The sequence below is a fragment of the Mixophyes fleayi genome, chromosome 2 (assembly GCF_038048845.1).
Source record: "Mixophyes fleayi isolate aMixFle1 chromosome 2, aMixFle1.hap1, whole genome shotgun sequence".
Classification (NCBI taxonomy): Eukaryota; Metazoa; Chordata; class Amphibia; order Anura; family Limnodynastidae; genus Mixophyes; species Mixophyes fleayi.
Genome location: NC_134403.1, coordinates 72,527,268 through 72,599,356, shown reverse-complemented (window position 1 = coordinate 72,599,356; position 72,089 = coordinate 72,527,268). Strand labels below are relative to the sequence as shown.

The 72,089-nt window shown below is 38.7% G+C and overlaps 1 protein-coding gene across 1 annotated transcript; it reads left to right on the top strand.

The window, feature by feature from the left end:
* Window positions 1-17,927: 17,927 nt before the first annotated feature.
* LOC142141120 (twist-related protein 2-like) lies at window positions 17,928-65,736 on the top strand. Its single transcript, XM_075199258.1, has 2 exons — window positions 17,928-18,735; window positions 61,484-65,736. Exon 1 carries the CDS (start codon window positions 18,208-18,210, stop codon window positions 18,694-18,696), a length of 489 nt encoding a protein of 162 aa, XP_075055359.1. The 5' UTR covers window positions 17,928-18,207; the 3' UTR covers window positions 18,697-18,735; window positions 61,484-65,736.
* Window positions 65,737-72,089: the final 6,353 nt, after the last annotated feature.

Here is a 72,089-nt window from a genome sequence, read left to right as displayed (position 1 = left end):
TGAGTGATCTGAGCAGAGAGAGCAGTCTGCAGAGATATCAAAGCTCGGTGCAGTTCTGAACAGAACCTGCTGGAAGCCACAGTTTGAAGCTGTAGGAGGAGGTTTGCATGCATCTCTGAAGAAGGACATTTTACAAGTCAGCCATTTTGGAGATAATCAAGTTCAGACCTGTGACACACTGGTGCAGATAAGTTACTGGTTATTTTTATCTATCTGTTGTTGTTCAAGTGGGGTTTGGACTATATCTGGCCACAATGGCTGAAGAGTTAGGGATAGATGGGTGGGCAGGTAAATATGCACCAAGTGTGTGTCTAATCAGCACTTGTGGAACTACAAGTCCCAGGATACAAATTAGAAAGGATTTTACAGTTGTTGCTAGAGGAGGGTCTGCATACTGTGACTGCTGTACCTCACTGCAAGTGATTTAAAGATCTCCAAAATCTGCAAACTGGACACATGATGTTTCCATGCCATGCTGCATACATACAGAAGGGCCCCAACTTGCAGTGCACTGCTCTATTTGTGTGGTGTGTTTGAATACTGCTGTGTGTGTTTGGCAGTACATTGTAGGGCTATAAGGGAAAATATATAAATTCACCCTGCAAGATATTCACAGTATCAGGAGCAAGTAAGATATCTGATATATTTTTTCATGTGTATAAAGCTGTGACAGTTAATGGTTATATTGTTATATATTATATTATATTGTATGCTGTTATTGATTTATTGCGAGTTTTTGTGTTAACTTGGTGTGCATAGTAAGAAGTGGTGCTCCACTTTCATCCACACTTGTTTTATTACTGTATTGTATTGTTTGCACTATTATTTCAAATTATACCAAAGTATATTTTTCTATAAAATTACAAAGCTGCATTTAGGATTTCCATTTAAATAAATGTGCCTGGCTGGCTTTTGCAGCACACATTTTGTCACAGAGTGTTAATACTGGGCAGGGGGTTTCCCGAATCTCCCCCTGGTGTATCTTTTGAACACCCCCCAGAAGAGAAAGCAGAGATTCGGGTGGAGGCACTGAAAACCAAGTACCAAGGTGAGAAGCATCTGCGTGGTTCAATATATATATATACCCTCACAACGCTTAATACACAAGGGGGTGTTACATATATATTCGGGACACGATTTTCCAAAAACAAAGTGAAATTATAGCTGATCCCAGTTTTTGAAGGAAGAAAAATGAAAAACGTGGGTTATTCTGTAGCCCATAAAGGAAATGTTTGCTGTATTAATGGTAATGAGTGATCATGTTTTAACTAATAACAGCTTCTATGACTGTAATATAGAGAATACACCCAAAATGATCCATTTATCATTTTTTTTTACAATTCAAACTCACTAAAGGTCACTAATACATCCCTATGGTCCGTTGAGTATGAAGACAATATTTGCACAATAGGATTTAGAAAAGAATAAACATATTTCACAATGTCTCGGTCAGACTTCCTTTGATGTTATGTGACATCACTCGATCTCTCCCTTTGAATACATACAGTAAGTATAAAGCAATTTGAACGCTGTGTAACAACCAAGTGTTCTTGTCAAAACCCAAGAGTCTAAAAGTGTTTAGGGTTGGGCTTGTAGCTTTGACCTTTATTTTGGAATGATATTAAACACCATGTTGTAGTTCAGCACTGCCAGGAAAGGCCTAACCTAAGTGAATATAAACTGTCAGTAAAAACTATTCTCAAAGTCCCATATAATAACAAGCGCTAATACTGGGTTCCCAGGCACCGTCCAAGTCACCTCTTTTGCTGCCTCGCTCCTGCACCCCAAAATAAGCAAAACAAAGCTTATGGCCTTATCTATGTGGAGTTTGTATGTTCTCCCTGTGTCTGCGTGGGTTTCCTCCGGATGCTCCGGTTTCCTCCCACACTCCAAAAACATACTGGTAGGTTAATTGGCTGCTATCAAAATTGACCCTACTCTGTGTGTGTGTGTGTGTGTGTGTGTGTGTGTAAGGGAATTTAGACTAAGCTCCAATGGGGCAGGGACCGATGTGAATGAGTTCTCTGTACAGCGCTGCGGAATTAGTGGCGCTATATAAATAACTGATGATGATGATGATTTAGTTGTGTCCTATCCATGGATGCTTTAACCAATATTTTCACCCTTCTGTATGTAACCAGTGCTCCTCATAGTGATACTGGAGGAAGGAGATGATATGGGTGACGTAAATGCTTTTAACCTAGCAGTTACCAAGTCAGGAAACTAAATTATATTTGACTAGTGTAATAAATAGAATTTGGGCTGTTTGCTCCATACCAGCTTTAAAAGCGACTAAGGTCTGGGCTACACAGGTAATTTTAGTAACGCAATCTTGAGAGATTAATCTCATAAATGAGATCACTCATTTTGTAACTTATTGTGTCCGATGTGTTCTGCTACACAAGTCATGTGTACCCACTTGCAGTGTGATGACCTCTGTCAGGCGTGCCATGCTGCAATTGAATCCCCTCACATGAACTTCAGCCAATTAATCTCCTCCAACCAGTTTATTTTGGTGAGTAATTCAGCTCATTCAGGAGATCTTAGACTGCTCTGGTCATGGTATGTCACTGAAACTGAGAACACGGAAAGTTTTTTTTCTTTTACTTTGGGCGATTAATCTCACCAGACTTAAAATAGCATAAAAATTGCATAAAGTCACATTGTGTTTTCTTAATATCATGAGTTTGAATCAAAGAGATTGAAAATAGCCTATGTGGTCCTATCCTAATACTAGTAAGTCTACAGAAAAATAAAAAACACAGTATTTTGTCTGTAACACGCAAACATTTTTATTTGTATAGCATCATAGCAACAATTTAGCAACTAATATCCACTTTGTCTGAAATAGATTGTTAATCTTAGGATTTGAAATAGCCCAAAAAATGTACACTATTATATACAGGTATTCCTCACTTAACAACCTACCCATTTAATGACCGCTCGGACTTACAACCAGGTTCTCCCTGGGTCCTCATTGTTATAATTGCTGCTGTTTGTAGAGCTTTACTGTACACATGTTTATTTTCTGTTATGCAGTGTTATGTAATGTAAAGCAAACTAACAAAATACAGTTTTCTTTAGTCTATTTCTTCATTCAGAATCAATAAAAATGATTACAATACATGTAGGTGCATATAACAGTACTGTACTCACTTAGCGACCAATTCGCTTAACGACCTAGTCGTAGGAACGGAACTCGGTCGTTAAGTGAGGAATACCTGTACTATTTTTAATAATATTTTATATGTAACTTTGTGTTCCAGTGGGTAATTCCTAGGGTAGTGCCACATGGGCACTTTTCACAATAGCACTGTCACGAAAGCCCAGCCTGCCTTAGAAACAGCTGGCTGTGACTGGAGTCACCTCAGTCACTTATCAATGAATACATCTTTTCTGTCAAAGTATTTATTATGGAGTCCTTGTGTTCACCAAAACCATTTATTGTTTCACACTTAAATCACATACACATGTAGTATGAGCCTCACTTGGCTTTGTATGTTCACAAAGAATCACGGAGAATATGCTAGATTAAATGCATTTAATCCGAAAAATGTTTCCCACAAATGATACCATCTTGATCTACAAATCTCTTCACTTCCCCATGAAAGTAGGCACCCTTGTAGAAATGTAGAAGTTTAACATCACGAAGAGCATATGTACTTTTGCAGTCTGCACATGACCTTTAGACAGTGGTCAGGGAACAGGGTTAAATTACCCCAAATGGGGTAAAAATGAAATTCCTGGGGGTAATGCTGCTGATTCACATGCTGTCAGTTGGATTGTAGACCCCTTTAAATGTGAAATTGCTGTTGTACCAGAAGAGCCTCAAGGGTTGGTAGAGGCACTTCTTGAGCTTCGATGCAATAATAAAGCACGTATTGCATTTGAAAACAAAGCAGATCTGTCATATTTTTGGATGTCAACAGCTGGAAAGGCATTCAAAATTGCACATGAGGAGGCAGTCAAAAAGTTGCTGCCTTCTGCAACAACCTACCTTTGCGAACAAGGATTTTCCACTCTAACGAACATAAAAACAAAGCAGAGAAATCGATTTGACGCTGAAGACTGTATCCAAATTGCTCTGACATCACAGTGCCCCAATATTGATGCTCTCGTAATCCAAAATGAAGCAACATCATTTCTCCAAAATCTGAAGTTTTGTATTTAAAGCTTTCACAGACATTTTTAATAGATTCACTATAAATTTTGAATTCCAATAATTAATAATATATTATTTCCTTCCTTTCAAATCAAGGGGGTAACGTCGGCTTATCTGAATATATTTGGGGGTAAAAGGTAAAAAAGTTCTCTGACCCCTGCCTTTAGAGGAAGCCTTATCCCTGTGACAGGAGTGACGAGGCAGCCAGCAGCCTCCCAATAATAGGGAATTGATCTCTATTGCATCTGTTCCACATGTGCTAATGTCTGAATGCAGCAGCGCTGGGTTGTTTAGTGTTAACAGTGCTATAATTTTGAGTGATGAAGAAAATGCAGCTTAGCTGAAATGACGTAGCTGCTTCCACACAGGATATTTCAGCCGTGGATCTCCACATCCAGAAGCAACAGACTGAAAACAGTTCTGTACCATCATAAGTGATATGCTGTTCAGCACCCACATCATCAGACAGAGGTAGTCCACACACCTTTGCTGTATTTCCAAAAAGTCTTCATTGTAATAGGCAGCAAATCTTCATTTCTGAGTGCAGGAAAAATACAAGTCCTTTGCTCTCAGGTCAGGCTGGGCTGGGGGGCAGGGGGGCATCTGCCCCCCAGGCCGGTGCCATAGTGGGCTACTTTGGGCTGGGTCACTGGGCCACCTGCATATTTTTCCTTTAAAATAGACTGCTGAGTCGAAACTTGCCTCTCGGGCTAAAATTTGCCAGCCCTCCCCTGTTTGCTCTGCTTGGTGACAAGCATCTAGTTTTCGGTGGTTCCCTGCAGTGCATGCGGGTACAAGTGCGGGCACATTATGTTGCTTGCTAGTGTTGGCTAAAATTGTCTAAGCTACTGAGACAAGCCCAAACAGTCCGTCAGAATGGGGGCTTCTGGATGCGTATTGCCGCCCACCTCCTACCCAAACACTTTTTACTTGGACATTGGGGACTAAAGGTATCATACCCCGGTTTTCTCAACTCGCGGGAGATCGGCGTCTTCGCAGCTCAAATTTAAAGCAGCGCTGCCTTGTGAAAGGGAAAGTTGCCTTTACAAGGCAGCGCCAGTTTTAAATTTAAGCTGTGCAGACGCCGATCTCCCGCGAGTTGAGAAAACCGGGGTATGATACATTTACCCCAGGATGTTACGGTGCCATAGTGGGCTACTTTGGGCTGGGTCACTGGGCCACCTGCATATTTTTCCTTTAAAATAGACTGCTGAGTCGAAACTTGCCTCTCGGGCTAAAATTTGCCAGCCCTCCCCTGTTTGCTCTGCTTGGTGACAAGCATCTAGTTTTCGGTGGTGGCAGGGTTAGCATGACAAGATGTCTTCCATTGCAGAATAAAAAAAGGTTTGCTCAAAATGATAATCAGACATTGACAGACCTGGGTAATATGATGCATTTCAACCAAAATGCAGCAGTAGTGCACGTGCTTATCGATGTAAAAGAACTCTTCGTTTTGCAGAAAATTTAATAAACCCAATTTAGTGGGTGTCCAAAGAGTCTCTCAGCCCTGCAAAATGACCAGATTATTATACTCAGTGGCCCAACAATACTGGCCAGCAGCGGTAAGAGTAGTCTCAATGCTTCGCTGATCCAGTCTTGATGGAACTACTCATGAGTGACCTGGTTTGCCGTTTAACAAATGTCCGGTGAAACCGCAATCGATTGACTTGGGCTTTCAGTTCCACTTGCATAAAAAAATAAAATATTTAAAAAACATTTTGAAATATTTTAAAAAATGTAATTATTTTGCCAGATTTTCCCATGTGAAAAAAAAGCTTTATTTAAATAAATATAATTCCTAGCATGGGGAAGCTCTTGACGGAGAAACTCAGGAAATATCTTCGTTGGCCAGGATGGGAGACTTTGGTAGATAAGGAGAAACACCCGTTTTTGCTGGTGATAGAGGTTTTCCCTGCTTAATAAATAGACCCAATAATGAAGAGTATTTTAGTTTAGAATAAATTAAAAAGGTGAATGTAATAATTGGGTGGTACAAGCGGCACATATGGTTTTGCTCAGTGGTAAAGTTTTTCCTTTTGATGACATGCACATTTGTCACAAATAAAAAAGGGTGAAATAGAGTGAATTGTACTGAAGTGGACAATGTAAATTTGGAGTGGGGGCATAAACAGGAGTAAAGTTTATTGCAGTAAATGGTGCACAATGGTACAGGATGCTTTTTATCAACTCCAATATTCCTAGTTAATCATATCTAATCATATAGAGATATTGGGCCTGATTCATTAAGGATCTTAACTTGAGAAACTTCTTATTTCAGTCTCCTGGACAAAACCATGTTACAATGCAAGGGGTGCAAATTAGTATTCTGTTTTGCATATAAGTTAAATACTGACTGTTTTTTCATGCAGCACACAAATACTTGATAGCATATTTGTGCACTGAAATTTAAAGTTGATATGTGTGTGTTACATGAAAAAACAGTCAGTATTTACCTTATGTGCAAAACAGAAAACTAATTTGCACCCCTTGCATTGTAATATGGTTTTGTCCAGGAGACTGAAATAAGAAGTTTCTCAAGTTAAGATCCTTAATGAATCAGGCCCCTTGAGCTTATCCCATATTTCTCTTGTGCTAAATATATACAGATTGTACTGGTAAGGATACGTGCTGATAACAACCTTGTATTCATATAGTGCATTTATATTGCCAAGCAGATGGTTCCCTGCAGTGCATGCGGGTACAAGTGCGGGCACATTATGTTGCTTGCTAGTGTTGGCTAAAATTGTCTAAGCTACTGAGACAAGCCCAAACAGTCCGTCAGAATGGGGGCTTCTGGATGCGTATTGCCGCCCACCTCCTACCCAAACACTTTTTACTTGGACATTGGGGACTAAAGGTATCATACCCCGGTTTTCTCAACTCGCGGGAGATCGGCGTCTTCGCAGCTCAAATTTAAAGCAGTGCTGCCTTGTGAAAGGGAAAGTTGCCTTTACAAGGCAGCGCCAGTTTTAAATTTAAGCTGTGCAGACGCCGATCTCCCGCGAGTTGAGAAAACCGGGGTATGATACATTTACCCCAGGATGTTACGGTGCCATAGTGGGCTACTTTGGGCTGGGTCACTGGGCCACCTGCATATTTTTCCTTTAAAATAGACTGCTGAGTCGAAACTTGCCTCTCGGGCTAAAATTTGCCAGCCCTCCCCTGTTTGCTCTGCTTGGTGACAAGCATCTAGTTTTCGGTGGTGGCAGGGTTAGCATGACAAGATGTCTTCCATTGCAGAATAAAAAAAGGTTTGCTCAAAATGATAATCAGACATTGACAGACCTGGGTAATATGATGCATTTCAACCAAAATGCAGCAGTAGTGCACGTGCTTATCGATGTAAAAGAACTCTTCGTTTTGCAGAAAATTTAATAAACCCAATTTAGTGGGTGTCCAAAGAGTCTCTCAGCCCTGCAAAATGACCAGATTATTATACTCAGTGGCCCAACAATACTGGCCAGCAGCGGTAAGAGTAGTCTCAATGCTTCGCTGATCCAGTCTTGATGGAACTACTCATGAGTGACCTGGTTTGCCGTTTAACAAATGTCCGGTGAAACCGCAATCGATTGACTTGGGCTTTCAGTTCCACTTGCATAAAAAAATAAAATATTTAAAAAACATTTTGAAATATTTTAAAAAATGTAATTATTTTGCCAGATTTTCCCATGTGAAAAAAAAGCTTTATTTAAATAAATATAATTCCTAGCATGGGGAAGCTCTTGACGGAGAAACTCAGGAAATATCTTCGTTGGCCAGGATGGGAGACTTTGGTAGATAAGGAGAAACACCCGTTTTTGCTGGTGATAGAGGTTTTCCCTGCTTAATAAATAGACCCAATAATGAAGAGTATTTTAGTTTAGAATAAATTAAAAAGGTGAATGTAATAATTGGGTGGTACAAGCGGCACATATGGTTTTGCTCAGTGGTAAAGTTTTTCCTTTTGATGACATGCACATTTGTCACAAATAAAAAAGTTAGGGTGAAATAGAGTGAATTGTACTGAAGTGGACAATGTAAATTTGGAGTGGGGGCATAAACAGGAGTAAAGTTTATTGCAGTAAATGGTGCACAATGGTACAGGATGCTTTTTATCAACTCCAATATTCCTAGTTAATCATATCTAATCATATAGAGATATTGGGCCTGATTCATTAAGGATCTTAACTTGAGAAACTTCTTATTTCAGTCTCCTGGACAAAACCATGTTACAATGCAAGGGGTGCAAATTAGTATTCTGTTTTGCATATAAGTTAAATACTGACTGTTTTTTCATGCAGCACACAAATACTTGATAGCATATTTGTGCACTGAAATTTAAAGTTGATATGTGTGTGTTACATGAAAAAACAGTCAGTATTTACCTTATGTGCAAAACAGAAAACTAATTTGTACCCCTTGCATTGTAATATGGTTTTGTCCAGGAGACTGAAATAAGAAGTTTCTCAAGTTAAGATCCTTAATGAATCAGGCCCCTTGAGCTTATCCCATATTTCTCTTGTGCTAAATATATACAGATTGTACTGGTAAGGATACGTGCTGATAACAACCTTGTATTCATATAGTGCATTTATATTGCCAAGCAGATGGTTCCCTGCAGTGCATGCGGGTACAAGTGCGGGCACATTATGTTGCTTGCTAGTGTTGGCTAAAATTGTCTAAGCTACTGAGACAAGCCCAAACAGTCCGTCAGAATGGGGGCTTCTGGATGCGTATTGCCGCCCACCTCCTACCCAAACACTTTTTACTTGGACATTGGGGACTAAAGGTATCATACCCCGGTTTTCTCAACTCGCGGGAGATCGGCGTCTTCGCAGCTCAAATTTAAAGCAGCGCTGCCTTGTGAAAGGGAAAGTTGCCTTTACAAGGCAGCGCCAGTTTTAAATTTAAGCTGTGCAGACGCCGATCTCCCGCGAGTTGAGAAAACCGGGGTATGATACATTTACCCCAGGATGTTACTCCACTACATGTAACACCTGCACTGGAATCAGATGCTATTTAAACAAATACAGTATTTTGGTACCAAAATGATACAAATGTATAATAAAAATATGGAAAATATATATATTTTTAAGAAACTCTCTTTTTACCATTCAGAGCACATATTTTGATTTAACATGCAAACGTCGCTCATATGGTTACATCAGTCATTAAGCTGCTGTATATAACCACGTATGCAAGATTATTATGACATTGTATATGCTAGTGGCTTTATAAATGTTTTCCTTCTAGCTGGTTGTTTGTGTGCATTTTTGAAGCATGTTCCCCTCTTGCGGTTTTGCGATCCTTTGAAGGCTGGAGAATATCTGCTCTGCATGGGGAGGGAGGCTCTACTTGAAAGCTGCTAGTAGGAATGTGAATGATTGGTTGTTGAGAGCTTTCAGGCTTGAGGGAAGACAAAAATCTGCATGCAACTAACGTTTTTGATAGAAACCGTATGACCAGGCTGGGCTTACCTCTGCTGGTGACGCCACAAGACCTATCTTCTGTATTCATGGAGAGATAAAATGACATCACAAACTATAAATTATTTCTTCATGCTAAATTAGCTAGATAGTCCTGATTTGAAGGGATGAGACATGAACTGGAATAAATTGTGGCCTAACTTAATTAAAGTAACAATCTTGAATCGTTTGTTACCTTAGTAAGTGACTGAAGTCCTTTCTATTTAGTAACAAGAAATGTCAGTATCATCGACGGGCAACAACTGCACGGTGCCACAAGGGGGCCAAATAGTAACAAAAGATGTTAGAACACAACTGGAATTGTATGTGTTCAATGCAGAATAACACTTGATTGGGAATATATGTTCGGTTTATTCAAGGAACCTACAGAGGGTGAGATGAATAAAATTGCATGGTATTGTCAAACCCCCCCTCCCCTTCTAATAACAAACTTTACTCCATAATAATAATAAAAACATAATAATAATAATAATAATAATAATAATAATAATAATAATAATAACTATTATTATTTTATTCAGAAATTCAAATAGTAAGTTACAATGGAACCAATTCACAAAATTGATATTATATGTTCCGTTACTACCAGCGGTGGAAGTGGGGGTGTATACAGTGAACTCCCTGTATCATTTTTTTCATTATCTGCCTGGACATCTCCCCTATTATACCAATAACACTACAGAGCTCAATATTTTTAAAAGTGGACCAGCTCTATTTATAGACTATAGACTCAGAAAAATACAAATTTGCAAATATAGTGCAAAATCACCATTCAGAGGAACAGTAAAGACATGTCCATTAAGGCAGACAATTTCACAATTCTTAATTCTTGAATCAGGACCATAACTAGGACTGCGCGAGAAGGGTGACCGCCCAGTGCACAAAGCTGAAAGCGGGAGCAGTTTATGAATATTTTTGGTTAATTTGGTTAAAACTGAGGGCAAGGGGGGCGACAGTTTTCCTTCTCGCCCCGGCGCTAAAACTTTATGTTACAGCTCTGTCTTGAATATACCAGTTTTAAGATTAGGGGGTAAATGTATCAAGCTTCGAGTTTCCGTTGGGATTGAAATGTGGCGATGTTGCCTATAGCAACCAATCAGATTCTAGTTCTCATTTTGTAGAGTGCACTAAATAAGTGACAACTAGATTCTGATTGGTTGCTATACACAACATGTCCACATTTCAAACCCGCCGGTAACTCGCAGCTTGATACATTTACCCCCAGGAGTGTTGCTTGCTTTTTTATTCAGTTTTTTAATCATCAGGAACGTTGGAAATATAGGCAGATTAAAGGCATACTCATTATACTTAATAGTAATACTAAAACAATAAAAAGGTCCCCTGTAAATGTATATCTGCTGTAGGTTGCCTCTACGTATAGGAAACTTAAGTAAATATGTCATCACACATCATCACACAGTTCTACTACCAATCACCCTCCACCTTTTTAGTTTTTTCATAAAGTACTTTTTACTACATACTTTTTCTATTTAATATAACTCATAAAACTGAGTGACAGTGAAACCGCCTTTATTTCATATGAAAAATATTTGCTGAGCATACTATCAGCTTCTTGTACTGATCCTATATCATTCTATATATTTTGTGGCTTGACTTGTTTTCTGTTAAAATCAGGTTACAGGACTTTAATGGTGCTTTTTCAGACCGATTTGCAGTTACAAAACATCCTGAGGTGTCTGTAAAATTAGGCCTATCTTGAAATATATGGAAAACCTACTCCTACCATCTTATGGGGTCTATGTATTAATATAATGCGGTGCCGCTAAACATGCATCGCTGCAAATCGCAGTTATGTATATCTAAGCACCACTGAAATGCACCATGCTGGGACTACTCTGGGAGCCTCTGCAGAGTGACATGCGCACAGCACTTCCACTGCGAGGGATTCTTTAAGCCGGAAAGGCTTCAGCAGGATCCCATAGGAAAAGACTGCACAATGCAAAGCTTTTCAAAGCTTCATGCATTGAGGAACTCTGCAGTCCCCATATTAATCTATGGGGACTGTGAAGACAAGTGTTTAATGGGTTATGTCAGGAGATACCTGCCGTATAACAGGTGCATTAGATATGCCTCCTAACAGGCGTATGTGTGAGCTTCTGCAGGTCTGCATGAGCCGCATTGGTGTAAACAACCTTCACTGTACTCAGCTAACGTTAGAATCCCGCCACGCTCTCCAAGAGCAGTAGGTGTAAGTGCCAGAAACATGCAGACTGCATATCACATATGTGTACACCCTCATTCTGGGCATGCATAGAGCATAGAGCCATTTCCTGCAAGATACACTATAGAACTGGTGTACATCCCACTCTGCATCAGCCCCCAGATGTGTACCACAAATCGCCTTAGGTTTGCACCTGGATTGTCCCAGCATACATGAAGGTGCACAACTATTCTTCTATTTTGGGAGTCACCTCCTCAACTTAGCAGTGTGCCTAAGTTTGCAGAGAGGCAAAAAAAAAAAAGAGCCTCACTGTACAAAACTGTAAGGGGGGAATTCAATTAGCCGCAATGTTCCTAGAACATCGTGGCCACGTATTTTTAGCGTTACTACGGTACAATCTCAGCTGATATTTCCTCGCACCTCTATGGGATGCGAAGAAAAATCAGCGGAGATATCTATAAAAATCTTGCGGCCACAATGTTCTGAGGTACAATTGAATTCCCCCTAAATGTCACATAAAAAGTCCAACCTCCGACCACTTTAGAACCACGCCTTACATTTTATTAAAATTTTCTGTTTTTCTGTTAAAATACTTGTCAATTTAGCCTTATTTATGGATTAAACTAGGAGACATCTGGATTGTCTTTATGACAGTGACAATTTTTTGTTTGAGATTCTTATTACACTTCTCAGAGTGCATTTAGAAATGTAACATGGAGACACAAAATGAGTCCTATTTAAATGTACCTTTGCGCCTACTTGCTGCTCTTTCTGCCCAATTCCACTCCTTAGTCTGTGCAAACTTCTGCTTATCTACAAATGCCGCCACCTTGTCCAGTACACACTCTGAAATGAAGGCTCACTTGCACAAGTGGATGTGTACAAGGGGACTAAAGCTATGTGTGCACCTAGTAAATGACAATCTGTGTCTTGTGTTGCTATAGTGGAGTCATTGCTATTTGTGGCAGTTTTTGCAACTTTAACGCCTGTAGACGAGAACTATAAACCTGGACATATTGGTAGAAAAAAACCACAGCCAGTCAGGTGTAAAATATACACCTACTATGACAGCACACAGGAAACGAGCAGTTGCACTATTATATATAATAAGCAAATCTGAATGGACAAGTAAATATACCCTGGTCTCAAATATAATCGTCTCTGCAACTACATTAAAATATTGCAATGATAATGTTGAGTTTATGGTTTTGTTTTAGTTTTTCTTTTCTATTAATTGTTCTTAACATTAAAGGCAAGCATTACTACTGACGGATACAATGCTTTATATTATTTGTGACATGTAAGAAGTTTTGTAACTTTAATAAATTAATATATACATATAAAGAGAGTGGGGTAAATATATATTTGCATGAGTTATTTAACTAACTAGCAACTATCCCTTAATTAGAATAATTTGTTGCAGAAAGCAGATTATGAAATAACGGATTTCATAGAGAGTGATGGCTGTGTTAGTTTATACCCAATCCTTAGATATGTTTTATCCTTTCTAATGTGGTATAACCGTGCAACATTTTTCATGACCCTCTTTTTTGAAAACAATTTCCAAAAACATTTCTAGGTCAATGTCCCTCAATGTTCATGCCAAAAGCTTTGCACTAGGGTGTTTTTCCTATTTTATATAGATTTGTGTTCATTTCTAAATAGAAAGTGTAAACTATAACTTTGATTGCTAATATTTTTGTTCACATATTAATAGTAATTTGTAGTATTGTGATACATCAGTAATTTACAGGTAGAAGGTTTTGCAGATTATCAAATCATCTAAAATGTCACATTTTCGTAGAGACAAAACAGGGTGTCAATTAATCTGTTCATTATAATGAGAATGGATATACAGGTGACTTTTATTGCATGTCTTCTGTGACTATTGCTAGCAGGGACAAAAAAGCCTGAACATAATCCATCAAATTCAATGTTATTATTTTTATTATTATTATTATTATTAATATTATTATAATATTTTTTTAGATATGTTGTATATATTACAACAGCTATTTAGCCCAGGATATTTCAGTTGGAAGCAGAACATTGTGTTTCGGGTGAAGGGAGTCTTGTTGGGAGGAATGGATAGGATAAATCTTCTGGGAATTATTAGCTATAAGGACAGGCTGTTTGCGTAAATCTTCTTCCTACAGACAAAATATAAAGAATCTTCTGTGGCTCAAGACAATAATGTGTAAAACAAAAAAGTGACGTTTAATGCAAGGCGTTTGCAGTGTACTCCAGCCTGTTGTCAGGGGCTTTTAAGGAATATTCTGTGCTCTTTTTTGCTCCCATCAATTTGAAGTCAACATCTGTTATAGCTGCTAATACAGAGCACTACAGCTAGGACAAACCTATTACAAATATAGCAAACTAAAAATGGTTTTTACTTTGTATTCAGGGAGTAAATATATTGATGGTGTAAACTAAAAGATCCATGTTACAAATTATTTTTTTTTACATTCAGGTGAATGTTTGACTACAAAACTAATGAGATTTTCTGTTGCTTCTAAGCATTCCTGGGGGTATATTTACTAAACTGCGGGTTTGAAAAAGTGGAGATGTTGCTTATGGCAAACAATCAGATTCTAGCTATCATTTATTTAGTACATTCTACAAAATGATAGCTAGAATCTGATTGGTTGCTATAGGTAACATCTCCACTTTTCCAAACTCGCAGTTTAGTAAATCTAGCCCCTGGTGTCCTCCATGCGCTGTGAATCAGGAAGTGCAGACAGTAAATTGGTGTAAATGTTCAGCAGCGATGGGGCTAAAACACATGGCAGACCACAGGACATCAAAGATAATGTGCTGGTCATGACACATCTGTGTCTTATTTAGTAGAAATATGGTGCTAATTGTTCACATATGGCAGAGCTGAACCCTGTTCAGAGCAGTTTGTTCCATTAACCCTTTCACAGCTTGAGGCTATATATCCTAGTTTTACCCCTTCACTGCCAGTCTGTCTCCTTGTTCTAACCGGAATCATAGTTGTCTTTCACTTTGAAGTAAAACACAAAGGTTTGAACCCCATATACATACATGCCCAACGTATTAAAATAATTATCTGGGACACCTTGTTGCTGAGTGTAATCATGATCATGAGCGTAATCATGTAATCACATAAAGGACTACAAGTGTACTACAATCCCTCTCAATATTATTTTTACCGACATTAAGTATTTGAAATACTCCTTCAATAATTATTAACCCAGAAAATAAGAATAGTGCAAGTTGCAATATACAGAAAAAGAGGAGATTTAGTCTTCACTTGGTCAGGGAAAAATAGGGACAATAGCGGGGACAATTTTTTAAAGCCTGGGACTGTTGCAGGAAAGTAGGGTCATTTGGCAATTATGCTATATTATGTCAGCTGGCCTCTCCCATTTCATAATGTAGATTCAGGCACCTCTTTAGGACAGAGTGAAATTAATAAAATGCATCGTGCTCTGTCAGACCGAGGTTATGGTCTGACAACGAACTGGTTAAATGAAGACAGCCGTAGCCTGTTCTTAATAATGTGACCGGTCAGCAGGTCTGGACTAAATGCAAATTAGACCTTGTACATCTGTAAGGTGAGTACTGATTACACTGATCTGACCCTTCTATCTGGTAGATAAGACACCTATGGACCTCTTCAGCCTTTATCCTGTACACAAGTTTGTTTCTTTGCATCGAGATACCTATTCTGTCACCAATATCAGGATAACTGACAGATCACATCTTACACAATAACGGACATCTTTTAATTGACAGAGTTGCTAGGCAACGATAATCTTTTGTATAATTAACAATACTAAACCTAAACGAGAAGTTACACGACCGTTGTTGATTTACACTAAATTATTAATAACAATATTAACCACCAAAGCCTCCCCTATATTTTCCCCTAAGTGTTCATACCACCTGAAATTAAACATGACAGCTATTTTTTTAGTTTCGTTTTTATTTTCTACATATAAATTAAATTCTGCTAATGATGTCATTTATTGCGCATTGCAAACAATTATTGAAATCTCTTAATAAGAAAAATACTTGTGATGTTTGTTGCTTTTCTATGATGCTCCTTCATATTTTGATCAGTCTGTTGCTTTTTTATTTACAGGTGGCACTGTTGCTATCGCTACCAAGAAAAATAATCCATCTATGACTTAAAGCTCTCTACAAATAGCAATGTGTAGCTGTGAAGAGGATCCAAATAATGGAAGAGTACCCGAATATTTAGCACTGATGTTTCTCTCAAAAAGAAAAGTTACAACATGTGAAAAAATGTCATACGCATTTAGTCACATTTGTTGTTGGTGTTTTGTGTGCCCCCAGTTTGGCAGTGGACCAAGATGCCTCCAAAATGCCCTTATTAAAGGGAAAAATTGTGTGGACGTAGTCTAAATATAATCATAACCGTATGAACATTTCTAATTAAAAATACAGCAATGTGTATTTATATTTTTGGTAACACAACATTTTAAAAACTGTTATTTTGACCATAACCCTCCTTTAAATATACCTTTGATTTAACAAATTAAATATTTTTATTTATAGCATTGGAATTGAATTGCTTCATGGGGATATAAAATGTTAAAAATATATGTTAGGTAAGTATCGTATTGGGTGCTGATTGTAGTTTACATCTTACAGATGACTATTGACTACCAGTGCAAATCAAGTGTAATTGTGAGAGGTCAACAGCTGCTCACTTCTGAATTTCATAGTGATAATACGTGATAATTAATGCTGCTTAATTGTCTGCACCTTCTTTAAGATACTACACACCTGCTTATACTGTGGAACTCCATACAGAACTGTGTGTGCAGCTGTCAGTTGTATTTCATGGTGTATTAGTTGGAATACAAGTTACTGTGCATTAAGGTGTCTGGTCCTATATTCTTTTCAATGACACTTTTCTGTGATAGATAGAATGCAGAAATAAATCTCTTTTTCAGGTTAAGCTCCAGCGTCTGGCTTTTGCACTTGTCATTCCGTAGACACAGGAAGGACGACATCGTTTGTACCCGCACTGGAATATCTGCTCAGGCAGAACAATCCCGGAATGCAGGGACTGTAGGCGTTCAATTCTAATGTTCTGTACGTCAATCATGATGTAGGCTTCATGATCTGCACCACAAAACATTAAACGTATATACATTTATATGGAGATTTGTATATGTATCTAATCTACGTTGATTTGCAAATCCTGTTCTTTGAGCAGCAGAAACTGCCAAGCGCACAAATAAAGTGTTATTGTTATTTTTTGCCATTGCCTGTTTTTGTTGGAACATTAACAACATTATGTTTGCTATCCTGTTTAGACAAGATGATTCATCTTGATTTTTTTAGATGGTTCTGCGTCTTTGTGTGTGTGTGTATATATATATATATCTGTAGATTTTGGAATTGGCAGAAGCATCACAGCGTCTCCATTCCCAAGATATATCCGAGCAGTCCAATGTTACATCAAACCGTTACTGGCAGTTTGCTCTGATTAGGGGATTTGGGGACACAAACGTGTACTAGTCCGGGAAGCAAAGAGTCATCCTCTCTTCATCTGGTTAGGATTTGCACTGGTAGACTCTGTCAAAACTGTGTATATTTACTAAGCTCCTCTCTTACAGTAAACTGTCACCACAAGGCAATGCCTCTCTATAAGGTAGCCCTCTGCCTAGCAGCAGCAGTTGTTGATAGAGAAATTATGAATTCTGAATGGACTGTCTACTGCAACATATATGTGTAAATGATGAAGTGTCCCAAAGATTTAAAGGGTGGCAATGATTCCCTGGTAAAGGCCCCCTGTACCCCCTCAGTGGCGCCTAAGGGGTCTGATGCCGCCTCTTTGTTACTCCTTTCTTGATGGGCAGTCTGCTTCAGCCTTCCGTTCACTGTGCATCTGTGCCTGCGGGGCTTAAATCTGGAAACCATAATGTCCAGCAACGTTTATACTACCTTTCCATGATGGATTGGTTTTGACTGAAGGAAAGGCGAGAGGGAGGGAGGAAAAGGGGCTATTTGGAATCAAGGAGGAAGAGAGAATTTATGGATCCCTCCTCCCCACTTCATCGGCTTGGGCGATCCAATCAGAAGAAGCACCAGGCCAATTTCTTGTGAAATCCCTCCTTAACATCCAAAAAATGAGGAGTGAAAGAAAAGAGGAAAGGATAGGAGCACTATTCGGGAAGCCTGCGAAGTCCAGGAGCAGACACTCTGTGTGAGCTGCTGGGAGATACCACTGACTACCAGTTGTGCTGGCATTGCCACCTAGTTTGTTTTACCATACTGAATACAGACTCTTGCCTCTACCACTTTAAAAGGTCCTGGCAACAATAAGACAGCATCCCCTTGCTGGCTGCTGGGGGAGGATCACAAGTAGGGTTCAGGCAGCAGGAACCACCTCATACAAGATGAAAGAAGAAGGAGCATGCCCCGACTCCCCTGAAGGCAGCATGGTAACCAGTGAGGAAGAGGCTGAGAGCCAACAGAATAAAGCTATACGTAAGCGCACAGTGCTGGTGGGCAAAGGTGGTGAGGGGAGGGTGCCCCTATCCCCGACATGCAAGCGCAGCAAAAGGAGTCCCCAAATAGAAACATTTGAGGATGTACACACTCAGAGAATAATTGCCAACGTGAGAGAGCGGCAGCGCACACAATCCCTAAATGACGCTTTTGCAGAGCTGAGAAAGATCATTCCTACATTGCCATCTGATAAACTAAGCAAGATACAGACCTTGAAGCTGGCTTCACGCTATATTGATTTCCTGTACCAGGTCTTGCAAAGTGATGAGCTGGACCACAAGATTGCCAGCTGTAACTACCTTGCCCATGAAAGACTCAGCTATGCCTTCTCTGTGTGGAGAATGGAAGGTGCCTGGTCCATGTCCACATCCCACTGAGCCAACAGACGATGCCCCTCTTGCCCGCTGTTTATGAAGGTATGTGGAGAGCGACAGTGACTGGCAAAGCCTTTCATATCTTGTATGTGGAGTCTGCATTAGTTACACATCCCTCACAATATCCCCAGACTGAACAAGTCAGGTTAATCTGCATGTTTAAGTTGATTGTTGGGAAACCAGCTTGGATCTGCTACTGTCTATTTTACAGTTAATTCTTATCTATACCAGCCCAGCACGCTGTACTGAGAAATAATAGACCATGTAAATTATATGTACACATGTACATGGGGCACCTCATGTAGCAGAATACCATCCTGCCTTCCAGACATGTATTCTAACTTCTCATTCTCTCAAAATGTCCTTTAAATTACTTTTTACATCCTGTCAGCACAAACCTGTATGGGAATAAAACATATATACTTTGAGCCAGCTACTGTCCACACTCATTACACGTTTATTGTAAATAAAGCTTTAGTCAGTGCTATAGTACCTCACTAACATACACCTTCAGCCGTGCCGGACTCAGAGGCACGTGTCACTTACATCCCTGACATACACACTTGCTAGTAGACAGAAAGGGATGTCATACACTCCTGTTGTGAATTAGACAGCAAAGCCTGGCTGACCTAGGCCACATTATCACTTTTCACGGTTAATTATGTTTCCCGTGCAGAAACTAGGAAGAAGCATTTCCTTCATTACATTACGCAGACTAATTTAATTGTGCAGCCGGAAAGGTTTTCATCACACTTTGCTGTAGACAAGGGGCCCAGCACGGAGTTTGTTATGATGTCTACTTTACAAGGTGGACACTGTGGCACAGTGGTCAGCATTGCTGCCTCACAGTACTGCGGCCATGGGCTTGATTCTAACCAAGGTCTCTAATTATGTGCTCCATAAACACACTGGTAGTTTAGGGGGCTTCTGACTACATGAATCCTAGCGTGTGTATTTGTGTGGCAGAGAATATAGATTGTGAATGATTAGATAGTATCTCTGTAAGGTGCTGAGAGGTTAAGGTATAATAATATTATAGACCTGTGAGGGAATATGGCACATGGAAATTGTACTGGATTTACGTCAGATGCTTCATTGGGCAGTATAATAATATACATAATATGTTTCTGTAAGAAGCCCTAAGAAATCCAGAGGCCTGCCCAGGAGTCTTTATCTTTATTTATTATAACAAACTCATTTTATATTCTAAATATGAAATAATATACAAAATGTATCCAGTATGCCAGGTGCCCTCTCTGGCCTAAGATCTAATAGAAATTCATAATGTAATGTAAATGGACCTCAAATCTCCCGGCAATTATACCCAACTCCTGTGTATGTATCCTATGTCAGTGTATGGATGGCGGAGCACCTTCAGGTGTTCCAATCATTGTCTGACATCCACCTATAAGCTCTCAAGTCTCCCAGGCTCTGACCACTCAGCAATTGTGTCAGTTTCTTAAATTATTAAAATATTATTCATTAGTTTATTTTCCTCTAATGACTTCTGGACACTAAATGAGTACATCAAATATGTTGTACTCTAAAACCACTATATAAGAGACATTTTTATTTACTACGCCAATCTAAATGTCACAAAAACAGTGAACACTTTACAAAGTGCTGCAAGTTCTGTAAGAAAGCTGGATCTGAAGTGTTGCAATGCATTTCACTGTTACAGAACTGTATATATATATATATATATATATATATATATATATATATATATATATATATATATAGATAGATATATATAGATAGATATAGATATATAGATAGATATAGATAGATAGATATTAAACAGACTCTCAACATCACCAACATCAGCTGCAGCGCACATCTGTGTGGTTCCGTGTGATGTTTATGTCTTACACATTGTCTGTTTAACAATGATTATTTATCTTGTGTTTACAAGCCTAGTGTGAGTGCTGCACTAAAACTGAGACCTTTTAGCTGTGGCATTTAAGTTTTACAACAATAATTAAAGCTGTTCATTTTGTATATTTTGCAGTACATGACTTGCTTTCGTATTTGATTGCCTTTGAATGCCCTAACATAGACACGCTTTTAAGCAGTCCATCACAGTGTAACACTGTGTTGCATGACAAAGTTATCCCACTTTGTTGTGAAGTATATGAACAATCTTTTTAGAGGACGCTTAGCCTAGCTGAACTTGCATTACTTCATGTGTTGCAGTAACCAGTTCAGTATCCTATTATATATACTCAGTAAGTAATAAAGTGTTTATATTCCCTGAAGTCATATCACACGCCGTTTCAAATCAGAGGCAATGGAGTTCAAGCCAGTATGTACTAGGACAACACAGACAAGGATGGTCATTACCTAGTACTCTGCCCATTAATAACATGCTATAGGAATGATTCTGCTGATGTGTTAGAGACACCGTATTAGTACAAATAAAGATTCAACAATCAAAATGCATAAGTAATTAGAAAGACTTAACAGACAACTAAATTCAAATAAAATAAAAACAGTAAAAGTACTAGGAATAAACCATATATCAATGAATAAATAGTGTTTTAATACCACTAGAGCATCCACAACACCATAATATATTTAATATACAAACATAAATGCTGCCACATTATAATGATACTGATAACACCTAAATGATTCCCTTTAAATGATAAAAAGAAAGGCATTTTGTATGTGACTTTTACAGTTTAATTTCTATGTATGTCAGTGTCAAAGCTTATGTTACTGCTGTTAGATGTAATTAAGGTGATATATTATTTTGAGCTCACCATGGGGAAGGAGTTTTATTAGACACATCCATTTACACAGACAAATGTCAAAATCATGTTTGTTTAATTAACACTTGACCTCTCTGCTCCTGTTGGGACCTTTAGCAAATCGAGGAGCAATGAGCTACAGGCTGATTTTTTTATTTCAGGAAGCGAAGGAAATAGAGCTCTCGGCCATACGAAGTAGTTCCTCTGTTACCTACTGTGACATTATATTCACGCCGTGGAGTTATAAAATAGTGGTGAAGCATAAAGCAGTGATACACAGTGTAAAAGTTATGCATCCAGCTAAATGTGTTTTATATGTAACCAAGTGTGTTTCTATAGGCAGTAAGTTGCAGGGACTTTACAGTTACTTTCATCTTCTACACTGATAAACCTTTTTATTTAATAACACACATTTTTCAATTATAATGGTTTTTATTTTCAGAACAATTATACACATAATATATGTTTGCAACAAAATAATGTAATACTGGGTCGTTTTGCATAATAAAAGAGCTACAGGAAGGAGCATTACAATTTGCATATGTAACGTATTGTAAGCCTGAAAAATAGTATAACATTCTAAAGATGGTCCCCAAACATTCCAAACATGAAATAGTGTACTGCTATCTTAGCTCATCGTACAACTGTCACATGCCCAGATCTCCTCTAGAAATGATGGGAAAATGAAACGAGTATTTTTTTAACAATATTTAATCAATAATAAACTATTAAAGGACAGTACTACTGTGCTGACATATAGCATGATACCCTATATAGTGTACGCTGTATTAATGTACTGCTACAAAATGATATATTGGTAGCCACTGAGTACAGAATGGGTTAAGAAAAAAGGGAGTATATTTGCTGACAAAATGCGTTACTATAGACATGAAACGACTAGATAGATAATTTATGCCGTCTAACAGTTGTTTTCTATTTCTAAAGGAATACAATACATACTGCTTATCCAGTCAGAATTTTGCAGAACACGCAACAGGTTCCAAAATGACTGACTTTAGCGCTCGCTTACAAGTTCTGGCAACGGACAGTAGAAGCCTAGCCATGACATAAAGCTTGTTATGAGGATTAGTGTTCATCGTTCTGTTGATTTACACAGAGGAATACTATCTCTTCATGGGAATGTTCCTTCCCTGTATAGATCGGTTTCGATTTTCTCGCACTGATCATTTGAAATTCTGTCAGCGTAGGGAAACACTGGCGTTGTTGTCGTTAAAGTTTTTGAAACACCCCTTGAATGACTCATGCAGTCTATAATGTTATTTATTCCTAATAAATGCTTAAGTTGTTTGTGTTTTCTCCAAGGCTAGCATTAGTTAGGGTATGTAGTATCATTCCCACATGTTGAATATATACAACTGTAGATTGTATTTTTAAGTTTTGATTATATTGCAGTGAGTATACCGTCAAACATCACTTTGGTGTACGTCAACAAGATCTGTCCTTTGCGGATGTAGTCACATGCAGGCTTGATAGGGTTAAAACGTGTCTTATGGAGGCAAAGGAGCTCATGGTGATATTCATACGGTTTCTGATATCAGTCGTTCAAATTTATCGCGCAGGTCAACGTTGTTGTATTAACGTAATGGTTTATCAATCATATTTGACCATAGAAAAAAATAAGGCATGTTAGAAAGATAATATTGTCTTTCCAGCTTTACTCATTAACTTCTTTTATGTGAAAAGTTTTGACATAAAACAAAATCACTATATATATTATTTATATGTTTTCAAGGGCAAACAAATATAATGCGCTTTTTAGTGTTTAATAAGATACACTGTAGATTGAATATTGTACATTCATTTGAAAACATTTTACTTATTCTGTTTTTTAGTAAGTATATTTTGTATTGATTAAATTGTCAGACTTTATAGAATTTATGAAGTCAGCTTATAAGTACAGTGACAATGATGTAAAACATCTCTCTTACCGGTGTGCCAATGTTTTTTTTATCCTATGTCAGCCTGTTTGTCTAAGGGTAAGTTTGATCTAAGGGTAATTTACAGGTGTTTCCTGTTATTATATACAAGACATCGTATCTTATGGAGGTGCAGCAAAATATGTACTCAAATATTCAGAACTGGCTGTAATGCACAATGCTGAAAACTAGAAATTGTCAGTAACTGGGATATATTTTGGGCTGTATAAATTTAAATATATATATATATATATATATATATATATATATATATATATATATATGTGTGTATGTACATATGTGTATGTATGAATGTATGTATATATATATATATATATATATATATATATATATATATTTAGCTCATGGAGTTTGAACTCTCTGTGTAACTACAAATCGTAGCTCGTTTGTTATCCCAGCTTTGTGTAATCATGTTCAAAAACATATGTTATAAGCAGTGGACTACGTTAATAGAGAGAATCTCTGCAGGACACAGTTGAATCTTTTACAAGAGTAGCTGTGAGCTTGTGTCTTGTATAAATTCACCACATGAAGATATACAAAACAAACTAACCTTAACCCCTATAAGTGTCAAAACAAGAGAGAATAGCCTCTGAAATTCTAAAGAAAAGACACGTCAGAAATCCCTCACGTTCGGCGGCCGAACCTTTTACTGTACGTTGATTAAATGTGAAAAGTTAATTTTCCTACTACAGCTGTTGCTCCTGGTGTTGATTGGACATTTGCTAAAGGTGAAATTCATTGTCAAAAATTAAGGAACATAAACCACCAGGAATATGGAGGCGATAGAGCGTTCTCAGTTTAATGGTTTAGTTTTTCATTCCCATTGGTTTAACTTACTGTAGATAAATTGTATGCCAACTTGTTACATCACTACAGAATAAAGCAACTCACAAAAATGAACCGATTGGTACGTAACAATTCAATTCTGCATCCTCAGATTCAGAGTTAGTGGTGTCACTTACACAAAACCAAACAGCTTAACTAGATTATTTAAATTAAATTACATATCATACTTCTGCTGCTTGTTCTACAGTGCCCACAATTATACAACTGAAATGTATAGCAGTAACTAGAATACACTGAGAGCATTGTTTGTCTCTTTAATTAACTAATTAAAATATTACATTAGCAGTAGTGGGGGGGGGGGGGGGGAAGTTCCTTTAGCAGTTTCATTATACTATAAGGAGATTCTCTAAAATACACCAACAATACTATCCTTCTATCAGAAAATGACTATTTCATTACAGTTTCTGCATTTTTATTAATAGGCCAGAATAATAGAATTATGCGGTTTATATGTATGGGTAAGGTGTGACAAGTAAATAAACACTTTGAACACTTTAAAGGAGGTATTGAGTCCAAATCAAATGAAATTATCATCGGTGTTTAGTTCTAACAAAATACTTTTGTAGACACAATACAACAATAACTGCTCATCTAGAAAAAGATAAAAATAAAATAAAACACCAATATAATGGTTGCAGGGATAGACTAAAAAATAGGCAAGCAGCAAAGTGGTCATTGAGACTACAGCCCATTAGTTTTACATGGATTTCATCATCTAATAATCAGTGTTCAGCAATGTAGTGGGCTGAAGATAGAATTAACTAGTACAAAGATACATGTTGTGCATTTAATGGAAGCATCTAAGGAAACAAAGGGTACAGCATGCTATAGAAATGGTTATAATTTAGTAACACAAGTTGCTGCTTAAATAAGACATATTTTTATGAACATTCTATGCAAAAGTTACATTTCATTTCCAGTGTTATCATGCTGGTATGCTGGAAGCATCTGGTATGGATCCCCAGCACTGTACTTTAGTGCAACTCTTTTCCGTTTGTACACAAGAAAACACTTCTGTATGTCTACAGGAAACCAAAACACTTGCTAACCTTCCAGTCACTATCTGTTCAGTAAGTAAGCTGTAGCTACAGTAAAGCTGGGTACACACTACAGAATTTTCCGATCAATGTGTTATCTATGTGTATCTATAACGATTTTACTAGTGACTGAAAAAGGAAAAACTTGATCAGCATGCAGATTCATATGTACACACTATACATGTTTTAGAAGATTTGTCCTCAGATCTGTGCTCCTCAATTGTCATAACCGTCTGCTGAAAAGATCATGACTCTGTAAACTGTATAGAGATCCTGATGGTGAGTGCATACACACTGCAGGATTGGAAGAATGTCATTCCATAGCTGACCGAGTTTTATAGCTCTGCTGAACAATCAAAGCAAACGATGGTCGGTGCTTTAGAACGATAGTTCTAACTGTACATACTAATGCAGTATTGGGCTGAACGGTCGTTTATCAGGTGTTTGGCCCGATAATTGGCCGAAAACACTGTAGCATGTACCCAGCCTAAGGCTGGGTAGTTACTGTTGTGATAGTCAGTTGTCAAAACAGGGCTATATATATATATATATATATATATATATATATATATATATATAATATGCACACAAGGACACGTACAGGTGTATAGAAAGAAAGTGCATAGACAGCGTATAAAAAGTTGTATAGAAGTACACTTTTCCTTGCATTTTGTGACTTGGGGTAGACTTTTATATATACATTATTTACTCACTATAGTTGCAAATATCAAGAAGTATTTAAACACCTTATAACAGGATGGTATAGTGCATAGCATTGCTGTCTTGCAGCACTATGACCTTGGGTTCACTTTTGACACAAAAGCTGTCAAAAGTGTTTGTATGTCATCCCCATCTTTTGGTTTCTTATAGGTGCTGGTTGGTTATTTGGCTTCAGACCACTTAATGGCCAGGTGGTTTCACCCCATAATGACCAGACCAAATTCCACTATTTGGAAATCATCGGTTTAAATTAAAATACCTCTTTTATTACTTAGACTACCTAAATGAGTTTTAAATGACCTTTCTTTGGGACAAATAGAGCTTTCTTTTGGTAATCATTACCCAGAGGAAAGCACGCAAACAATAGGAAATATTGGATACCAAATATGTACACATCTTGCTCCTCATCAATTATTTATATAGCGCCACTAATTCCACAGCACTGTACAGAGAACTCACTAACATCAGTCCCTGCCCCATTGGAGCTTACAGTCTAAATTCCCTAAAATACACACACACACAGACTGAAAGACTAAGGTCAAATTAATACCAGCCAATTAAACTACTAGTATGTTTTGGAGTGTGGGAGGAAACCGGAGCACCTGGAGTACATACAAACTCCACACAGATAAGGCCATGGTCGGGAATCACTGTCTTACATAGTTATTTAAAACTCCTGTTTTAGTTTTAAACATCCAGCTTCATAGCTTTACATGATAAGTTACATCTCAACAGATAAACATATTTAGGGTAGGTAGATACAGATGTGGCAGGGAGGAATATTTTGTGATATTTACCTACTATTGTGTAAGTAAATAACACCCATACAAAATACAATGTCACACAGGATGCTCAATTTTGTTGTACTGAGAAAGAAGTTCAGGGCAGGGAATTTGTTTTTACTTTTCATCTTTATATTTTTATACATTTTATTATTATTTTTGCACTGGGGGGGCATAGAGGTGCAGGAGGAACTTATATGATGTATGTCTCCCTTGTCCCTCAGCAATGTCATGTTACTTCTACTAGTGACCTAATACTAGTTGAATTGTACTGTTAGCCAGTAGAGACATTGGGTCTGATGTTAAGTTAGGAGCAAAGCAAAATAGAGGAGTAAATTTGTTTCTGGCCAAACCATGTTACAATGCAAGGGGTGCACACAAGGCTGCTTTTTCACGTAGCACACAAATACGTCATAGCTTTATTTTTACACTGCAATTTAAAATTCATCTAGGACATGACTGTCCCAACTATAAATACTTTCCTACATTTTAAATTTACCTCCCCCTCTAATGCAACATCATTTTGCCAAGGTGCAAATTTGCTCCTTTTTTTTTACTTTGCTTCTAACTCAGCATCAGGCCCATAGATGGTGTCCCTAATATGGCAGAAGTCCCGGTTTCTGCAATATCCCAGCAATTGAATGGAAAATGATCATGTGATCGGGAAGCAGATCTAATTGTTCCCTGCCACAGGATCGGGAAGCAGATCTAATTGTCCCTGGTCACAGAGGTCAGTGACAGCCTGGTTCCAGTGGCAGCCTGCTCAGGCATGCTGTATGGCTGGCATTTTGGCAGGAAATGTATCTTTATTTATTTTATCTGTTAATATTTATTTATATAGCATTTATTTATACTCAGCATCGCTTTACAATAACATAAACACTGTCAGGCAAAAGCGTTTCTAGACAGGACATATATGAAGTGTGCAATCTGGAAGCGCTTAATTGTCCCTGCTGTGTATATTTGCTGTCTGTGGTAGGGGAATCAGATTGCCCCACTGGGGCAGTGCATGAATAAAAGGTTCTGGTTGTAGAGCTCTGCGGAACATTGCTATATAAATAAAGGATTTCCTTAATAATAATAATAATAATAATAATAATAATAATAATAATAATAATATGCAGGGTAAATATCCAGATATATTTAGGAGAAAAAACAGTGGAGGAATTAATTCATACAGAACAATTCATAAAACCCAAAGAGGGACAGTTTGGAAAGAAACAAGGATATAAGGATTTGGGTCCAACAGACACAATGGGCTAGATTTACTAAACTGTGGGTTTGAAAGAGTGGAGGTGTTGCCTATAGCAACCAATCAGATTCTAGTTATCATTTATTTAGTACATTCGGCAAAATGATAGCTAGAATCTGATTGGTTGCTTTAGGCAACATCTCCACTTTTTCAAACCCGCAGTTTAGTAAATATACCCCAATGTCTTTCCAAAATTGGAATAGATGTGAGGAAAGATGATATATTTCTGATCATAGATGATCAATAATTGCTTATAATAATAATAAGCTTATAAAGCACAGTAATACAAATGATATAACTAAGCTAAAGGTCCACCCATAGTGTCTCTAACTTTCCATTGCAACAAGTTGGGTTTTACTGGTCCACGCTTTACATTGTAGTTTAAGATGTAGTAGGTCAGTCTATAGATGTGAAATGACAATGTCATTTATTTTGTAAAACATTAAAACTATAGAAATGTGAGTCTGACTCCAGTAGATGGCAGGAACAACTCCCTGGGAGAACCTTCTCCATCTGCTGTACTTACTTCACGTTCTAAACATAGGAGAAATCACAGTGGCATCGATCATACAACAATTTGTCACCTGAATTACTACATTAATAAGGGGAGCCAGAGGAATATGTGTTTAAAGACATTTACCTGTAAACTCAAGTTGAGATTTGGATGAATCGACCATGTGGTAACAAAGCTGATGAAAGGGCAGCCAAGGACGACCATTATCTATTATCCCTAATTACGGCCAGGGAGCCTCAAACATTAAACTTGTGTAGGGTACATGTTAAACGTTAAACCCTATAAGTAATTAAAAAAAGAAAATATATTATACACATGCCTCTTCTACAAATAAGACTGAGAAATTGAAAATTGAAAAATGTTTAATAAATAGGCATATTTTCATATAAGCCAGTTTTCACAAACAGCAAGAATGGAATAATGAATATATTGATAGATATACGCATGTCAATCAAAGTTCATCTGTTAATTTATGGAATGACAGTGAAACATAATGTTCTATTAACACTTTATTTCCTTGCTTCGAAAGTTGTCATTATGATGACATTTTTATAGGATGTAAGTTGACTGATTATTTTTTCAACCTTTGAATGTTATTTTTATTGAGTATGTGCGAATGCTACGAATGATAGACAATGCGTTTAACATACGTGGTTATACAGTGTTCTTTGATATTATCTTAGGCATCTGGAAAGCATGTTGCAAAAACCGGTCATCTCCTAACTTGGCCTATATTCTGAAAATTCTTAAGGAGGACCCAGGTGCCACTCCACGCCAGATGTTTACAGTTTCAGAGCTTTTATGTGATATAAACCCGGCTTTCCTTTTAACTTGCACATTTTACTTACTCTCTCTGTGTTTAATAGCCTTCTGAACATTTAAGTCTTACATGCTTTCTGGTGCCTTTGAAGCAGTTTGAGGTAAGCATATAAGGAGGAACCCTCAGGCTGAAAGGATGTGGCCTTCAAATCATTTATTGACTAAGGTAATCTAAAGTGCACAAGAACCCAAAGCACAATTTGTGGAACAAAACGCGTTGTGCACACTGAGCATACTAAATAAAACAAAGGCAGAATATTGTACAATTTCAGAGGACACATGGAACAGAAACATATCAGAGGCAAGGATACTTTTACAGAGACAAGTGTTTAGTGAAGCGTTAATACTATAAATACTAATAACGATTGTATTTATAGATGTGTCAGGAAATTGTGGAACTAAGGATAGTTTGAATAAAGATGAACTTTGTTAATACAACTTTTTTTCTACCATATTACAAGCCGATGCAAGAACATTGCAGGGAACCTTTTGAAACCTATGATGGCAGATAACAGGGTATCTGTTATTGTAACTGACTAGATAAAAAAGTACACACAGCTTATTAAATATTTTAAAACAGTCTAAGGCTAGGTACACACTGGAGGTTTTCAGCTGATTACCGGGCCAATCACCCAATAAACGACTGCTCGGCCACATATCGCGCTAGTGTGTACAATCACACTATGAACGACAATCGTTCCAAAGTGCCGATTGACGTTTCATTTGGTTGGTCGTACTGTTTAATAATCTTGTTCCAATCACCTTCCGATCATGTAGTGTGTATGCACTCATGATCATGATCTCCATAGAGTTTACAGAGTTATGGTCTTTTCAGCCGATGCCGGCAATGAACATGTCCTGGTGACTTAAATGTAGAGAGATCTGTAGGTGGAATAGTTTGTTTGTTCGTTCTGAGACTGAAAATTTTCTTTCAAAGTCGAAATTTGTAAGGACATGTGGATAGCTATAACAAGGCGGTTTTTTATCAATGTGACAGGAATGAATGAATGAATGAGTGATTATTATTATTATTATTATTATTATTATTATTAATAATTGTCATTCTCTAAACTAGGGGACCAGATAAAGAGCACAGATCTGAAGGTATATCATGTCTAGTGTGTACACATAAATCGCCTGACCAGATGGACCTCCAGTCCCTAGTAACATCATCATCATCATCATCATCATCACCATTTATTTATATAGCGCCACTGATTCCGCAGCGCTGGACAGAGAACTCACTCACATCAGTCCCTGCCCCATTGGAGCTTACAGTCTAAATTCCCTAATATAGACACACACACTCTCACACACACAGACAGAGAGGGAGACAGACAGACAGGGAGAGACTTGGGTCAATTTTGATAGTAGTCAATTAACCTACTAGTATGTTTTTTGGAGTGTGGGAGGAAACCGGAGCACCCGGAGGAAACCCACGCAAACACAGGGAGAACATACAAACTCCACACAGATAAGGCCATCGTTGTAGATAACACGTGCTTGGAAAATTCTTCAGTGTGTACCTAGCCTTAGGCTACCTGGGGAAATTAATGGCCCACCTCTGTCCTTGTGGAAAATTAAATTTAACAACTACAGAGAAAACAGATAACAACATAAAATCAACCTATTTGTATTAATTTAATTATTCATATAATCATTTAATTTTTATCTCAGGACAACAGCACATTTGCAGATATTGCTATCAAATAGGTCAACAGAGATCTTTTTGCTGCTAGAACATAACTGGTGTAACTGGTGTAAAGGTGAGCGCTGAAAAGATGCTGTAATCCAAACCAACCATTTGCCTTTCTTATTCTTAACCGCAGCCAGCAACAGAAGTTAGGGAGACTCCAACATTAAACTGGTTAAGATACATGTTAAAAAATAAACCCTGTCACTAATTAAAAAAAGAAAACATATTATATACGTGACACTTCTCCAAATAAGACTGAAAATGAAAAGTGCCTTTTAAACACATTGCCCCCTTAAACGTTTAAGGAAAGAGCATATTTACATGGTAACTAGGGAGCAGCAAGAATGGAATTTTAGAATCTTCAATCATAATTCAGGTGTGTTTGTTTTCATTCTAAATTATTGTACTAAAATACAATTGGAATATAATTAATTGGTATAAGTTACCGCACATTTTTAAATATATAAAATTACCTGTGCATCAGTTTTCATAAATCACCCTCAATGTTTTTAAAGGCTTTTGTTCAAATAACTTCTATGGAAATGCTTTGGAACTATCCTATGGCTGCTGTTTCATCCTAACTCAGGAAAGTATATGTCAGCCCAAAATCATCCCTATATGTTTTGCTGCGTGTTTATTAAACATTAAAGTAACAGTAATTATATATTGCATTTACTTTCCCTGTTACATTTAATAATGGACTACTTAAATATAACTTTGTGGATGTTAGACGATGTCTTTTAATATTAAAGGAACTTGAATTTTAGGTGTAGATTATGTTCTGTGGACAATTTAAGTTTGCTTTTCTATGTACAATAAAATAAAATAAAAATAAACAGCAAACGATACTCCTATTTACAGTACGCTGATAGACCGCCAGATGTTGGAGAGATGGTAGTCTATCAATCATAATAACAATCATCTCTTAAACAATTACGCAAATTATAATATTGATGTGATTACATTTTCGGTTAAGTGATGTTTATTGCAGCTGACAAGATTTCATGAAAATGACTTACCACCTCATTAAAGTGAAACTCACACCTTAAACACATGTACTAAGACTAAAGCGTGCTATTATAAATTATTATATTATACTGAATATCCATTCAGGTTCTAAAACATGTTAGGGTAGTACCAGACTTTTCCAGCACTTATGTCAATAAAAAAACTCACCACTGAAACCGTTGCAAATATATTAAATACTGTATGTTCATTATATGGTAATGGAGGGCTTAGCTGTTGATGACAGTGATTTATCCCAGAGGACTAAACACTACTGGAAAATGCAGTTCTATTGAAATCAGTTGTATCTGACAATTACCTGGCAAACAGAGTTGATTGGCTGTTTTTCTAGTCATTAAGGAGAGTAAAGCATAAAAAATGAGTAACTTTGCACCTGGGCAAAACCATGTTGCATTGGAGGGGGGGGGGAGTAAATTTAAAATGTGATGGCGGGGACTTATATTGGGGTAGGACATGTCCTAGATCAACTTTAAATTTCATGGTAAAAATAAAGCTATAATTTGTGTGCTACATGAAAAAACAGCCAGTATTTAACTTATGTGCAAAATAATAGACCAATTTGCACCCCTTGCATTGCAACATGGTTTGTCCCAGAGAACATTTACTCCTTTTGTGCTTTACTTTACTTAATGACTCAGGCCCTCAATATTTAGAGTAGTAATTTTAGCAGACACAACTTTACACAGAAATATGGCTACTATGACATTACCCTTAAGTCAGCTTTAAAGATTTAAGGAATAAAAGCAATGTAGCGCTGAGAATCTAACTGCCATGATGCTTTGGCGTGTTGTTAGACAGACAAATTGTGGTCAGGAATAAGGAGTATAATATGTCAGCTTTTATATAATAAAGTTAATCTTAAAGTTAATTTTAAAGTTAATCATTGATATCAGACCCTGCCAAGGTGGAGCTTACAGTCTATATTTCCTACCACATAGACAGATATACACACACTAGGGTTCATTTTGTCAGAAGCCAATTAATCTATCAGTTTGTCTTTGGAGGAAACAGGAGCACACAGATGACCCACAGAAACAAGGGGAGAGCATAACAATGCCATACAGATTCGGCCCTGCTTGGCATCAAACCCCTATATAATATATGTTTCCCTTTAAAAGGCAGGGCATCTGAGAAGCAACTATTTCCCCTTTATACACAAGAATATTCCTATACAGCATGTCTCCCTGAAAATATTACTTTAATTAAAAGCGTAGGGCCTGATGCGGAGTAGGACACATGTTGGGTGTAATTCATGCCCAAAAAACCAGCCAGCAAAAATAGTGTATTTATGCCTGTATCGTGGGGATCTCAATATATGTCCAGCTCTGCACATCTAACATACAGTATATGCCAAGTTTACATCAAGCATACACACAACCTGATCGTAATTCGTAAGCACAAGTATAGTTTGTTAACATTTGTTTTGTTAATAAAAAACATTTGCTTTTAGGCTTGATATGATGCAGCAGATATAATATTCCTTCTCGTATACAAATGAAAACAGCAAAAAAAAATTACTTTTAAAATTTGTTCACAAAATTCTATAATATATAATACCTACCAACTTCAGAAGTGATTTCACAATCAGCCAATCAGAAGCTGGCGAGTGTCATCACCAGTGTGTATTTGTAGCAGCCCTCAGACACACACAATTGATATGACTTTAACAGGCATAAGTGCATCTCAGTTTTGGTTTGCATCGGTTCCCAATTACGCGACCACACCCTTAATTTGTTAGACTGCCCCTTCCCTATACTGTTCTGCCTCTCCAAACTCAGGCAAGTGTAGATATAAATAGCTGCTGATGATGATAACAGCTAGCACAGTGTAACGGCATACACGGATATTCGTGTGGATTGTTTTGTGGGGATGCACAGTACAAATTTGCAGATTTTAAGCAACAGAAACGTCTAATAATATACTAAAATGTCAATAAATCAGTTACAAATAAATACTTTATCATTTATGCAATGCAGGCACTTGCATGCAAACTTTAACGGCATTATACATAGACAGACACTAGCCAGGCTTACTTATGATTTATGCACACTTGCTCTTAAATTCATCTTGTCCCACAGGATCAAACTCTTCAAAGGACAACAATACTCACAGTATTTTTTCTCAGATCATTATTGTTTTTTAACTAAATTCTAAGAAGTGGTTTTGCCAGAAATATCTGCAATTGTGGCCAAAATAATTTAGCGTGCACACAGGCATGCCAAGTGCACTCAAGGGAACTCGAGTGTAATCTTAAGAACGCAGCTTTGACTCTGTCCAAAGACCTGAGCTGTGGGTACAGATGACTCACCTCAGATATTGCCTGTACACTAAAATATTATAGTAGCCAGTAAAGAGTCCCAGTTTCTGAATTTTTTTTTTTTTTATAGTTATAGTTAAAGTACAAACTGTCTGCAATTAGAGGAATACCCTGAATAGGGATTAACATTGTGCAAAAAAACACACATGAGCAATAATTTATGGTAACTATTAGATTTTATCAGTCTGTTAGACTAGTGAAAGGTAATATCTGATTCACTGCTATGAGTGTCAGCATGGTGGTAGCTAAGCTGGGAGTGACGGCGGAGGCCAGGGGTGAAGAGGCCCCCAGAAATACTGGGTCACTTCACCATCAAAAGACCTGAGGCCTCTTCTGATCAGCAAGCAACGATCCGGGCTCCTATCCAAAATTTTGCTATGTGGCCCGGCGAAACAATGGTCTGTCCCTGGCGTAAATGTATGTGAATGAATATTTGCTATGTAATCATCATTATAAGCTGATGTTAGTGATCCAATAATACAAGTGGAACAAGACTGATGCTTTGTCAGGCGAGGATTATGACAGAAATGTGTTAGATAGCAGCAAAGTCAACTCAAGTCCCCCAAATTTTAAAGAGGATACATGATATTTTAATGTAAGAGTTCACATAACGCTCTACTCCTTCTTACGTCCAATAGACCCCACATTGAACGGTAAAGGATTGAATCAGTACATCAGGGATTTCGGTTTGTAACACGGCTGCATTCTAAATTTGCTTGAGCCACGGCCCTATAATGTATTAAGCTGGGTACACACTACAGAAATTTCAACCAACTTTTTATGCCGAGCGATTTTACATGCGATCGATGGTCCGATCGCTCGGTCCATGGACTGCATACACACTAGCCTTGTTTTAGACGATAAAGGGAAGAGCGGACGTCCCTTTAGCGACTTTTTACAGCCATGTTGTCGTGAGCAATGACTGTAATTTCGTACTCACTGTTGTGGATCGGTCGGAAGTTTATACACACTACACAGCGGAAACGAGATTGGAACGAAAATATTAAACGGTACGACCAACCAAATGAGGCGAGAATCGTCCATTTGGGCAGACTTTCGACCATCGTGTCACTCCACACACTGACTCGACTTTTGAACAAGCGGTCATATGTCGGCTGATTTAGCCGATTATTGGACGAAAACAGTGTAGTGTGTACCCAGCTTTAGATTCTTATATATCTAGAATCCGAGGGGGCAAGATTAAAACTCTGTTCGGACTTCAGATAACTTTAGGTCTGGTTTTGAAGCTTGTTATGTATTCAGATACATAGGCCCTCATTTACAAAGCACAAAATGGTTGCGAGGTGGCATAAAATTGGCATTGTCAGTGCATTATGCATCAACTCTGACGAGTATGCCTAGATTTACACCAAAGCATGTAGGATTACTGAGCAAGATGTTGGGGTTTGTGGAGGAATATCAGTTTACACCAGCTAATGGGAGGAGTGAGGCTTTTCCTTGCATGGACTATGTAGTGCAGTGTGGGCTAACCTGTGACACTCCAGGTGTTGTGAAACTACAAGCCCCAGCATGCTTTGCCAATATATAGCAGCTTATTGCTGGAAGGGTATGCTGGGACTTGTAGTTTCGCAACACCTGGAGTGTCACAGGTTAGCCAGCACTGATGTAGTACATATGTAGGGGAGTTCCTAGCTGTGCAGAGTGGTGGCTCTTTCTACACCACTAAGGACTTTATTTTTGCACCAGCTCTGAGCTGACATTGACCAGGTCTCACCCTCTACTTTTAATGGGAAGCTCCCAATTACACTTCAGTGGAAAAGTGTATTTCTAAGTACACATTGACCACTGTAAAGAAGGCTTTAAATACACAAAGGTGCAACATGGGCAGCACGGTGGCGTAGTGGTTAGCACTGGGGTCATGAGTTAAATTCCCGACCATGGCCTTATCTGTGAGTTTGTATGTTCTCCCTGTGTTTGCGTGGGTTTCCTCCGGGTGCTCCGGTTTCCTCCCACACTCCAAAAAACATACTAGTAGGTTAATTGGCTGATATCAAAATTGACCCTAGTGTCTACCTGTCTCCCTCTCTGTCTGTCTGTGTGTGTGAGTGTCTATATTAGGGAATTTAGACTGTATGCTCCAATGGGGCAGGGACAGATGTGAATGAGTTCTCTGTACAGCGCTGCGGAATCAGTGGCGCTATATAAATAAATGGTGATGATGATGATGATGATGATGAAAACGACATTCCATTTGTCACCTCATTCTCATTAGTAATTTAAGGCATAATGAGGTTAAATCATGCAGTATTTTAGTAGAAAGACAGTAAAGTTTTAATAGTTGGATTTTATACAGACACCTCTCAAGTCTGCGAGTAGACATGTAACGTATGGTTCTAGGTGGACCAGATAGGTGCACCGGCCCCATATATAAAACATTTACAATGGGCAATCAGTGCCCATGGTAAATGTGGTCCATTCAAGCTTAGGATTTTGTTAGATTGAGAATAGTTTAATTATTTTTTAATATATCTTTAAATCAAGCTCCTTTATAATGGAGCCTCTCCTCTTTGAAACATGGGGTCACAATTCCTAGGAACCAGGTGGAGGATACAGACGCTGCGTTATGGTCTAACCAATCCAGGCTCCACTAATGTTTCTTGGTAAATGGCTTGGTCCTCACAGACACACTATATCAACATGTGCCAATGAACATTTATATATGGAATACACTTTACTTTATAATAGTAAATAGATATTTCCCTTAAACATAATAATTTTACGTGTATATAAACTATGCAAGACCTAGGCTAACTTTTGCATCTATGGAATGGATGACATGACGAAGTATAAACTTGCTTTCCCTTTAAATTGAATGACTAGATCAGTCGTGAACTTGGCCACATGTGACCATCTGACTGCATGCAGTAAGATTAGTTCGGCCAATCTGGCCATCGGTCTACAAGATCTATGTGCATGCCAGCAAACAATCTGATCCAATTTGGCCAAGTGATCATTTTGGGGTAACACACAACAGTTTCTGGCCAATTTAAACCAAAACAACAACACTGGCGACAAAATGGTTGCATCTGTGTCCCCTAATAGTCAATTGACTATCCTAATATACTGAGCATTTATGTCTATTGTAGGATATACACCTATAGATAATCTATGAGTCGGGTCTTTCTGACCTATCCTTATTTACATGTTAGAAACTTTTGTCTTATTTCTTGGTCTCAGCCATCATTTTGCATCTTATCTGGCAAAGCAGGAGCCTCCTGACTTATATCTGGGGAGGTGTAATATCAATCATTTTCCAAAGGGATCCGGGGCAGCACAGTGGCCTAGTGGTTAGCACTTCTGCCTCACAGCACTGTGTGGAGTTTGTATGTTCTCCCCGTGTTTGCGTGGGCTTCCTCTGGGTACTCCGGTTTCCTCCCACACTCTAAAAACATACTGGTAGGTTAATTAGCTGCTATCAAAATTGACCTTAGTCTGTGTGTGTGTGTGTGTGTGTGTGTCTGTATGTTAGAAAATTTAGACTGTAAGCTCCAATGGGGCAGGGACTGATGTGAATGAGTTCTCTGTACAGCGCTGCGGAATTCGTGGCGCTATATAAATAACTGATGATGATGATGATCCATTTTTTGTCACACTAGGGTATAGGAATGAAAGAGAAATAAATATATTATTTTCTGATGGATTACATGTGTGATACTCTGAAAAATGTGGCATATGGCTCCTCCTTCATTTATTGATAAAGTTGAATAAGATGCTTTGACCTGCACTGGTAGGGAAGGTGTTACAGATATTGTGCTCTTGTGAACTCAGGACACTTTCATTCTGAGTTTTATTACACTACTCTATTAGCAATGTCATTTTGCCAAAGGCCTTTTAACAAAACATATAAACTTCAAACCCAATGCCGCTTGGATTGTTTTCCTCTGATTACTGCAAGCATTCACACAAAGGGAAATGATTTCCGATGCTGTGTGCAGCCAAACATGTGGCACATTCTCTTCTGTAAATACACTTCCTAAAAGTCTTTACATTTTCGGAACAAATACACATATTTAGTTTCTTTTGTAATGCTGACCATTTATGAGGTCACAATGTATGTATCTCATTGTGAGGGTTTACTTAGGTCAACTAGCATTATTAAAAGGGATGGGAACCATTGGTCAAATCAGTGAGTACCTGGCCAAAGGGGGCTTCCCAGGATTGGATGTGAGCATCACATGATCACTCCCTTCTCTGCCACAGCTGAGCCTCTCAGCTAACCTTGATCAATGCTGCAATGTGTCTGGGAATATCCATCTACTTTCAGTGGTTTATCTTCCATTTGTTCATTTGTAATGTTTGTTTTAATGTGGGCAGCAGGTGAATGGAAACAAAGGTGTCTATAGAAGCCCAGCTTCTGCAATAGAATTAAAGTGGTCATGTTGTACTATGATTAAGGCACACTAACCTCAAAAATGTACTTTAATTGTGTCTAGTTCTATCTGATTCTTACGCTAGACATAGTTTTATGTTCTCTCCAGGCTATGAGAAAACAAGGGACTGTGACTGCCAATCACCCATGCAGCCTCCTGTCACCTCATGTGATCCAGATCAGACATAAACTTCATACCACAGATTCATCTTTCACGCACAAACCTCCTTAACAGACATAACGCTATCTCTTACCACTAATAAATAAAAACACCGACAACTTCTGCTTTGGCTAAATAGGCCACAGTTTATCAATATGTATAAACCTGGTGGCGGCGAGAGCACTTGCCTTCGGCTAACTACTAAAGGCTAAACCAAACAGCTTACGACCAATAGGCCTACCACTGGTAACGGGACCTAGTCCCTTACAATTGGCCGGTGCTAAATCTGGCGTAGTAGTGACCACATGACTTCTGGGATCACGGGTGAATTGCCGTACAATGCAGACCACCGGGTCACCATACAATGTAACCACGAACCAGGGTGCTTCGAAGTATGTGATGGCATTAGCCAATCAGCGATAAAACCGACCGTACGCCCTAATAGCCGACTGCAATAGCTCTCCCGCCTAACCGTACTCAGTCTGTAACCATTACCAACTTTTAAACCATATCCATAAAACCAAGGGAGAGTGGGAGGGGATTTCTGTGATGGAAGAGGCCCCAGCATCCTTTGCGTGAGTATATATGGACACACCATCCCAGACACTCCCACAGGATTCTATTGGCTGGAGATATCTAACAACTTAACCCTTAATAGGTAAGGGCTTAGCTCTTGAACATGTGGATAAGTTTAAGGTCGTTTGGCTTGATGTGCCTCACTTCACATAAGCAGGAGGCATTTTCACATTTTATCTGTGGGGCTTATGTCCTAAGGACCGCTGGTGGGCTGTGGAGGGAATGTAAGATACTCTCAATTGACACATTTAAAGAAGCTAGTTAAATTGTTCTAGAAATATATAATTGTACATTCACCTCTTTATATTTACTTTATATGGTTATGGTTAGTGTTCATTTAAGCAAGCAATGCAATGCCTTAGTGCAATGTCTTACTTTATCACCCCTTATCAAAATGAGAATGAATGTCGAGAGATATCTAGCTTTTGTACATGCCAGCATTAAGATATAAAACTTTTGCATGCAATTCAACCGCAAAGAAAATGTGGCATGTATATGTGAGAATTGCAGGTATACGGTACAGACCTGAGTCATTAAGGAAAGTAAGGCAAAAAAAGGAGTTAATGTTCTCTGGAACAAAATCATGTTATAATGCAAGAGGTGCAAATTAGTTAATCATTTTGCACATAAGATAATACTGGCTGCTTTTTCATTTAGCACACAAATACTAGATAGATTTATTTTTACACTGAAATGTAAAGTTGATCTAGGACAAGCCCTACCCCAACTATAAATCTGTCCCCACATTTTAAATTTACCTCCCCCTCCAATGCAAAATGGTTTTGCCCAGGAGCAAATTTACTCTTTTTTATGCTTTGCTCTCCTTAATGATTCAGGCCCATTGACCGTAATAATATTAGACACATAAGCAAAATGATTTTTACATCTACTCTACTACTGAACATAATCTGGCTGTTGTTCCCTTATCTTAAGAAAATGAAAGGGGTAGACCAACTGAGTTTTTTCTTTAGTTCTGTAAAATTAGATTAGTATGGTCACATTCACACAAAGGGTGTTGTCTTTGTTCAGAAAGCTGACATTAGTGAATCACTATTAGTATATTTGAAGACCACACAATAATCACATACAGATGTTGGACAGAAGGCCTCAATTTCGCCCACTAAATTGAAAATGCAACTGAAGCCCTCTAACTTGGTGTCTTTTATGCGTAGGACCTGATGCCTTGTACATAAATTTTAAATGGGTCGTTGAAATAAATGTTTTTATTTTCAGGACTTTACAGTAGGTTGTCAGCAAGTATAATTAATATTCATGATCAGGTCAGTGAAGTTGGTGTCCCCACTTTTCACTGGCGCATGTCCGGGGCTCTGCGTTTTTCATGCATTCAGAAAGATTTCATTCAATTCAACCAATGGAATCCTGGGCAACAAATCAAACATATATGAATATTATTTTGTATGTGATGAGCTGGATTTCATTCATGGAAATTAATGGAGTGCTTCATGTGCCCAATCTCAGCGCTCCTCAACAAGCTGTGTGAACTTCATTGCATATCAAGACATATTGATGTAATACATGAAACCCAATTCTTACAGCCAACTTGATTTAGATTCTCTTTAAAATAGATAATAAAAAACAGACAGAAATAGAATGATGAATTTCGATAGATGTTTCATGTCTAATAATAATATTGCATTGTATGGGGGAAAAAAGATTTTGTCTGTTATTTTTACAGAGAGACTTTGTAAGTTAAGGACATTCTGGATGTTAAAAATAAGAATAGTTTGTTATCTTTTCTGGACAGGAAACAAACAATTGGGCAGGGACCCTTTGGGGTTATTCTACACAAAAGCTCCCTTTCATTGCATTGCAAACACAGCTAGCAGAACATAGAGATAAACTGATCTCTATATGGTACTGGAGATTCTGTCTACATGGATAGCAACATAATATGCAGCAGGGAGATGACTGCAGAGAGAGGATGACGAATACACAATTGTTTTCTATTCTGCACAATGGACCTGATTTTAAGTTAGGAGCAAAGCAAAGAAAAGGAGCAAATTTGCACCTTGGCAAAACCATGTTGCATTCGAGGGTGAAGTAAATTTAAAATGTTGGGACAGATTTATAGTTGGGATATGGCATGTCATAGATCAACTTTAATTTCAACGTAAAAATAAAGCTATCAAATATTTGTGTGCTACATGAAAAAACAGTCAATATTTTCCTTGCATGAAAAAAAAGCCTTGCATTGTAACATGGTTTGTCCAGGTGCAAAGTTGCTCTTTTTCTTTGTTTTGCTCCTAACTCAAAATTAGGCCCTATGTCGCCAGTGGTTTTCTCTTACGTCTGTGCCTTGCATTATAACTTCTCGCCTTTTGTAGCTTCACCTGTTTCTAATAGAGGGGGAAGATTTGTGCAATCCAACTGTAGTATTTAATGTTGATAACCAGCAGACTGATCCTGCTGTAGATAGTCATATAGGACTAGATCCAGCCGTATGACACAGAGGCAGAGAGGCTGGATTATTTGCAGGTCACACCAGGGTTGTATCATATTGAGTCATCTAATGACCATATACCAGCATGCCTGATAATGGTCCAATCATTTTCCAGTCCGGTTATTATTGAGCTAATTTTGTAGCCACACATTGCCGGTACATCTGTGAGAGTTCAGTAAGAAGAGTAAACCTAAAATGGAAATATTTGTATTGAAATGACCCCTTCCAAATATGTCATCTTTGTCCCATACACTCCAAGCTGTGCAGGGCTTCAGCCAGAAGCCCTGCCAGAGAAACATGTTTCTCCAATCTCCACTAACATAAATCCCCACGCCTGGCTGACCAGCTATGGGAGCTCTTTGTCGCACAGTGGGCAGTCTCTATTGCCTGTCTCTTCCAGTCTATAAACTGTAGGAGAGGAGGTAGGAGCAAGGCATCAGCACTGCAGGTCTCCTGCAATTATATATTAGCACCCACATGCTATACTAACTATGACACTTCCATCATATCCTTCCCAGGACCCTGCCATGCAAATGCTCTACTCCCCACCACCCCTCTCCGGTCAACAACAGATTGAAAGAGCAGGTAGAGAAGACTGTCATCTGAGCGAGAGCTCGTATGGCTGATCAGCTGAACATGGGGAATCTATGTAATGAAACTTTGCATAGCCAGGAAAATAGGGGGGGGGGGGGGCATTTAAATACAATAATGAACAAGTAGGTTTACTGGCAATTGAAATATATAATTAAGATCATTACAAAAGAACTCTGGACCTGTGCATGGCTTCTGATCAAGACCTTTGGTGCCAGCTTTTTAAGATCCATTTTACCTCTACGTGTGTGACTACTTTAGCATGTGAATTAAAATTACATTGGTGCAGTAATGTCACAATTGACTGTTAATCAAATAAGCAAATCATATGAAGAGGCTTTGGTTTACTTTGTGTGTGGTTGTTATGTAGGGCACAGTAAGGGGGCTTCCTCGGGTAGACATTGTATGGAGAAATGTAAAAGTAATGCAGGCTGCAGGAAAAATGAGTGGGAAGTGGGTTTCATCACATAATAAATGTGAAAAGTGATTGACTCGCTGTAGCTTTGGTCCGAGACGTTTTGCCATAGACTCTGCACACTACTCCTTGCGGCCAAGTAACTGTCAAATACGTTTTACGCCGGTGGGGTGGAGAAGTCCTTAAACTTCAAATGCTTCAGAGTCACATAAATCATTCTGCTCAAGTCCACCCAGTACTGCTTTGTAGAGGTGGCATGTTTTGTGTGAATTGAGTTTTACATGGGCCAGGCTGTTGTGCAAGGTGCAACTGGAAATACAATATTCAATTCATCATCAGTTATTTATATAGCGTCACCAATTTCGCAGCGCTGTACAGAGAACTCATTCACATCAGTCCCTGCCCCATTGGAGCTTACAGTCTAAATTCCCTAACATAGATACACAGACACACACACACACACACACACACAGAGACTAGGGTCAATTTGTTAGCAGCCAATTAACCTACCAGTATGTTTTTGGAGTGTGGGAGGAAACCGGAGCACCCGGAGGAAACCCACGCTAGCACGGGGAGAACATACAAACTCCACACAGAAAAGGTCATGGTCAGGAATCGAACTAATGACCCCAGTGCTGTGAGGCAGAAATGCTAACCACTAGGCCACTAGGTCACATTGTCCTTATAAATTAGTACTGTGCTGAATTTTAGTCTAAGAATAAAACTGGGACAACGATTTATTCTGTTGTGTGGTGTGATTGGGGTAGGATTGGGAATACATAAAGCCAAATTCTGAAATTGATACCTACTAACTTTCACAGCCAAAAGCAGATTGAAATGAACAGTCTTGAAAATGTTGCTCATCACGACTGCATTGAAACCGCCCGTTCTCTGACTTCACAACACTGCTTATGATCATATATAGCGCTAACTAGACAATTGTATGGCAACATGTAAAAAGTATATAAATATATATACACATATGGAAGAACCTATAAAAATATAAATTGCTATACATAGGTGGTCACCCACCCCATAAAAGGGTTCTCTAACCATAGGTTTCCCTTGGAATTTTTCCAGAATACATATTTAAAAACCAGCAAAATAAATTCCCAGCCCTAAAATTATTGGCTGTAATAGTCGTATGCCTTATCCACAACCCCCTCTCTTCTACTCTCTCCCTCCCCTCTTTCATTTAAAATCCCAGGGCACTTTCTTTTGAAGTTAAGCACAGTTATTTTCACTTAAAACACTGTGCCAGGATTTTTTTTCTCTTTAAAGACTTGTCAATTAAACCCAGCATTTTCCATTATAAGAGAAAAGACATCCAGGAAACAAGGAATTTTGAGAAATTAAATGAACGGTGAAGAGGAAAAGTTTAAACCCTTTAGGTGCCAAACACTATAAATAAACTTGTGTAGCTGCGTTAAAGAACAGGTTAACCTTATGGTACCAGCACAGCGTACAATACAAGGAGATGCAGCTTTTCTCAGGGAGAAAGAGCTTTTGTTTTTTTGGTTCCAGCTCCCGCCCCTAGAAGAACAATCATCTGACTCATGCCCCAACAATGGCCTGGACGAATATGATTGGATCATTGTGGGCATGTCCATAAATATAGTAGGCAGATCTGCTGACTTGGCAAACAGGCCATCAGAGGATCAATCCAGACCAGTGAAATCTGGCCAGATGGAAACTTATCCCGATAGTTTGACAGTGATCAGGCTCAGCAACAAAATCATCCCGGAAGGCTCAGCCTTTGTTACACCTCAGGTACACTTCTTGTTATTTTTTTCTATTCTTCTACATTTATGAGGACAGTTTGAAGATACAAACTCACAGTTAATTAGCTGGAGTGAAAAGAACAGTTATTATGTCACATAATCTGACTTCTTCATTCAGCTACGCATAAGAAGAAATAACATAAGAATCACGTGTCTCCTTTTGAAATAGCTTGAAGATAAATTATGTTAAAAACAAAACATACATTGCCCACCATATTCTGGTGTCTTGTTATAAAGTAACTATAGATATTGCTGCTTGACTTTGCGATGACAGTACTTCACGCCCACTGGTGATGTGTGGTAGAAAAGGGATCTCTGTTTCAAGGCTTGTACCTGCCAATTTTGAGCGTACCGTCCGCAATTTCACTCTGCGCATGTCCAGAACCAGGAGATAAGTCCGTGACCGCAGTTCTGTCCGCTCCGTCTTCAAACGCAAACAACACTTACTGCAGCCTAAGATTGTGCTGAGGGAACAGGGCGGGGAAGGGGCGTTTGGCCATAGTCAATATACAGTAAGGCCGAGCCGAACACAAGCATACGCAGCCCCGTCCGAATCAAGCTCGGAGCATCTCACAGTTACTTGTTTTTCTGCCGTATCTCTTGCTTCAGCTAAAGGGCTAGTCTAGGTCCTGATGAGTAGTGATAACAGTCTCATATGCATGCTATAACATGTGTTTGAGATCAGGAGAAAATGTATAAATGTATTTTATGTTCAAGAGATGTTAAGAATATCCTAATAAATGTTTTTCATGAGTAAAAAACTAACCAAAACCCCCACCTTTTTAATTTTTTAATTTTACTGTTTGATCAGTAATGACATTATTATTAACAAGTATATATGTATATATATATATATATATATATATATATATATATATATATATATATATATATATATTCCAGGTGAGGTGGCACTAAAAGAGTTAAGACAAATTGTAGTTTGTATCAAAAGGGTGTCATATATATATATATATATATATATATATATATATATATATATATATATATTTATTTATTTATTTTCTGTGCATTGTTATAGTCTACATAAGTATGGGACGTATAATGCAGTGTCTTGTGTAGCTGAGCAGACCTGCCCCCAATTCAAAGGTACACATATCTTGAGATCCATGGCTTGATGAATTTGGGAGTGCGCAAAGCCAAAACACGTGTGCTTATTAACAAACGCAGGTTGCGCTCAGCGTGCGTGTCTTGATAAATCAGGCCCTTTATGTTTAAAGTAGTCACAATGGAAATATTTATAAGTAGAGGACATCAAAGTGTGATCTTCCCTTTGCTTTGTTCAGAGAAATAGATGGACCAAACCTAGACAAATGTTAAGTGTTAAGTAATTAACCTTACCTTGTGATTCATAAGTCTTCTTGTAACTGTGCTAATTCACAAAGAAATAAGAAACTGCTAATATTTATCACTGCTTCATATTATAAGGAAACGCCCACGCTGAGTATGACTAGTATACATTAATCAATTGTAATACACTGCTGAAAATATGCTGACCCTGGTATCACCCCAGCCATTTTCCTTTCGTTCATTATAGTCTACAAATGATGTTTATTTTGGAAAACAACACCTATAACCATTCAGATCTGCATGATTTTCTAGAAATGCGATAGCCTGAACATAACACACCCACCTGATTCCCACTGTATCAGAAGTATGCATCTGTCTTCTATGTGTCTATTTGCACACAGACATTGTGTGTTCCATAGGGTCTGTCAAGCCCAGATCTAGGGGTCAGTGTTTTGCATAATAAAGTAGGGAGTGTATGGCCTCGTAATCTCTGGTGTCAATTTCATGCTTTGTACTCATTTTTTAATGTGATATGATGATACTCATGGTTGAAAGCATTGAGGTTTTCAGACCACTGTCTGCTCCATTCATTGCATTTAATGGAAGTTAAATGCATTGGGCATGATTTTGAGTTAGGAGCAAAGCAAAAGAAATGGAGCAACTTTGCACCTGGAAAAACCATGTTGAAATGCAAGGGGTACAAATTGACTTATTTTTTTGCTCGCAAGGGAAACGCTGGCTGTTTTTTCATGTAGCACAAAAATACTTGATAGCCTTATTCCTACACTGAAATTAAAATTGATCTATGACATACCATATCCCAACTATAAATTTATCCCTACATTTTAATTTTACCTCCCCCTATAACGCAACATGGTTTTGCACAGGTGCAAAGTTGCTCCTTTTTTTGCTTTGCTCCTAACTCAAAGTCAGGCCTTCTAGAACCTGTTTGCATTCTCTTACATTTGAACTTGCATTTTTAAACAGAAATCATATGTCATTGGGTACCTGCCCTAAAGTTCTTACCAGTTTTCCAGCACACCTTTGACCAGGGGCCTTAACTGGCACAAAACACAAATTTATTTTAGCAACTGAACATTTAATGACAAGGGTGTTTTGCAAGTGAGAGCAATCATTAGCTTAACATGGTTAGAAACATGGATTCCCTACTCATCATCATCATAATCATCATCTATTTATTTACATAGCGCCACTAAGTCCTTAATGCTGCACAGAGAACTCACTCATATCAGTCCCTGCCCCATTGGAGCTTACAATCTAAATCCCCTAACATACACACACACACAGACCAAGATAGACTAAGGGCAATTTAATAGCAGCCAATTAACCTACTAGTATGTTTTTGGAGTGTGGGAGGAAATCCACGTAAACACGGGGAGAACATACAGACTCCACACAGATAAGGCCATGGTTGGGAATCAAACTCATGACCCCAGGGCTGTGAGGCAGAAGTGCTAACCACTAAGCCACCGTATTCCCAATCTATTTATTCAGTTTATCAGTGACCAACATAGGATTATAGTACTGTGTTGTTGGGTTTACAACTGCGTTACTTCTGAGCTTCTGATAGTTAATGGCCACAATTTCCTCAGACTCTCAAGCCTGCTGCCTTGATGTTACACTTGACTCTGCTACCTGTTATATTTCTCATATTCTATCTCTCTCCCAGTGTTGTTGCCTCCACTTTCGAAATATTGCCAGAATATGCTCTTTTCTTACCCAATGCTACAAAAACCCTATCCATTCCCTCATCATCTATCACCTTGACTACTGCAGCCTACTCCTATCTGGCGTTCCCGACACCCATCTTTCCTGTAAGACTGATCTTCCTCTTGCTGCTCCACACCACTATATGAATCCTTACACTGGCTCTGTTCTCAAGAATCTGATTCAAATTACTCAGCATCAGCAGAAAAGCCCTCAACAGCACCACTTCTTTCAAATCTCATCTTAAAATACTCTCTCTTTCGTCCCCTTAGATCTACCTCTGACCGGCACCTTGTAACCGTCTCTCATTCCCGCCTTCAAGACTTCTCCCGTGCTGCTTCCAACTTATGAATTTCATACCACACCCGATCAGACTATCCCACATCCTCTATATCTTTAAACAATCTCTGAAAACCCATTTCTTTATTAGTACTTACCCTGCCTCCACCTATGCTGCCCACACTAGTGCTCCCTCATAACTGGTCCTAATCTCCACTCGCTCCTCTTGTTTGAGCTGTGCTCCCTTATAATTACATTGTATGATCTCTCTTGAGCGAGGTCCTCCGCACCATTTGCTTTCATGACTGCATTTATTTTGTCTACCTTGTACGTCCCTGTTTTATGTATGCAATGTTTTCCCCTCTGTCTGGCGGTGCGGAGCACTGTGCTACACATTGCCGACATCTTATAGTTAATGAGCATAGTTGATTTTTTCCTACAAATACTCATTTGGCATATTGTACTGTACTGGTTTGAAGACTGTAAAAGCTTTCTTAATGGTGATCGCCTTATTCATGGCATCATGGCAGATGGAATTAAGACCTGTGGGCCTATTTTAAAATATCTCCCTATCGAGGCTTACGCCGTGCTATCACTGGTGGTAGCCCTCACCGATAAAGAGATTGTCAGGCTTTACCCAGCGAAAGGACTGTGGCTGTACGTGTACCACTGCAATCCTCCTTTTGCTGTCACCATATCAGGATGGAGATGACAGAAAATAATGAAAGGAAAAAATGCTTTATTATTTAAATAAATAATAGCATTAAAATTATTATATTTAATCTTTTAAATATATTTTTATTCATGTTTTTCTATTTTTTTCCACTTTTTATTCCAACTAACAGCCCACAACAGGCTTTAAGGTCTGCTGCACATGTGTGAGCTGGTTAGTCTTACCCCTTGGATAGTATCACCCCATTTATTTGACTCTAGTCTAATCTATGGTCTAATCGATGACTTTGCATTTCTAATATTTTCTTTGTGAGGATGCAGATTTTATTGGATCTTTTTTGGGCGTAAAAGTTTTGTTTTAACACCATAAATGGATTAAACTACTTAATGTATAGGTACCGGTCTCATCTTCCACATGTCATATATAGACATATAAAAAGAATGAGTATTCTGAATTTACTGTCACACTAGCATTCTGCAAATGCTGCGTACAGAGTTCACAGTATGCTAGTGCTAGTGTGTAAGGATTCATAAAATCTATTCATTGAAGGTTCCATCCTGCCAGATGGTGTCATCCTGAATAAAAAGGTCTCTCCCTAACATTCTCTAAGATCCCAGTCTACTCAGCATGGGTCCCGGGAATCTAGGGTGGACCAGAAATAATGATTGGACTTCTGACTTCCCCTAGTTGCGTACCAGGATAAAACTGTCAAAACATAGTGCAAGCTGTTGTGGTGCTACAAGTGCCAACATGCACTGACAGATCATGAGTATTCTTGCATAGTTCTACAAGTGCCAGCATGCACATGGGCATACATGTACTTGAAATGTCACAAGTGTGCACTATAAGCGTTGACTCCATAAGTACTAAATAACTATTGCCCCCCCCCCCCCCGTATAATGGTGCCTTAAGAAGAGTTAAAGACCCATAGCTAATAAACAGTTAATGGCACTTTAATTAATAATTATTTTTGCCCCCATAAAAATTTGTACCTAAAATCTTCTTTTTTTCTTTTGGTCCACTGTAATCCAATGGGAAGATGGTAATCCATAAAGAGAATGAGGAAAGACACATGGAACGGACTGACCACTCCACAGGCATTTTTACACTAATCACTCAAGTAGTTTGGAGGCAAAGGGGAGGAGAGAAATAGGGTGGTAGTTGAAGAGAGAGGCTGGATCTAGAGATGATTTCTTTAGAATTGGTGAGATGAGCACATGTTTAAATGAGGATGGAAATGTGCCAGTGGAGAGAGACAGGTTGAAGAGGTGAGTTAGAGGTAGGCATGCAGTGGAGGAGAGGGAGCGTAGAAGTTGGGGGAGAATAGGGTTGAGGGGACAGGTTGTAGGGTGAGATGAGATGAGTGTAGAGACTTTATCTTCAGTTACTGGAGATAATGAATTAAGGGTGGATTGGGGAGTGTAGGTGAAGGTGGGTAGAGTGGGTGGAGTGGGTGGAATTTGACATGAGGAAATATCTTGTTGAATGGTGTTGATTTTTTCTTTGAAGTAGGTGGAAAATTCATGGGCTGTGAGGGAGGAGGTGCAGGTGGGCAGAGAACTGAGTTGAAGGTGGCAAAGAGGCAACATGGGTTAGAAGACTGGGTGGATATTAGAGATTTGAAGGATGTTTGTTTGGCAATTAAAAGGGCCATGCTGTAAGATGAAAGGATGAATTCATAGTGGAGGAAATCAGGATAGGAACGAGATTTCTCAGGAATCCCATGTTAAACGTCTGTGAGATGTTGTCGATCCCAATATTACCTGACACAAAGTGAGCGTTATCTATAATAAAATGATGATAAAATAGGGGGGGAGGGGGGTGAACATGTGAAAACAGCCAATGTAAAACCTCAGCTTTGTTAAATGTTACACTTTGCACCTGAAACCGGTCAAACCACACTTTACATCAGTGATCGCTCAGCATTTAAAATGTAAATCTTGTTCAGTTTTTTTTCAGCAATGGGTTGAATTACTACAATCCGCCACAAACATAATGCACTGTGACTTTCTAACCCTGGAACCCACATTAAAGAAGTAAACTCTAAATAAAATTTGCAACATAATATTCTGTACTATTTATTTCAAACAAACTTCTGAAACGCACAAGGTTTTTAAAGGTCCCTATACCATTGTTAACTAATGTTTAATTATTGTTCATTTTCCTTAACTGCATGGTTAAATGTCCTACATATCTAACCCAGAAAGTGTGTGTTACACAGGATATAGAGGACCCTGCTTTGGTTTTGGGTCTAGTTATGGGCTTAAAACAAAGGAAGGAATGCATCAACTATTCCAGCATTTTGGTAATCATAGTGAGTCATGAACCAGCATTTTACAGAAACCATAATAAAAACAAAGAATTTAGTGTAGGATTATGCAGTAAATTATTGGATAAGGATTAAAAATGGCAAAGTAAAGGCAATTTGTAAAGAGGTTTTTTTACACTGCTCCTGCTGCAGCTTTCTGTAATAATACAAAGGAGATGCCGGGGGAGACTTGGAAATCCTTCAAAATATCCTTCCCAACTCCAGAACAGAAGATTTATTCACTGCAACATTTTAACAAACACTAGGGGGTAAATGTATCAAGCTGAGAGTTTTCCGGTGGGTTTGAAAAACCAATCAGATTCTAGCTATCATTTATTAAGCGCATCCTACAAAATGATATCTAGAATCTGCTTGGTTGCTATAGGCAACATCTCCACTTTTCAAACCCGCCGGAAAACTCTCACCTTGATATATTTACCCCTAGAAGTCCATTCCTTTCTGCAGTACCGATATTATGTGTGTGTGTGTATATATATATATATATATATATATATACTAAATAAAACGAAGAAAGAAAATGAGAGAGAGAAAGAGAGAGAGAGAGAGAGAGAGAGAGAGAGAAAGAGACTGGGTCAAGAGATGGTTTCTTTGGGAATGGTGAGGTGAGCACGTGTTTAAAGGAGACTGGGAATGTGCCAGTGGGGAGAGACATGTTGAAGCAGTGAGCTAGAGGCAGGCATGCAGTCGGGAAGATAATATGGGAGGGAATAGGGTTGAGGGAGCAGGTTGTAGGGTGAACTAATGAGATGAAAGTAGAGACAGTACTTGGTTATAGTGGAGAATAAACTGAGAGTAGATTGGGGAGTGTAGGAGGAGGTGGATATCTAATCAAATGTTGTAGCTTTGGTCTTTGAAGTAAGTGGCAATGTGATGGGCTTTGAGCAGAGCCGGATCATAAATTAGGCAACCCACACCTATGACGGTGGGAGGTGGGGAGCTTGACTGGGGCATTACACCTGTCAAACCATAATGCAGGTGTCCTAAGGTGTGCTCATAGAGTACAGAAACTTCCCGTAGTGCATACTGAGGGGGTCTGGCTTACCTTAACCCATTTTTATGTGTGTGAGCTGGTTTACAAACAGGAAGGAGCATTCAACCAAAATCAGTATATTGCCAGCTCTGGCGGTGAGAGAAGAAGGGGGTGGGGGGGTGCCGGTGGGCAGGGCAGTGAGTTGAAAGTGGGAAAGAGGCACCAGGGTTTAGAAGACTGGGTGGATATTAGGGAAGTAAAGTAGGTTTACTTGACAAGAGAAAGGGCAGTGTTGTAAGATGTCTACAAATTTTTGCATTTGACAAGATTATAATCAGTAAGATTCCTAGTCGTTATTTATAACTGATGTTTCTGACCAGGGATAAAAAAAATAGTCCAATTAATACAATTAATTTAGGGCATAATAGATGATAACAAAACTCTTTCATATTTTCTTTAAATGATATTGATACTGCACCAAGAGGCATTGGGACAACATTGGACTTGAGGGTTAATAAACATTTGTTAACAACAGTCCAATCCCTGGCTAATAAACAGCAGTGATCAGTATACTCCTGCACCCATTTCACCTTCCCTCTTCTTACTTCTCACCCCTACCTGAAAAAGGAAAACGTTGGCCTGGATGTGTCACATTTCATAAACTAAATGTTATGTTTTACCAGGATCCAATGCCCCATGTTACGTTCTGGCAGCACAATGGAGATCCCTCTTGTGTTCCAAGGAATCACTCCTTTAGGATGGAGCAATACCGCTATTTCCAGCGTGTGAAGCTCCCATCATCCTCACTCACTATTTCATCTCTCGGGACAGGATGTTTTGGAAGATGAAAGGGGAACTAATCTCAGCCCTCAATTACTTCCATACTTCTCTCTCTTTATGACCAGAATCCCTTTTAGGAAAGGGAGGAGGGGGTTTATGTTTCTTCGTCCCCTTGGAAGGATTTCTTTGTATGCCATCTGTTTTGAACTAAAATATAATGTGATCAAACTATAACATTTTAAGCAAATTCAGCTGGGCACAGTCCTACAAAGTGTAGGTGAGAGCAAACTCGCAATTACAGTAAATAGCATTCAGATCTCTCACAGCAATTTATAGGTTCAGCATAGCTCCGATACCTGGATGAACCACACAGCAGACATAATGTGCAACGTCTTAATAATCCATTATGGCAGAAATAGTTGTGTTGCCTTTGAAATAAAAGAATGTGGTCCTCGCCTCTGGTGACCCCTCAAAAAGGGCTTTTTTTTATTTTTCTCATCTACTCCAGGCGCAAACATTATATCTCTCTGCACTCGCTGGGCAGTTCCACCATGTCAAGGCTTCATACAAAAGACTTTATAGGTGCAGCATGACTGACTTTCCTACAAATATACATCTCGGTTGTCGTATACAGCGCTATGCCTGACATCATTTATCAGTCATCAGTCAATTCAGCCATAATGAGAACTAGAGAAACAAAGCTTTAAGCATAAACCTGGCAGCTTACAGTGGAACTGTCACCATGAATTAGCAGTGTATTAAACTATTTGTTTATCCGTCTGTTTATCTAATTTACCATTGTCCCCTCCAGAGAAATTCTAGAAGTATTTAAAGAAAAAATGCACCCTCAGCATGTAGCCTTCTGTCTACACATAGTTAGATAACTTCTACATATTGTTATAGCCTTACACATGTGCACCTCCTTTGTTTACTTTGAAATAGAACTTTTGTCAGTTAGCACAATAGACTATATTTACTTTAAGTCCATTGTATAGGTAAAAGTTAGGTCAAAATAGGGTAAAAGGCAATATTATTATTATCCTTTATTTATAAAGTGCCAACATATTACATAGAGCTGTACATTGAGGAGATCATGATACAAATAAATAACATACAATGAAATGAAACATACCTACATACATACCTACCTGGCCACTCCGCTCTGCCTCTGACCTCCGCCTCAACTCACCTCTCATTACCTCCTCCAATGCTCGCCTCCAAGACTTCTGCCGTGCTGACCCTAAACTTTAGAACTACCACCCTACCCCACTCGATTCTCCCCCAACCTTCAGTCCTTCAAACGCTCACTCAAAACTCACCTTTTCAAGCTCACCTATCCACCACCTCCTTTTCCTTGCCTGCTGTCTCCATCTTTTCCCAGTTGGTCCTACTGTCTCTTATCACCCCTCCCTCTAGAATGTAAACTCTCACGGGCAGGGTCTTCTCTATCTATTGTTCCCTGGCTGTCTACTGTCTGACTACCTTGTTCGTCCTGTTATGTACTATTTTGCTGCACTCCGTGTGAGTCCCCATAGCATTACTCACACTCATCTGAGCTACTTTTGTGTATTACCCCATCTATTTGTTACTTGCTTATGTATATGGTGCTATGGAATCTGTGGCGCTTTATAAATCAATAAATAAATAAATAAATAATAATAATAATAATAATAATAATAATAATGAAACAGGTAAAGATCTCCCAGCCAAATGAGCTTACATTCTCAGTATCCCACGACTGCTTCCACAGTTACTGCCACACAATGAGTGGAATCCCAAACATTTGATTAACTATTTTTCCTGAGTAGATGAATCCCAACTATTTATCTAACTTACAAAATACACCGGATGCACGCTGCAAAACACTTCGTTGTTGCACCAGAGCAACTAAACCGGCCCATTCAAAAACCTTCAAAATGCCTACTTTCTGGACTTGGAAGAGGCTTCCACAAACTAGAAGTGCACCTAGGTCTGTGGACTTAGGTTTACAGAGAGCCTAAAAAATCTGAACAGACGTTGTGCGCAAATGTGTAAATGCAACATAAAAGTCCAATCTTCTACCACCCATTTCGTTAAATTCAACTTTTACATTTTCCTACTAAAATACTACTTGCCTTATCTTAATTTATGTCGTACTGCCTATTATTTGGAAAACACCCTTTCCGGGAGATCCAGAGAAGATGTCCAAAGGCCAAGTACGGGGAAGATGGCAACCCATCACGTCCCCCACTGCACAACATCACATCATGTCGATGAGGTCATGATGATGCAATTCGCTTTGAATCACATCAACGCCCCGCCCACTTCAGAAAGGAGGGAGGTAGGATCCGGGAGGGTGGCCTACTTACCTGGGAAACCTCCCAGAAATTCAAGAGTCTCCCGGACATTACAGGAGAGTAGACAATTATGATTTATAGCTTAAATTAATCATGAGAATGAGGGAATAATTTTATTATAACTTTATTTGCGGCAATTTTGTGTATTTGAAGATTTTTCTTTACATTGCTTGAAGTATGCCTAGAAATTTGTCCTCTTCACCACTATATCTCATTTCACTCCTGGGGGTAAATGTATCAAGCTGCGAGTTTCCGGCAGGTTTGAAAAGGGGAGATGCTGCCTCTAGCAACCAATCAGATTCTAGTTATCATTTATTTAGTACATCTACAAAATGATAGCTAGGATCTGATTGGTTGCTATAGGCAATATCTCCACTTTGCAAACCCGCCGGAAACTCGCAGCTTGATACATTTACCCCCTGTTGTGTGACTGAACGTGAACATGGACACCATGTATGAGAAAAATTACTTTGCCAAATATTGTAGCTAAAGAGCACCATAAAAATTATAGTTAAAAGAGCACGTGTGTAGGTGGCAAATAAACTTAATACAATTGAGACAGCCATTCTATATGCCAAACCAATATTCAGGGATCAGTGGCATTACTGAGGGATGAGGCAATAAGGCCACATGTTCCTAGTGAATACTGGTTTAGCCCACAAAATGGCTGCCTCCACTGTGTATGTGAGGGGTACACTTTGTAATTTAAGCTTGGCAAAGAATTTTTACCACTGCAATTTCCACACTTGTTTTACTTTCTATACCTTTTAAAATAAGCCTCTACCAAAGGACTTAGACACGTGGGGCTTGATTTATTAATCAACCTACATGTCGATACATGCCATATTTTGCATTAAGTTGCACTGCGCATGCTCAGAAAAGGACTATATGCCAGTGAACGCAAGTGTATCCAATTAATCTTCGAACGCAAAGGACGCTTCAGAAAGCCTATGATTTCATGGGCAGAACAGGGAAAGCAGGGGGCGTATGCACCTAGGCAATGTACAGAAAGGGTGTGCCAAGTTCTTGATGAATGCGGCCATACCTGCTTGCATCTTCCGTTAGTTTTTAAAATAAACAAATTGCGTTCACTTAACATTCCTTAATGAATCAGTCCCCTTATGTTATGTAGAAATAACAACAATAATAATTTAGCAGATATTTCAGTCTAGATTTCTATCATTTCCTTACAAATCTTACAATATGGTTTTAATTACTTTAAAAAGAACCAGCATGCATGACACAACACCAGCAAGGCTTGATGGTTGAATTGCAAATATTGGCATCAGTTCATCCCCATCCTCTCTATATACATATCTGCTAGAATTAACATAAATCCTGGCTTACTTATAAAAACCTGAGCTATACCTTGCGTTGCTTGTAGTGGCACGTACTTAATGTTTGGTACTCCAGCTCTAGGATGTCTGGATATTTTGCAAAAATGACAAATAGTAAAGGGTCTCATTTATGACGTACTATTTTGTAGTGCCGTTCGCCTCAGTTTTCACTGGTGCATCAAGATTTCCACCAAAGTGCATAGATTTGAGGAGCAATATGGCTACATTTTTGGAGGACCAGAAATCTACACCAGTTGATGGAGGAAGAGATCTACAGAGGTGCTTTCTAAAACATGTCTTTGCTTTGCAGAAAGGCGCACAGCCATGTTCAGTCCTCAAAAAATTTACATTTTACACCAGCTTTCAGCTAGTGGAAAACAGCCTGATCCTAAACTTTTAATGGGACTATGTTAGGTTGGGGATATTTTCCTTTGGTACTAGATCTTAGAAGCAAACACCAGTCTTGATAAAGGAGATTCTCTTCTTTGAAACAGGGGATCACTTGTCTTCCTGGGAAAGCAGGTGACGGGGATAGATGTTCTTTCTTGTCTTATCTATCCCAGCTCCCCTAATACCATGTCTAATAGTGAATTGCCAGAAACACTCCATTGTCAGGCCTCTTAACAAAATATATGGGGGGGGGTTGGAAATGCTGATTTATATGGGGGGGGGCTATTTAGGCCCCGCCCCCTTTTTGACATCTCAGTCTGCCAGCGGCTGCACACTATGTGCAGGTCCGTTCAGCAGTGACAGGTAGGGACAGTGTGCTGCCCAGATGCTCTGATTGTGTTTAAAACACAATCAGAGCGGCCGGGCAGCACACTGTCCCTGCCTGTCACTGCTGAACGGACCTGCACATAATGTGCAGCCGCCGGATCCGCCACTGGTATTGTGTTTGTTCCCAATTGTAAAGCGCTACAGAATTTGCTGGCGCTATATAAATAAATAAATGATGATGACAATGATAGCTAGAAGTTATTCAGGTTTGGGATGTACAAACTATCTCCAGTCATTATAGAGATAAAGGCATAAAATAATTTTTGTAGCAATATATGACTGACAAAAGGGAAATTTCTTTCTATTGGTTCAAGGATTGTAGCTTACTATAAAATAAACATAGGATAATACATATATGTTTGCTTCATAAATCATTGTCATACTGTAGGTTTCATCAAATTGTAATGCCTTTTCATGATCTCTTCATATGATATTGTGTCTCACATTCATAAAGACAAGCAAGGATGTGAACCTGAAAACTTTATTTATAGTGTTACTATTGGGATTTTGTTTTATTTGTTAAAGTCTATAAAGACATTTTAACATTAATACTTAACCAGACATCTATTGGCTTCAATACTTTTATGCTTTAAATAATTATTATTATTATTATTTATATTAATATTAATAATAATGATAATAATAATATTGATTTGTAAGGAACGACAGTTGGAAAAACAGGACATGCATAAAAACAGGGACATACAAGGTAGACAAAATAAAGGCACTGATGAACAGCACCATTTCTATAGCTCTATAATTTATGCACAATAATGCAACTAACGGAGTTTTGACAGAAATAATGACAGTCCCAGACAGAGACACATTGGGCACACCTGAGTGCTACACAAAATTTGTATTATAATTGCAATATATTTCTATTTTATTCATCAAGAATAAAAGTACATGCACGTGATTACTGGGTAGCAGTTTAGCACAGGTAAAATGTATAAGAGGAAAGACAGCCCCTTAGTCTAGTGATCCTGTCTGCAGCTGCCTGGCAGGCGATAGAACGTTTGCCCTTATCAAACTACAGCCCACCAGACACAGAATACTTTGCACTTCTCTTTGGCTTTATCTGATTTTCGTACAGCAGTCCATCAAAAAGGTGCTATGGGGGTGATACCTTTTAAGGCGAAATCGCCATGCAGTGGAATCAGATATATAATGCACTGAAAATCACAAACATAGCTCCAGTGTCAAGGTTAGCTTTACTAAAGCTTAAATTAAAAATTCGTTCATAAATTGTAAATTGTGCAAAAACACATTTTCAACAGTCAACTGTGGCAAAACCCTCAAAGATTACCGCCTGCAAAATCGGGTGCTAATATTTATATTATAATCGCTATTGTAAGATGTCACCATTTAGTCCTAATGCTTCAGTTTTCTAACTTACCACCACAATAAGTTTTGATACTCTTTTCCCTGGCTAAACATGCTATATGATGTCACATTGGTAAAAGTGCCAGACTACACGATGGAGACATGCTTTAGGAATGCATGTGTGTGTGAAGAGACCATTGGTGTCGATACAGGATACATTGTGCTCTATATTTCCCTTCCCTTCAGATCAGGACACAATTTATCTGACTTTTCTTGTTAAATTCTTATTACTGGTGAGTGAATATTTGCAGAGCATATGTTTCCAAGCAGTATTACAATGCTCTTAAAGCTCGCCAAAATGTTGAAAGGGTCACCGACATAGCTTTGGGAACTATGCAATAAACAGACATTTCTTTTTGATAAATCTTCGATGTTTACAAGCCTTGCCTCCCACCCACATATGTTTAGAGATGAATGTTAACCTTTGCTGTGTCAGAAATGCCCAAATACTGAATATATTTATCACAGCCAACACAATCTCCTGTGCTAATGATTCAAAGAGCAGGATACAGTGACTGACTGCGGACCCAAAATGTCACACAGTTGTCTCCCTAAATACAGTGTGTTATCATCAAAATATGAACGTATTGCGCAAATTAAACTGTAAACTAAGGGCCTGATTCAAATTAGAACATAACCTGCACGCGAGCTGCAGATTTAAAAAGAGAATAGAACTTGAGAGTTGGCCAGTCCGACTGTAGTCAAATCCAAGAGAATCGCAAGATGCGTTTCCATTTGAATCTGCCCAGGGGCAAACGCAGGATTTGTAGAGGGATGTTTCCATACCACACCGCCAGTGGGCGTGACCAGCATGCATGGGGGCGTGGCTATAATTGTAGACAGTGTTTGGCTGCTCTCCAACTCTTCCTATCCCCATAATATACATGGGCAATGCTGCGAGCACTACTGTTAGGTGCATGCAGCTTTCCCTTTTCAAGCAGAGCTGTATGAAGCGGCAACAGGGTCCAGCCACCTCAATTATACAGTGCCCCAGGCTTGGAGGGGGGTTTCCAGGCACTAGGAAACCCCCTCAGTTTGCCTATGCTGGGTGTAAGTAAGCTTTGCCTAAACGGTACGTGCCATATGTTAAGAGACAGAACAAAGTCACAAAAGCATATGTGAAATATACAGTCACATCAGACCGCATACAAAAATAAATAAATTATAAAATAAATTTATTCAAAAAAGAAAAATCATTGATAAAAATATGATTGGTTTAAAAAATATTGTTTTATCTAATTTTTATTTTACATTAAATACATAAACCAAGATTTTCTTAATGCACTTTTATGGCCTACCTTACTTGCATACACATGTTCTGTAATGGCATGTAGGTGTTCTATTCCAAACTGAGACTATGCCATGTCAGTCATGACTGTTCGTCTGCACTTACACCTGCCCTGTAGCTGGTGCAATTGATACGATTGAGAGCAAGAATACTTAAGATAAGCCCAGGACTTGAATTGGCCATATCTGTGTTGGCACGCTCTTACTGTGTCTAAGTTAGGCCGCCCCTCCCCCGTTCAAGTCTAAGGCAGTCGTGTCATTTACGTTCAGACATTGCATGCAATGATCGTTCATTGGTGTAAGGTCCGATACTGAGCATGTACAGAGCTATTTTAGACATACATAGACATAGACATACAGTTTGAACATGAATCAGGCCCTAATTGGCTTTCAGTCTGCTGGGAAGTCGTCAATGTTGCTTCTGATGGAAATAGGAAAGTTTAGCTTATTAGACATAGGTCATTGAAAAAAGGCACCTGGTGCTTAAACGCTGTATTCTCCTGCACACAGAAGGTAGTGTAAGGACTGAGGTCCATTCATGTGTCACTAGACTCTAGCGGGGAGCATACTGACAAGACATAATCCTGACAAGGGTGGAACGTGTACCTCCAGGTCCTATAGCAAAACCTGGGTAGGGGCCTGGCAATGCTGTTGTTGCCTCCTGGGCCCCCCTCTGCCCTCAATAGAGTAGAACGGGGCCTATTCTGAGCATGCTCTACTGAGGGCAGACAGTATGGCCCAGGAGACTAGAACAGCATTGCCAGGGCCCATACCCACATTTTGAGAGCAGAGCAGGAGCCTGGGAGTTGGGCATGACCTGGCATTGCCAAGCCCCTCACCTCTGGGCACCATACCCACCACACCCCTGCACCCGCTATGGTTCCGCTCTTGAATCTTGAATACTTTGAACATGGATTCTTCTAAATATGTGTTTTTCCATGTAACATTTTACAAGTACAAATCTTTCTCCATGCTGTCACCAACATTCCTTGATCCATTACTTCGAATAGTAGCACTGGTGAAAGTGACTACAGTAGGAGAGGATTGGCTATCACTGTCTGTGTGTATGACATAACCACTGAGCAGCAGCAGTTGTTCATGTTTCCTAAGTTCTACGAATGGTCCTATGCCCTAATATTTCAACCTCTATATTGTCTAGTAACATAAATTTAACTTGTATGTAATTGAAATGCTAAACAGTTCAGTGTCTTAATAAAAGTTTACCTTTAATGTACTATGCATTGGAGTAAGACTGAAATTGAAAAATATAACTGCAGATTCCACACTACTATTACTGCATAATAAATGTCAAAGCAAAAAAAAAAATCGCTCCTAAAATACTGACATACACTGGACAGAGGTGAGAAAGTCCTCAAAACACTTTATAATGGGAAAAAATGCTAGGATGATACAATAGGCAAGTTATACCTACATTACTTGGGTGGGTATGGACAAGTAAATTGGCAAAATATTATCTGATTTCACTATATTATCCTCTTTTAACAGGTATATCAAGAGTGGCCATCAAAAGGACTACCAGAAAAGGTTAACAGCTTCATTTGATGGCTCCAATTTGCCACTTCTCTAACAGCCAAAGGACTGTACAACAGGATTGTGACAGGACGTTATAACCAGTCAACTGGGATAATGGTTTTGGAAGACCTATACCAAAATAGGATCTGTGGCACCTTCATTCAGCTGAGTGTTTCATCCCACAAATATAAACATCAATTATGAACATACAACCACTTGTAAAGAAATCCTGTGGAGGTTATTTATTCAGGAAAAGAAACAGGAAGCTGGTGCCTTCTCTACTAAATAGATCTGCAAAAGTGAAAATACCTAATTACATAAATACAAGCTTTTTTGGCCTTACTGAACCCAAGCACGACATTGAAGGATCAGTTACCTGCCTGTCCTGTTCCTCAAGCTTCAAAGACATCAAGGCTCTTGCTTTGCATTAATCTCTGGCTTCCTACATACATCATATGGTATTAGGAGACGGCTGTCTGTATATTCAACGCCAAGCTTTAGCAAGCAATGATCCCCTGCACATTTTCTAAGGAACATACTACATATCAATCAGTGGCGAGAAGGAATCTCTTATTGATTTAATTTGCACCGGACAGATATATAATTTGGAAGGGGTGGGGGAGGGGGTGGAAGTGGGGAGGTTTAAATTAATCAGGCAAAAATATATATTACACAAAATGGAAGATATTTTATAATTCTTAAAATACTGTAATATGTACTTGGAAATAAAACAAATGATACATTGTGACACACAGACATGGCCACTGCTGTCCTGGAATAGCGGTATAGTAACATAATATAATGTCATTGGGTTACTTATTCTCCTGCTTGACGGCTGTTTTACAGTTATTCTACTGTGGGGAGGAAATCTGTGAATATCTATGTGGTGTCTGAGAAACTTAAATAGAATAAGAATGAAATAATTACTAAACTATTGTTTGCATCCGATTTGAACGTTACTTTGTAAATATGAAAGGAGCAGAGCTCTTTCATTCCCTCTGGAAAGGAAAACGTTGTAGGTGTAGGCTCTTTTATTCAGAGACAGGGGTATGACTAGACATCTCTGGGAGTATAGCAGCATTTTGTATCCTCTTATATATGAATCCTCTGCTGATCAGTCCCCGACTGATGTTAAAGTAACCAAGAGAAGCAGCCTACACTGTTAACAAGTCACTGGCTTTTTGGTTACTATGACAGCAGTCATGGCCACTGGCTTAAGGTTATTATGACAGCAGTCACACCACTGGCTTTTTGGTTACTATGACAGTAGTCAGGGCCACTGGCTTTTGGTTACTATGACAGTAGTCAGGGCCACTGGCTTTTGGTTACTATGACAGTAGTCAGGGCCACTGGCTTTTGGTTACTATGACAGCAGTCATGGCCACTGGCTTTTGGTTACTATGACAGTAGTCAGGGCCACTGGCTTTAGGTTATTATGACAGCAGTCACAGCCACTGGCTTTTTGGTTACTATGACAGCAGTCAGGGCCACTGGCTTTTGGTTACTATGACAGTAGTCAGGGCCACTGGCTTTTGGTTACTATGACAGCAGTCATGGCCACTGGCTTTAGGTTACTATGACAGTAGTCAGGGCCACTGGCTTTAGGTTACTATAACAGTAGTCAGGGCCACTGGCTTTTGGTTACTATGACAGCAGTCATGGCCACTGGCTTTTGGTTACTTTGACAGCAGTCATGGGCACTGGCTTTAGGTTATTATGACAGTAGTCATGGCCACTGGCTTTTGGTTACTATGACAGTAGTCATGGCCACTGGCTTTTGGTTACTATGGCAGAAGTCATGGTCACTGGCTTTTTGGTTACTATGACAGCAGTCATGGGCACTGGCTTTTTGGTTACTATGACAGCAGTCATGGGCACTGGCTTTAGGTTATTATGACAGTAGCCATGGTCACTGGCTTTTGGTTACTATGGCAGCAGTCGCGGTCACTGGCTTTTGGTTACTATGAGAGCAGTCACTGCAACTGGCTTTTGGTTACTATGACAGCAGTCATGGCCTGATTAACAGAGGGAGCTTTAGTAAGAAATAAGAACTGAGAAATTGTCTGCAGCCCCGCTGCTGCTGTAATGGTCCACACGGTCACACACACCCCCAGCTGAGAGCGGCAAAGAAGCCTCCAGATGAGGCCTGTGTGCCCTCTTGGAGTCCTGATCTTGTCATAAACATATGTATGTGTTGCTGCACAGACGTTATTAGGAGGAAAATTCTTAGGTAGTGGGAAAAAGAAAGACCTAAGTCTCAAACATTCTACATAAACGTTTATATACCTGTATGTCAAATCCTATGCATTACCAAGCTAAATAATGTACCTGAAATAACTGAAGCTTTGCTATGTCCAGCAACTGTACCACCTCTTTCCCGAAAACATCTTTGATAACTGCTTATAAGGGCAATCACTTTCATGCTTGTACGGCAGTGTAGTAGTCTACAACAGAAGTCTAGGTGCACAGGCATGGTTGGAGGCATCACAGCAATTATATTTGACATGCTTTGCCAATGGAGTTTTCAATTCTATATGAGTGCATTTATTCATTATCAAGCAGCCATGATATATGTTTTTTTTTTGTTTAACTAAAAACCCCTCATAATTATTTTTTTGTCCCATAGTTGCAGTTGAAAACAGTGATTAACAGAACAGTGCATACCACCTTCATGCTTCTTCCATGAAAATAAACATTTGGGGCCCGAGTCATTAAGGAGCGCAAAGCAAAAAAAAGAGTACATTTGATCCTGGACAAACCATGTTACAATGCAAAGGGTGCAAATGAGTTTATTATTTTGCATGTAAGTAAAATACTGGCTGTTTTGTCATGTAGCACACAAATACTTAATAGCTTTATTTTTACACTGAAATTTAAAGTTGATCTAGGACATGCCCTACCCCAAATATACATCTGTCCCCACATTTTAAATTTACCTCCCCCTCCAATGCAACATGGTTTTGTCAAGGTGCAAAGTATTTTTCATTTGTTCTCCTTAATGACTCGGGCCCTTGGGGTTTAATTGCCCTTTAGGAAATGCACTGAGCGCTTACTATTCATTGCATTCATTTTTTTTACAGTGTATATATTTAAATAAACCCTAAAAGAGCGCTAATGCCATATGCATAACAGTGTGACTGCTACCAGGTACACAATCCCTTAGTATCCAAATATATATGTGTTATGGTCCCCACACAAGTTGTTTTCTGATTTGCCAGCGCAATACATATACTAATTATGTGTGAGCAATTTATCAGTGATCCCTTAGGCTAGGTCAGTGTTGGCTAACCTGTGACACTCCAGGTGTTGTGAAACTACAAGTCCCAGCATACCCTGCCAGCAATAAGCTGCTATATATTGGCAAAGCAGCACCTGGAGTGTCACAGGTTAGCCAACACTGGGCTAGGTGCTGCTCCACACAAGTAGATCTCAATGCAGGCATGAGCTGTTGCATTCAAAAGTCAGACGGTTGGTGACCCACATGTATTGCCCAGTTTTCTTGCAAACCCAATTTAAGTAGTGTTTTGTAAAATGAAGCACATACACTACTTTGAATAAACCTCTTTGACTAGCACTGCACATTTCTGCATTTAATATATGCATAGTGTATACTTTAAGATATACAGGAATTTTAATGATGGTTCTGCCGATTGTGATGTATAGGACATAAAGTATAAGAAAGCAGCAAATCCCACACGTTAAAAACTAAAATCATATACATCATGTGTAATAAGATATACAGCTGCAATTATACCATTGTGGCTATAAGCCATGGCTCATTGTTGGTAGTGGCTTGTGTGTTTGAAAAAATCTAAGTATGATAGTGTATGGCCCTCTATACTGGTTCATTATAATAATATACAAAAAAAAAGATATGAAATTATAGCTTGCTGTGTCTCTCTGGTTAAGGATGAATTAAGCATTTCTGCATTGCCAAACAGGTGGAAACTGATGAATACAGAATGTGTTTCAACATGAACTGAGCTTGTGCAAAGTATGATTATGTACCAAAGCGACATTATCTTTCTGCCTTTGACAATGTGAATTAGGAAAACTCATAAAAGTGATAATTGAGATTTACATTGTAGAACCTACTCATGTAACAATCTTGAAGTGTCTTCGTTAATACAAGATTAAAAAATGATTAGAGGTTTGTGCCCAGTATCAGGGCTGTCTCTTCCATAGGGCACGATGGGCAGGTGCCCGGGGGCCCTGCAGCCCAAGGGGCCCGTCAGAGGCCGCTAAAAAAAAAAAAGTTCCTGAAAGAAAATACTTATCTTGCTCTCAGCTGGCGATCCGGCTCCCTCCCTGGTCTCCTCCTCCGTGCTGCGCTCGCAGTGCATGTCGGGCGTGACATCATCACGCCCGCCCGACATCCATTGCGGAGCGCAGCACGGAGGAGGAGACCAGGGAGGGAGCCGGATCGCCAGCTGAAAGCAAGATAAGTATTTTCTTCTTCTTTTTTTCAGGAACATTTTTCTCTCGCTGCCTCTGACGGGTCCCCTGGGCTGCAGGGCCCATATATATAATCATTTTTTTTTTGTTTTATATACATAGGGGCCCCGGTGCACTGCTTTGCCCGGGGGCCCCAAATGTTGTTAAGAGGGCCCTGCCCAGTATTTGAAATAAGTTTTAACATAAACACAATTATGGCTACCATATGGACTGCTAAAATAGTAATAAGCACAGAAATGAAATAATACATTTTAACTGATGAATAAATTCTGTTCACTCCTAAGAGTGCTGGTCAAGTTACAAATTGTACATGATAAAAATATGTATTTTTAAGATCTGTATAGATTGCTGTAATTCGTTACATAAAAATTTGGTCCAAAAAATCCATGATGGTGAATACTTATGAAACCACACAGTCAGTTTTTTACATAATGTACATAGTATAAATGTAGGACGCAGCACTACTGATAACTGAACTACATTGCAGAGCAGTGTATACTGTGTCAGTGCAAGTCATGTGCTTCATAAATAATTAGAAAATATACTTACATTGTATATGTATCAAGCTCCACAACTATGATGCGTTCTTTTAATCACATCCCAAATAATCAGCCATACTATGATTAATTTATAACTTATGTTGTTCTCATTGATGGAGATACATTTTTAGGGCAAACAGATCTTACAGATTAGTGTACAATGTTGCACATTATTGCATCAGCTGACATGCCTGGTACAATATCTTCTAATAAAAGAGACCGCATATTACATTCTGTTAAAAGATTCTAATAAAGTAAAGCTATTGTGTATGAACATCATCATAGTTCTGGTGGTTGATGAATGTATCGCACATTGTTTGTTTTGCTTGGATGTGCCGTTGACAAGCTCATTGGCGACATGTTGCAGACTCCTCCAGCTGGGGAGTAACTGAACTGTATTATTGTGCTAGTCCATGCAGAAATAAATAAATATTGGTTTCCACAATGTCAGGTATCTTATAAGAGGCTGCCTTGTAGTTGTCATTCCTCCTTGTTGCATGTAATGTCCCTTCTGCTCTCAAACATGAAGATTACTCAACCAACAGAGACTCTAAGAACATCTGAGGAAAACAAAATGTTTTAAATTAATATTCTCAATTTATTTCTATGTAAGGTAATTCAGATGTTTTGTAGAACATTTCACCAATAAATTATACAATTGTGACCTTATTGTAAGAAAAGGAAGGTGATAAGGAAAGTTGCTGTTCAGAGATGATGTGGTGGCAATGAAATGGGGGGAAAAGTAGGTGAAGGACTGTCAATGATTCATTTAGTACAGAAAATAGGGTAGGTGGCGTTCTGCTCTTACCAGAAGTCAGGTGGTGGACAGCAGGTAATGCTGGTCAGTCGCTGCAGGGTGAATAACACACAGTCTATTGCTCCACAACAGAACACTTGGGAAGGGCTTCCAGAGGACTCTACTACGAACTATGGATAGACCTTGTCTGACAACTCTGAAATTTGCAGGAGTTTCTACTTTCTTATACATTAATACCTCCTAGAAGCGTTAAGCTCATTGACAGTTGAGCGGAGGTTCAAAGGACTGGAGAAGGTAATAGATGCTAAATTAGGTGTGTCGGGACAGATAATTGGGTAAGAACAGATGAGAACTACAATAAAATCAAAATAGACTAGGGGTATATTTACTAAACTGCGGGCTTGAAAAAGTGGAGATGTTGCCTATAGCAACCAATCAGATTCTAGTTATCATTTATTAAGAAAATTCTACAAAATGACAGCTAGAATCTGATTGGTTGCTATAGGCAACATCTCCACTTTTTCAAACCCGCAGTTTAGTAAATATGCCACTTAGAGTAGTGGAATGAATGACCTAGAGTAGGAGAAAAGGACCAAAGAGCTGGAACAAGTGTCTAAGGAATTAAGGACTAAGCAATGATGCAGATGTTGATGAAGAAACTAAAAATAGTTCTATAAAATGAAATATTTCCTTAAAAAATGATAAGTGTATGACAAAAAAGAATGATTCAGTGATGAGCATGAACTATGGTATTTGAGGGAAAATCGAAGTAAACTGTGGCCTAGCTGGCTGCATTGTGCAATGTAAATTCTCTCATCTGGAATTCAGTGATTTGCATAATTGGATCTTAGGCTTCTTAACATCTTTCATTCCTATTGGAATGACCACAGTGGCCCTAGTAAACTTTCAGTTCTCCTATGTTGCATTTACAGGCAAGAAAAGAACATTTAACATTCATTTACGTAATCCGGTAAGTGGACAAATCAACTTCAATTTTCATGTGGATCTGGGAACACAGGATTAAAACATAGCACTTTAACCTTTAGACACCTCAATCCTTAACATTTTCTTCTTGCGTACCATAAACCTATTTAACTGATAAGCTCCTATTCATTAATTTTTGTCCCCCAATGTACTCTGCTTCAAGCCAAGTAATTATAGGGTTTTATAACACTACAAAGATCAAAGCAGTCATACTAAGTAATCACCAGGTTTACCAGTAATGATGAAATATTAAAAATATAGGTCCATCATATATTGGACTTTTTAATATATGAAGGTTTATTCCATAAAGTATACTTAGGACAAAGTCATATTTGAAGTGTTATTCTTATCAACCAGCATGACACTAGACCATAAAGCATGGGCTGCTGTGTGAATTTGGTGTTTGTAAAAAAAAAAAAAGACAAACGAAAAAATTGATGCCGACTATTGAACATAAAAAAAATGATTATACCAATATGCTCACAGCTCTAGTTTATATATAATATCCACCTTTAGGCATTTTTCCATCCTTGAGTCTTTAGCATGAGATCTGAAGTGAAGACAACCTAGTTGGCATCGCCTGGTTTTGTTAGAATAAAATTAGTGGATATAATAACATTAGTGATATCAATATAAGTCAGAGGCAGAACTCTGGGCCCCAGTGCAAGGAGACAGGGAGGAGGGAACCATGAGCCCCAACCCTCTGCCATGCAGTGGGCCCCTTTATCTCCATGGGCCCCGGTGCACTGCTGCTGCCGCACCAATGGTAGTTCCGCCACTATTATAAGCAATTGCTACTGCTGTTCTGTGAATAATGTAAGTTTATTAGAAGGTATAGCTGAACAGTACTAACAATGAATACAAACATCTTTAGAATTGGCACTTTGCACTGTTCATTAAAGCAAATAAAACTGTTTTGTGCCAGCTATGCCAGCACACTGAGCAATGCAGCCCTCCAGGCCAGAGCTGGATTCATATACCTGACATCAATTGAAACATTATCTGATACAGGATAGTTAGGGAATACTACTACTATAAACATTCTGCAAATACTTTAATGTCATTTGCGGAACATGCAGGTAGCGGCAGATGAACAAATACAATATACCCTCCACATCTGATGCTTCTTTGAAATTGTCATTTTCTAGCCCTAGAGGGACTAGCAACACTATGGAGGTACCGGTAGGTACTTCTAACCAATGCAATTGTTAAAAATGGTTAAAAGTATGACATTTTCTTATATAGTCTTTCTTGCAACAAAGCCTATGGTGCTGTATGGTTTAGTCTCCCTTCTTTGTTGACTTACTAAGTTTACCCCAAGCTCTTACAAAGATATTATAGGTTAATGTGGCACCACGACCATCTATGGTCATTTTACAATTTTGCTTACGGATCCAATGGTGTTTCCTTAATAACACATCCCGTGAGTAGATTGACAGCACACATGGTGTGTAGGTAAGACTCCCAGCCATAATAAATGTTTTCTGTAAAAGCTCACATCTTGTACACGCTCTGATTATACCCTTCCCTTGAGCCTAACCACCAAGGTCCTGGAGCACTATTATTTCTGTAGTTAGCTATGTGTGAGGTGAATGATGCAAGGTGTTACTCACATGATTGGAATAATGTAAATCGCGACACGTTTATGCCATGACCGTGGCGGCTTGCTGAATAATCCCACTGCTACGTACACGTACTTGTCCCCCACCCCCATATGAGTCGCTGGAGGCTTTTCAAACTGCTTTAAATAAACAAAACCAGGTTTGAAAGGAGAAAACGTTAATAATAGGGGCTGCTCTGTGTTTCATCTCAGGAAGGAAGCAATTGCCGGTGGTTTGCAGTTACTTTGGTTGCACAATTTGCAGGCCTCTCCTGTAGAGAGACTTGTGAAAGAGGGGAGAGACAGGCATTCAATGTTGGAAATACCAGGTTATTAACCCACACTGCCCTGCACAATATCTGTCTAAGATCACTCAAGAACGTCACCTGTAAGAAACACTGAGGAGTAAATGAAGGGGAACATGCAAAGTCTAGATAGTATCAGCAAGTGGCAATTTTACAATTAGCTTACTGAATGATCGTCATGTGAAGACAATTGCTGTTTTACATGCAAAGTCAAAATAAAAATGCTTCCAATACCCATATGGTAAAGAACAATTTTATTCAATAGGCAAAAACATACCAAGGTTTTAACGGTCTGGGACCAGTCACTAAATGAATTATGTCACTGACTGCGTTCTATATTCATCATCATCATCATCATTTATTTATATAGGCCACTAATTCTGCAGCGCTGTACAGAGAACTCATTCACATCAGTCCCTGCTCCATTGGAGCTTACAGTCTAATTCCCTAACATACAGACACACAGACAGACAGAGAGAGAGAGAGAGAGACTAAGGTCAATTTTGATAGTAGCCAATTAACCTAGAAGTATGTTTTTGGTGTGTGGGAGGAAACCGGAGCACCCGGAGGAAATCCACGCAGACACAGGGAGAACATACAAATTCCACACAGATAAGGCCATGGTTGGGAATCGAACTCATGACCCCAGTGCTGTGAGGCAGAAGTGCTAACCAATAGGCCACTGTGCTGCCATATTGCACAGTAATTGGCAAATTCCAAAGCCACAAGAGATAAAGTATTTTCAAAAATATATTGGTGGCTCGTAGATATCACTACTCTGTACAGAGCTGCGTAATGTGATTGGCGCTTTATAGATAGATAATCATAAATAATTATGTTATTTCACCACTATTTGTGGGTAATAAAATAGAGCTACTAATTATATTTACATGTATATATGTTGTAGTTTTCTGCACAGGGACAGGAATCAGTAGCAGAAAGATAGAAGTAATAATGTCACTATATAGGTCATTGGTACGGTCTCCTCTAGAATACTGTGTTCAGTTCTAGAGGCCATATGTCCAAAAGGAAAGTAACAATAATACATTAATAATAATACATTAGAGACTGTACAAAGAAGGGCAACTAAAATGGTGCATGGTCTACAGCACAAAACTTACCTGGAAAGGCTAAAACATCTTAATATGTATAATTTTGAGCAGAGAAGGAAAGGAGGGGGGCATGACAAAAACTTTCAAATAGATCAAGGGTTTGATCAAGGTACAGGAGGGAAACATTCTTCAAAGGAAGAGATGTATTAGAACACGAGGACATGCACTGAAACTAGATATTCAGCGGAAATTTGAGGAAAAACTACTTCACAGAAAGGGTAGTGGGTAAGTGGAATTGCCTCCTATCAGAGGTGGTAGAAACTAATACAATAGAGCAGCTTAAACATGCTTGGGATAGACATAATGATATCCTTACAAAGAACTAAGAATCAAATAGGGTTTAAGGTTACCATAGGTTAAAAATGGGCAGACTAGTTGGGCCAAGCCGTTCTTATCTGCCATCAAATGTTATGTTTCTATGATTCTGAAATTTGCTGATCATATGGGGGAATATATTTCTAGACTTCTTTACTGTAAGTAATGCCAGTAAAGGCTACAGACAATCAGCTAAATTTAGTCATTGTTGTCAGAAAATTACTATTAACAGACAATAGCTCTATATATATTAGACTATACTAAACTATACTAAACACTAACACAAAACTATTCTAAAAAATAAAAAAAATGGTAATTAAGAAAGAATTTGAGAAAAAAAAACTACCCAAGGGCACATTAACTGCTTGTTCGGCAGTGACGGAGTTAACATTAATGGTAAAAGAAATAAACGTAGACCGGTTTCACTGTGTTCATTCATTTCCTAATTAGCTGCTCTGTAATCAGTGCTTCCTTCCTTAAAAGTTTCAAGATGGATTTTAGTGTAGCACTGT

Excerpts from the sequence above, each read along its gene's own strand:
- LOC142141120 (XM_075199258.1), top strand. The coding sequence starts at position 18,208 with ATGAAAGAAGAAGGAGCATGCCCCGACTCCCCTGAAGGCAGCATGGTA.